General features: G+C 45.0%; 1 protein-coding gene across 1 annotated transcript; it reads left to right on the top strand.

Moving 5' to 3' along the window:
• The first annotated feature begins 48,348 nt into the window (after positions 1-48,348).
• LOC136480577 (chalcone synthase E-like) lies at positions 48,349-70,804 on the top strand. Its single transcript, XM_066478078.1, has 3 exons — positions 48,349-48,585; positions 48,788-49,828; positions 70,734-70,804. The coding sequence occupies exons 1-3, from the start codon at positions 48,387-48,389 to the stop codon at positions 70,802-70,804; spliced, it is 1,311 nt and encodes a 436-aa protein (XP_066334175.1). The 5' UTR covers positions 48,349-48,386.
• Positions 70,805-72,089: the final 1,285 nt, after the last annotated feature.

Raw genomic sequence — 72,089 nt, 5'->3', positions numbered from 1 at the left:
AAAACAAAAAAGTTCACAAAGTAAATTAAATAAAGAAATGGAAGGAAGGAAAAAGAAAAGAAAAAAGAAATAGAAATAGAAGAGAAACAAAAATAAAGGAAATAGTTAATTAGAGTAAAGTAAAAAGAAATAAATGAAGATAAAAAATAAAAAAAATACAAGAATAAAATACCACATAAATGAAGCAACTGAAGAAACAGAAAAAAAAATTAAACAGCAATCTACCCTAGCCAATAGCATCGGGCGACGGGCATCCCTCTGTGCACATGCGCCCCTACGCTCGTGGGCCTGAGTCACGGGCCGCGCTTGCTAACTTAGCGACCACGCTCGTCTCGTCACTCGGCGCGGGGTTCCACGAGAACACATGAATACTATGTGAAACTTAAAGATAATCATTGAACATCATATTTATACTACATAAATGTCTCAAAATACATCTTGAAACATCATATGTATACCACGTGAACATCACAAGAAGACATGATCAAAAATAGAAATAATAAAAAGAAAACAATCATGTAATAGAGAAAAATAAAAAAAAACACATGGTAGTACTTGAACAACCTAAAAATACTAATGATCATCTCATGTGTACTATAAATATCACATTTATACTACGTAGACATCCAAAGATACATCAAAACATTACATGTATATGCACGAACATCACATGTGTCTCATATAATAAAGAAAAAGTAGAACATGGAAAAAAATTAATAATAGTAAAATAATGAAGTAGAAAAAGGAAAATAAAAAATAAAGGAAATTAAAATAACAAAAATACAAAGGAAAAGAGAAGGAAAAAAGAAACAAATGAAAGGAAAGAAAAACAAAAAAACAAATGCAACATGCGTTTCTTCTGTTGCTCACAACCCATTAACAAAAAATAAAACACAAAAAAACAAGAAACAAAGAAAAAACAAAATTAGAAAAGAATTAATGAAAGATTAGAAATATAAATAAAATAAAAATAAGAATAAAAAATCATAGAAAAAAGAAAAAGAAAAAGAAAAAGAAAAAGAAATGTAAAGAAAGGGAAAAAAAGAGACACGTAACTGGTTACCTGCCGCCGTATCGAAAACGTGCATGCCTCGTGCGGTGGTGGCTGGGCTGCGCTCGTTAATGGGCCTCTCACGTATACCAGCGATTTCTGTCTTACTCGTTAACAGATGGGAGTCGAAAATCGCGCGGGAAAATTGTTGGCGCTGTTCGGCGGAAGGCTCCCGTCCGGTCGTTCGGACCGCAAGATTTCCGATTAAACAGCCTGCTCGGGTGTACTATTTGCAGCTATTAGCCTAAGCCCTGTTTCCATTGAACTAACAACTAGTTGACTAATTTTTAGTTCTAAATATCCAAATAGGTGGTCTAATTGTTAGTTCACTAGTCATGGACCAGTTGTTAGTTCACTAGTTCACTTATACTAGGAGCGAACATGATTAGTTGTTAGTCCTAGCCCATCCAAACAGGCCCTAAACAGCAGCGTTGCACCACACACCATGCAAGCCAAATCATTGTCACGTCTCCATCTTCGTCCAGGCTGCGGTGGCTGCTGCAACCAAGCAGTCTATGCACAAAACCGGCACTTTGCCGAGTGTTTTTCTCGGCACTCGGCAAAGACGGCTTTGCTGAGTGTTTTTGGCTTCTTTGCCGATTAATTTTTTACCGAGTGCCATTTGCCGAGTGCGGCACTCGGCAAAGGCTTTGCCGAGTGCGGCACTCGGCAAAGGCTTTGCCGAGTGCGGCACTCGGCAAAGGCTTTGCCGAGTGTATTTCGGGCTTTGCCGAGTGCCGCAGGCACTCGGCAAAGTGCCGGTTTCCAGTAGTGAGCGGGCTCTGTTCGGCTGATAGCCAGCTGACGCTGTTTTGTTGTGCCGTAGATTCTAGCTGATAAGCCGGCTGATAAGTTGAAGCGAATAGGGCCCGCTCCACTCACTACCGAGTAACCACCAACTCCGCTTACTACTGTTCAGATTGGCGATATCGTAGAAAAAACTGTCAGTTAACATGGCGGTAATTAAGTTGTCAGTGTGCTTTACTCCCACCCTACCAATTCAGACGAGGGCTTCTCTATTGCTGGTTCGGTGGTAGGCACCCCAGCACGGGCGCAGATTCAGTGACTTTGCTTCAGAAAGTCACGTTGTAACTTTCTCTATGCTATCCAACGTCCAATCAAGATCCAACAAGGGAGATGGATTCAAGGCCTGTGACCTGTTTCTTCCTTCGCGTGAACGTCCCGGCCGCGCTACTGGATTGAAGACTCGAAAGCTCCATTGGTCGCACCGAACCTCCGCGGCTCCGCGTGCACCTCGCCGGCCAGCCGGCGACCACGTAGTCGTAGTCGCTCGAACTCTGACTCTCCGAGAGTCTCGGACGAAGCCGTCGGCCACTCGGCATCCATATGCTTCACGATGACCACGTACGCCTCTGTCGCCATCCCCTCGTACAGGAGCGCAACCATGGCACCGGTGGTCAGGCCGGCCAGGGCGACCAGCGGGACGCCCCACCAGCGAACACTAGTAGAGAAATAGGGTGTACTCCTGGTTCTCAACCCCCTTCAGTTCTGGTTTTGAAACCGAGAGCACGAATACGGGACTAAAGAGCCCCTCCTTTACTCCTGGTTTCGCGCTCGGGACTAAAGGTTACCGGGACTAAAGAGGCCTCCCGGTCTAGCCACGTGGGCTGGCCCTTTAGTCCCGGTTGGTATTATCAACCGAGACTAAAGGTTTTCTTTTTTATTTTTATTTTTTTTATTTTTATTTTCAATTGATGATTCATTTTGGTTTTCGAATACGCATTCTACGCTGCTAATAATATACGTATGCTACACGTTTATAATATTCGAACATTTTGTACAAACTAAAGTATGAAACTAACGTATATATTACATGCATATATATATATATATTGTACGTTATTTTATGTACATATAATATGTATATATATATATTACAAATAAAGCTTGCATTGTATATTCTATCATATTCTTGGCATAACAAATTCACTCCATCTGGTTTGGCTTCCATGTTTCGTTCATGTCATTGTAGAACTCGTCGGCGGGGTTTAGGACCTGGTCATTAAGAAATTCTGCTATGGTCTCTTGAATTGCTTTCAGTTGGTCATGTCGTATGACTTTTTCCTTCAACCACATAGTCTTCAATAAAAGTTAAAGAAAAAGTATTAATATATATATATATGTGTTGGTCACGTGATTACTTATATATATGAGCAATAAAAGAAATTGTGAATATATGAATATATTTATATAGCGTACTTTAAGGTTCTCTTCAGGAGTTCTTTTTGAGTACGCCATGATGAACTCGCAAACATAGTATCCGCAGTAGTTGTTCCCCTGTTCTTGCCTCAGAACCCACTTTTACGAGAAAAAAGGTCCGGTGAATTGAAAGCATGCATGGTGTTAATTGAATTATATATATATATATAGCTAGTACTTACTTTGTGTGCAATTACATCCGGTGGCGCTTTGCAATGTTTCATGTGGTGTTCCTCAATGAAACTTTTCCAAACACTGCACCTAATAAAATAAAAATTTAATTTGGCCTTTAATAATTGTTGCAGTTAAGAGATCGGGGTATATATAGTTGCTAGAGAGACCAAATTACCCTTGGATAATATCTATCATGTCTTGGTACTCTGTTTGCTCTTTTCTTAATGAGTCTAAGATGCTCAACCGACTATTGGCCATATCGATGACCATTAATATCCAGTGATTGCTGCATATGTTTTTATACATAAATATGATCGACATTAACTAGAGTCGACATATATATATATATATATATATATATATATATATATATATATATATATATATATATATATATATATGGGAGATAGCTTAGCTAGTAAGCAAATAACTGAACAAATGTCCATATGATCGATATTAATTATTTAACACTCACTTGAAGTTGTAGAGAAAGAGTATGTCCTTGTTTTGTTGGTTCACTAAGAACCTCATGAGATTTTTCTCGAGTTCAGCTTTCCATTGAGGCGGGGGGTTAGGGTATTTGAATACGACATTTGGATCAACGAAACCAACATCATTATCCTTTCTCTTTCTGAGTTCTGTCATCTCATATCTGCATATATAAAAATATAGTGTGAGGATATATAATTTATATATATACATGTAGCTTTATATATATATATATATATATATATATATATTTTAATAGTAGAAAATAATCACACTTACAGACAATAGCAGCTAATGAGACTTTTGTCGAGAGAGTCCAGGTGGCATAGTTGGTGTAATTCTAAAAACTCGACATATATAATGTCATCGCCACGGAAGTAATGTTGGTTTCTAACTCTGACAGAAACAAAGGTCTCACCCCGTTCACACGCCGCCATGTACCACTTGTTTAGCAGGTCTATTTCTGTACCCAGTTCACCTAAGGCCTCAGGGTTGTATAGACTCTTTCCATGTTCAAATTTCTTCCAATGATCCACTTTCGGAGCAAATGGTCCTTCAGCGAGCACTTAGGCAAGGTCCAAACCGGTATCCTCGTAAAATCAAGCTAGGTCCTCAAAATCGACGTCCAGTACGTCTAAGTTTGAACCATATTCATTACGAATGACAAGAGGGGGAACTGATTATTGCGATTGTTGTCCGAGTTGTGCAACACCTTTCCCTGCTCTAGTCTTTTTCTGCTTCGCCTCAAATGACTTGGTGAGAGAGTGGTCGTGGTCCGATTTTGGCAGGGTCTTTTGAGATTCCCGCTTTTTCTAGTCCACCTTCTTTCTTAGAAGATCTGGAGGTAGGTAGAAGTACGGTTTCTCCAGGTTCTCTCTCGCTTCTCATTGCTTTCTTACTTTTTTGAAGAAACTGCTCACACCTTTTTGTACTGCAGCATTTAATTCCTTTTCACTTTTCTCGTAAGCCAGTTTTTGGGGAATAACTAGATTAGAGGAGGCTTTCTTCTTTGTCGGCTGGTGGGCCAATGGCTTCATTTGCGGGGCGGACCTCTTAGGAGCTGGCTGCTTCTTGGTCATGAAGGGAGGCAGGGCAGCCGTTGGTGACCTCCTTGGAGGCGTTGGAGACCTCCTTGGAGGTGGCGGCGGTGGCGGCGTTGCATAATCATTGCCCGGAGCACTATGATGATCTGGAGATTGAATAATTTGACTTAGGTTGGCGGAGGCCCTGCTGTGTGAGTACAAAAAAGAATAATTAGGTATAAGAAATTGTTATTATTAATCATGCATGTCAATAGAAAATTAGTGAAAAAATTATTTCGTTCACTTTTGTCTGCACCTATTGTCTGGCAGTTGAGGAAGCGGCGGTGGACTAGAGACCCCAGGAATAATGATGTAGCGCTTGCGCCATAGTATGAATGTCTTCTCTACTTCTCCTAGAGTCTTCTCCCCATCACCTCCAGGAATGTCAAGAGCCAGATCACTAAAACCTTTGTTAACTCCACTAAGACGCTAACATATCCAGGTGGTATTATTGCCCCATGAATTCTTGGTGTCTTGGTAGGATCTGGAGGAGAAAAAAACATCGAGAGCCACCATGATTGTGGCATTCCCTTTTGGAATATGTAGCTCACATGATATAAACGGTGCAGTGATGTCATCCACGGGAAAACGTAGCATTTCGTCATCTTGATTTCGGCCTAATTTAATGCCTCACATGAGTGCTTGTCTTCCATTAGACACTAAGCACTCGAGGGAGAACACTAAATTACTCGATTCCGTCGGGCACACCCCAGGGGAGAACCCGAAAATCCACATTTTTGCCACCAGGATCACAAATGAGAGAATAAAGCTTACATCATTCTTAACCATTTCTTACATCACTTTACACGTACATTAGAGTATAACATTTATTATTATAACAGCGGAATGTAATCGTATTATCAGAGTTATGAACAATTTAATAAACAGCGGAATATAAACATGTGATCAGAATTACAGCGGAAATAAATATCTAATCATGGCATGATGAATTATTGATACATAGCAACTATGACAACAGATTGTAAAACTTTCTTTTATAAAAGCATTTAGTGAGAGTTATAAATAAAGACTACGATCGCAGCGTAAAGGAAATCCTCTCTGAGCCCACCAGGAGGACTCTACACACAAAGGTCAGCTCAAGCCTCCACTTGTTACCTGCAACAGGGGGAATAAAACCCTGAGTACTCAATTGTACTCAGCAAGACTTACCCGACAGGAGGAAAGAAAAGACTCCAAGGATATGCAAGGCTATCTGGATTGTGGGTTTATTGCATTTGCAGGAAGCATTACTAAGCGTGCGTCCTTATATTTGATTTTTATTAATAGCCGTATTGGTTCATTAACTAACCATTCTTTGTAAGCACCTATGCTACTTTCAAGCATGTGGTAAGCAATCAGATTTTCTTTGTCCATCTTCCATCTTTCATCTTTCAGTTCTTACTACGATGCTAAACCGTAGACAAGCCGTACCGGATAGCCCGGCGATTCGCGAATCAATGCCCCCAGCTGGGTACCCCGAAAACACACGCCCCGCTTGTACCCCAGGCACAAGCAGGACCAACCCATCACTCTCCTATCCCGGGTGTCCAGGTCCCTGTCCAAACTGGGACTCCAAGCCCCCGCCCCTGAGTCCCGGACTTAGTGCGGTGCAAGGACCTCCTCCACCAAAACAAAACCCTGATAGTCGGTCCAGAAAGAGCCGGATCCGCGATAAGAGAGCAACAAGTCTTCCAAGCGCCCATACACAAGTATGTGCTCGGGATAATAAGTCTGTGACCTGCCCAGAGTCATATGCAACGATCGGTCCTTAACTGACCAGACAGGGAAAAGCGATGTAACAAAGCTATGACCCGCCTCCGCGGCGACACAACTTCTTACACCCACCAATACCCAAACCATATCCCTGCCCGGTCATCATTTTCCTTTCCACCATTTTTTATATTCCAAGTGATAATCATATAGTAACCTATTTCCTATATCTCGCGAGTGACAGGCAATCACTCGACTTCTACCGGAGTCCTGTAGCATAGCAGTCTACATGATCCTGTCATACTAGTAAGACTCATAGGATAAAGATATATATGCAAGTGGTTTCATTCAACTCCTTGAAACTTAATGCACAAATATAATTTAAACTGCAGATAAGTAGGGGTTATGCACCGGGGCTTGCCTGGGTAAGATATATTTAAAAGTTAGTATCTACATCCTCAGATCATCCGAATAGAAAACCCCTCGCATCATCTCCTGGAGAGAATACCAATACACCATCTTCAGATTCCCAATCCTCCTTCAATTGATCCGTTGGTCCATCATCTTACCTATATGATATGCAAGGCGATGCACATGCAAAGACATAATTAATCGACTGCAATCGTGACTCGTAAAATACGACGTACGCCTCTCAAGCTAACGAGCTAGTTCTAACGACGACCGTACTTAGCTACGTATCCATGTTGTCGAACAAGGCATTATTTCCCAATAGTTGTTTTTAGTCGTACAAACCAACGTTGTTTCTTCCTTCCTTCTATCTGATTTACTATATTCGGATTAGGACCTCATTGCCTATCTAGCAACTAATTATTGCTAGAAATCTACTGTCGAATTTTCAGAGCTAATGCTATTACCAATTTATCCGGGAAATTCCTATAAGTTCATCTCTTACAATATTAAGCATTTTAAAATAATTATATAGCTCCCAAAAATGTTACCAAACTATGTGAACAAATATACTAACAGGTAGAGCATGATTTTAAGAGACTAACAACACTGGATTGGCATTTTTATGATTTTTCTATGATTTTCTATGAATTTTACAAGCTTACTTTATAAGCTAAATTATCAAATACTCTACAACTAAAGAAGGCCGTTAGTCACTAAAACGGCCCAGCTCGGCCTGGCCTGCGAGCAAGCAGCCCAGGCGGTAGCACCAGCCGGCCCAGCGGTGCGGCCCGCGGCCGGCCAGCGGGCGCGCAGCATGGCCCAAGAGGCACCAGGCCGGCCCAGGCACAGGTAGTGGCCCGGACGGCCCATGCGCGCAGAGGCGCGGCCCAGCAAGCACAGTAGCTAGCAACAGGCTGGCCCAGCGAAAAGCAGGCCTCTGCCCAGCAAACCGGCGATGGCATATAAGCGACGAGGCCCTCGAGTTTCTAACAAAATACCCAGCAGTACATCGGCACTATTTACCTAGGTCGCGTATTTCGTAGAAAGGTCCCCGTATAAAATCTTGGCTTGGATTCATACCCCTCGCAATGTCTTCTTCGTAGAGTCGAGCAGAGGAGCTAGGAGGGGGCATCAGGCCGGTTTCGCTGGCCGGCTACCAGCGGCCCGACGGTGGCGGAGGAGCAGCGCGGGAGCTGCGTGGCGGTGAGGCGCACCTGCAGACACCCGCAGTGTGGCCCATGACAGCCCGTGGCCCACTGGCCACGCGAGCCAGGGCGCACGACAGTGGTCACGGCCTCGTTAGAGGTGGCCCGATGCGGTCCAGCCACGGGACACGGCGGGGACACCAACGCGCTGTGGCTCGGGCGCCGAGGAGGAGGAGGGGCGCTGGTGCACGCGCGGATGAGGAGGAACTTGGAGCAGTGGCTCCTGCGCGGGGCAAGGAAGCTCGTGCGCGCACACGGGAGGTAGCGGCTAGGCTGGTTGCGAGCGCCGTCACGCGGGATGGCAACGGGGCCACCGCGGGACCGTGGTTTGGCGTGGATGCGGAGCTCGGAGGATGTGGAGCTGTGGGGAAGGGAGAGGAAGGCACTGGAGACGCGCGGGGAAGGCGTTGTGACTGCGAAGCTCGACCGACGGCGAGCGCGAGTTGAAGGTAGGGTGGTCTAGCACGGGACCGGGTCATGGGCGCGCTCGGCGAGGTTAGGGGCGCAGGAACTCGCCATGGGGAGGAAGAGGAGGAGCAGCAGGCGGGCGCGGGGCCGAGGGGCGCGCGAAGCACAGAGGGGCAGCGCAGCTGGGGCTCGGACACTCCAGAAAGGCAGTGGTCCAAGGCAGGGCGAAGGCAAAGAAAAGCAAAGCTGGGAGCGCTTGCTCTGTGGCCGAGCGTCGGTGCAAAGCTGGAGCAGCAGTAGCGACACGGAGGTGACCCGTTCTGGCCTTGTCTTGGTGCAGCGTGATTGAACGACAAAGGCAGACGTGCTGGCGCAGGCACGTCGGTTGCTGGCTCAAAAGAGCAAATCAGAGACAGATAAGACCGAGACAAGACGGGTGCAGACAGGGGCATACAGAGGCCAAGCCAAGGAGACACGGAAGACAGACGCATGAGAGAGAGCGAGGAAGCAACGTCGGTCAACTTGGACAGAGAGGACATATTTTTACCTCCAAATGAAAACTCTCGTCATCGTCGTAACGTGTATATATATATACACATATATAGATAACGGTTTACTAATTTACATAAATTGCAACGTCTAAGCGCAGGAAAATTTCAGCAAGCTCAAATTTAAATTTGATTCAAAAGCTATATATATATATATGTATATCGTGCTATTTATTAATGGATTTTATTTTATTTATAAACGTTGCTTTTCATGCTTAATCTAATAGAACGGACCGTTTGCTATCGATTGGCCCGAATTGTCGTTCGACGTTCCTAAATATTTCTACGCACGACGCGATTGAACTTGGACGTTTATTCGAGTCCGCAAAAACTGGGTCGCACAGGATTCGCGTATCGCGTCGAATATATTTTACATCAAAAATTCGAGAAACTCGTTTCGAAAACTTTACTGAGGCCTAAATCGCGGCGCTAAAAAGGATCGTAACATCGGGGTGTTACATTTTCAACTGATCAAGGGGGCTAATATTAATGTTGATTCCTGGATCTGATGCCTGCCTTTGGGCACTCATTGCTATTTGCACTTGTTTTATGATTTTGTCCTGCATTCTAGCCTGCATGTCTTTTTCGCGCTCCTATGCTTGAAGCAACGCCTCCCATGACTCACGAACATATTCCTCCAACCTGCTGATCCGCGCTGCTTCCTCATCCTTCCTTTTCTACCGGCTTCTATAGGTATCTCTGTCGTTAGGAAACCATGCTCCCAAAAAATGTTCCGTCCTAAACCTCTCGTTCGGCCATTGTGTTCAGCAGTCCCGATGGCATACGTCAGTTCATCCTTCTCTTTATTGGGCCTGAACGCACCAATAGCTTTAGCTTGTAGAGCATAAGAAAATCTTTGTGTTGCTCTTTCGAGTTTTGGGCCATGAACCAGCTTCTCGGTCTCTAGGTCCAGTCTTCCCTCATGAGTGAAAAACCAATTCTTCGCGCATTTGGGCCAATTGAGTGATTCTGGTGTGATACCGTTGGCAAGAATGTCCGCTTCCATTTTTTCCCACTTGGGAATGACAGTCGCGTAGCCACCTGATCCCATGCCATGGTGGTATACCTTATGTCGGGCATTCTCTTGGTTCCTTCTCACCCATTCATCACCCTCCTCCGATGTCTTGTATTGTACAAAATCATTCCAGTAGGGCCTCAACTTCACGAGCAGGCCACTAGTATTGAAATTGGGCGTTAGATTCTTCTTGACGTATTTCGTGTATAGGGATTTCTTCCAAGTCTGAAATTGTGTGGCCATCTTCTTCATAGCCCACTTTCGAACTAGTTCCTTCAATTCATCATCGTTGATAGCATCATAATCATCCGCTTGCAACATGAAATGTTGAAGGATATCATCCCAAATTAAATTCTTATCAAGATCAGAGACAAAACTAACATGAGGCTCATTGACCTTTTGCTTCCATTCACGGGCACTGATCGGAAGTCTGTCCCATACAAGGCACCCACAGTGTTGCACGAATTTCCTTGCATGTGGACCAAGTGGTTCGCCTGTCTCGATATTGAATTCCGATATTATGTAGCGCCCCTCCAATGGCTTTTTTGAGCCTCGAATATTTTTTGCTTTTCGCCGTTGTGGTCGTCGATCCAGAGGGCTACGTATAAAAAAGAATAAATAAATATCATGTGTACACATAATAGATGATAGATATTCAAATATATATATATATATATAATATTCAAATATATATACCTCGCTAGTGTTTTCTTGCACAATATTTTCTTGGTTATCTTCAAGAGCCAGGTATTGACTCCCGTCATCTACATCCTGCTGGTCACCATTGGCCAATTGAGTGCCGGTGTTGATAATATCCATCATTTCTTCATCAATGTTGTCTCCCGGTGCAACCATCTAGCTTTTACACCACTAGATATATCTATAAAAAATAAAAACTATATCTATCAAATATCCATCAAATTCTAGGTCAAAAACATGTTTAAATAAATAACCATCCGTACTAGTTGACCTTTCTTACGTGATCATCTCGGCGAGCATTTCTCCACCGGACGGCACCGTACTTGGCCACGGAAGAGCTCTGATTCTACGAGGAAGGGAACACGGTTTACTAAGACCGTTGCCGCTCTCCCTCGTAGAATCAAAGGTCCTCCTTGACGTCCGTTACCGCTCAGTAGAGAACATGCTAGCCGAGATGAACATGATCCGCCTACGTGATCAACTAGTACGGATTTTCTACAATTTTCTAAGTTTTTCATTTCATGGAAAAATTAATTCTAAAAAATAAAAGGCATGATTTCTAAGTATTTCATTTCATGGAAAAATTAATTCTAAGTGACCTGCTCGACATCGGCGAGCTCGCGGGCGTTTCATGGAAAAATTAATTCTAAGTGACCTGCTCGACAAAATTGAGAAAAAACACACGCTCTCATGACCTCACACATCTTCTAAGATCACGTAAGCTTCCGTACTAGTTGACCTTGCTTACGTGATCATCTCGGTAGGCATTTCTCCACCGGATGGCACCGTACTTGGCCATGGAAGAGCTCCGATTCTACGAGGAAGGGAACACGGTCTTCCACGACCGTTGCCGCTCTCCCTCGTAGAATCAAAGCTCCTCCTTGACGTCCGTTACCGCTCGGTAGAGAACATGCTAGCCGAGATGAACACGGTCCACAAGTTCAACTAGTACGGATTTTCTACAATTTTCTAACTAGTTCGCGCCAAGGAGGTGAAGGTATGCCCGCCCAAGTATGAGAACTACGTGCCCTACTACTACAACATCACGGACGTCGTCGAACGTCTCGGATCTAGGGGTCGGCATCGTCATAAGCTACCGTGCAAAAAGGAGGAAACGACGAGACACCGGGTCGCGCCCGTGCTCCACTGAGCTTGATGGCTCAGCGCAAAATCGCATTACATGATTGACGGCATGAGGGCTCGGCACACGCATCCATCCGATTACAAAAGGTTGGAACAATTAATCCATCATAAACGGATTATATATGGTGGCGGCGGTGGCTCACATCCAAGGTGTCAAACGCGAGGACCAGCTCCTGCAGCCAAAAAACATGTTAGAGACTTAGACTTTACTAAAAAATAGTAATAATCTGTTTCATTACAGGCAAATGGTAAATATGGCTGCCCATCCATTTGTACACTGCATCTCACGGAGCCTAGACTCCACATCCTACTAATCGTATAATATTACTACCTAGCAGGCTAGCACTCTGTAATGCTTTTATATTGGCACTGAGACTTGCCATGTAGCAAACAAGGTAACCATCGCTGTGACATGTAATATTCTGTATATATAACTGTGCCATATATAATCAAACAAAGCTGTTGTAGATCTCTTCTTTTTTTAGAAGTTTTTTTATTTTACAAAATGGCTAAATAATGGAATTTGTCAACTACTTTTAGCCAAGTTGTTGGAGTTGCTCTAATAGATTTTTTATTTACATGATAGAATATTTAGTGCTATAGAAACCATCTGAGATGAAGAGCTTGGACTGTCATCCTCTCTAAAATGTGCAAAACCCTGCTGCTCTCTTTGGACTTGTGATCCAACGGTGATGGGAATTGTGTCAGGCACACGGTACAACATCCGCGTGGAATGATCACGTTATTGTCGAGCCGACACCGGTTACTGGCGACTGTTGAGTGGTGAAGTCAAAACAAAAAATGCAACAAACACAAGATGGGGCCGAGATGACGGCGTATAGAATTCCAACAGAACGCAGTCACGTGTAGCGTGCAGTGAAGGACGTAGTGGAGGCCCGCGGCCATGGCACGACTCGACGCCAGCCACCTCAGGAAGCCCGCACTAGCGGGCGCCTGCCTTCTCCGACTCCCGGTGGCGGTGCGCATGGGCAGTGGACCACGCCACGCCACGACGTGTCAACTCCGATGAAAGTGAATCCACCAACGGACAATCGGGGTAGGCGGCGGTCGTAATGTATCCAATGACATACAGTAGCAAGTATGTCGCCCACATTCTAGCACCAAGAAGCCTAACATATAAATAGAAGTATGCACCAATTGCAAAGGCTACAAGCTAGCACCAAATCGAAGCGATACATTCATTGAGCAACGACACTGATCAACGAGTTGGCCATACAGCAGCAAGAGAGTGTAGAGGAAGAGGGAGACTGGGCCAAACCTGGAGAAGACGTGTCGTAATAGAGATGCTGTGGCCTGCTGCGGATCTTGGAGAAGACTGCGTCTCGCGGATCTAACACAAGAACGAGGGCTTCAAAGTTCAAACGTAGCACGGAGAGGAGGATGAAGAAGGGGATGAATTGGAGGAGATAGACACCTTGAAGAACCTTGAACCGCTTGGGGGCGAGGTGGGCCGGGGACGAGGACGACGCGAGGCGTGCGCTGGTCGGTCGAGAAGAAGCGCGCATGCACGTGGGGCCGGTGGGGGCGGCGGCGCTGCTGGATCCGGTTGGAGAAGATGAGGCGATGGAGAAGAAGGCTTCGGCTACTAGATCCGGTTGGAGAAGAAGCCGGTGGAGACAGAGAGGAAGAGAACTAAGGGAGAAGGGCATGGTTTATAAAGGGGGACCTGTAGTCCCGGGTGATTGTTAGAACCGGGACTAAAGGTTCTTTAGTCTCGGGTGATGGTTATAACCGGGACTAAAGGTCTGACCTTTAGTCCCAGGTGTAGCCACGGCCCGGGAGTAAAGGGGATTTTGGCGGGCCGCGAAAACGCAGCCCATCTTTAGAAGTCCCGGGTGATGGTTAGAACCGGGACTAAAGGTTCTTTAGTCCTGGGTGATGGTTAGAACCGGGACTAAAGGTCTGGCCTTTAGTCCCAGGTGGTTGGTCCAAATGGGAGTAAAGGTGGGCTGCAGTTTGGCTTCCCGCCAGTTTGTAGAAGTTTTTCCTTTTTTATATATTTCTTTTATATAAATATGAAGAGAGCTGTTAATTGCCTAGTAAATAAAATATTAGCAAAAAAATACAAAAAGAATTCCGGGACCTAGTTTTGCATTATTGTACATAAGAAAAATTTATAACCTAAACTCTTTTGTTTTACCGTATAAATATTTAACATAGTGTAAATAATAATCATAATTTTCACCATGCAAAAATGTACTACTTAATTAAAATCATTAAAACAATTGCTTTTCGATAGGAAATTAGTTTTCACATCTTATTGGCGTTGATCATTTGTTTTTTCATCACACATTCTCCACAGGAAATCCACCGTCAAGCAGAAAATTCATTTAAATGGTAGAAAATATGAATACACGATAGAAATATGAATACACTATATATATCAAGCGGGCACAGTAGTGAACTTCTTCTTAACGTATATCCCTTGGTTATGATCGCGCCGTAACCATGGAGTGTCCTCATCATTTAGCTGGATGCTTGGGTCTTTGTTCACTGTGAAGGGTGGAATTCGGTCATCCTTTTCATAATCTTCTGATATGTCTGACTTGTCTTCAATTCCGACGATGTTTCTTTTCCCTGAAAGAACTATGTGGCGCTTTGGCTCATTGATTGGGTCGTTGTTGTTTTCCCCTCTCTTCGGTTTTGTAGACATGTCCTTGACATAGAACACCTGATTCACATCCTTGGCAAGGACGAACGGTTCGTCTTTGTACCCAATATTGTTGAGGTCCACGTTTGTCATTCCATACTAGTTGTCGACTGCCACCCCGCCTCCGATCGCCTTTACCCATTGGCACTTGAACAAATGTACCTTAAAAGTAGGTGCATAGTTTAGTTCCCATATCTCCTCTATGTGGCCATAATATGTTTGCTTATTTCCATTAGGGTCGGTGGCATCTATGCGGACACCACTGTTTTGGTTGGTGCTCCTTTTATCTTGGGCTACTGTGTAAAATGTATTCCCATTTATCTCGTACCCTTTGTATGTGAGGATATGCCACGATGGCTGCCTAGCCAACAAATACAGTTGCTCATCAATACTCTCATCACCCTGACATTCTTTTCGCAACTAGTCGCTAAAAGTTTCCATGTGCTGACACGTAATCCAAGCTTCAGACTTCCCTGGAAACTCGGATCGAAGCAACTCTTTATGTGTCTCGATATACGGATCCACCAAGGAGGAGTTTTGCAGAACTGTGTAGTGTGCTTTATTAAAATAATTGTCCTACATACCAATATATGTTTTCTTCCCTAGTGTCCCCTTTCCACTTAGTCTCCCCTCGTGTCGCGTTTCAGGAACACCAATCAGGTCAAGGTCGGGAATAAAGTCAACACAAAACTCAATGACCTCCTCTGTTCCATAGCCCTTGGCGATGCTTCCTTCTGGCCAAACACGGTTGTGAACATATTTCTTTAGGACTCCCATAAACCTCTCAAAGGGGAACATGTTGTGCAGGAACATAGGACCGAGAATGCTAATCTCCTTGACCAGGTGAACTAGGAGGTGTGTCTTGATATTAAAGAAGGAAGGAGGGAACACCAACTCAAAGCTGACAAGACATTGAACCACATCATTCTATAGTTTAGCTAGATCCATTGGATCGATTGCCTTCTAAGAAATTGCATTGAGGAATGCACATAGCTTCACGGTGGCTAGACGTACATTTGGAGGTAGAATTCCTCTTAATGCAACTAGAAGCAATTGCGTCATGAGCACGTGGCAGTCATGGGACTTTAAGTTTAGGAATTTCTTCTCTGGCACATTTATTATACCCTTTATATTCGAGGAGAATCCAGATGGTACCTTGATGCTTGCTAGGCATTCAAACATGCTTTCCTTATCTTCTTTGCTAAGAGTGTAGCTAGCAGGACTTAAGTAATGGCATCCATCATCTGTCTTCTTTGGATGTAGGTTGTCTCATTCTTTTAAACATCGCAGGTCCTGTCATGCTTCAAGTATGTCCTTAGGCTTCCCATACACACCCATGAAGCCTAGCAGGTTCACACAAAGATTCTTCATTAGGTGTATCACGTCGATCGCGCTACGGACCTCTAGGACTTGCCAATGGGGTAGCTCCCAAAATATGGACTTCTTCCACATGGGTGCATGACCGTCGGTGTCGTTTGGAATAGGTTCGCTGCCATGTGCCTTTCCAAATACTACTTTCACATCCTTGACCATATTGAGTACATCCTCACCAGTTCGGTTGCCTGGCTTGGTCTGGTGGTCTGCCTTACCTTTAAAATGCTTGCCTTTCTTTCTTAGGGGGTGATTCGTAGGAAGAAATCGACGATGGCCAAGGTAAACCACCTTTTGACATTTTTAAAGAATATACCTTTAATGTCATCGAAACAGTGCGTGCATGCATTATATCCCTTGTTTGATTGTCCTGAAAGATTACTTAGAGCAGGCCAATCATTGATTATTACGAACAACAATGCTCGCAGGTCAAAGTGCTCCTATTTGTGCTCATCCCACACATGTACACCTGGTCTGTTCCACAAAAGTAGAAGTTCTTTAACTAGTGGCCTCAGGTACACATCGATGTCGTTGCTAGGTTGCCTTGGGCCTTGGATGAGCACTGGCATCACAATAAACTTACGCTTCATGCATAACCAGGGAGGAAGGTTATAGATACATAGAGTAACAGACCAAGTTCTATGACTACTGCTCTGCTCCCTGAAAGGATTCATACCGTCCGTACTTAAAGCAAACCTTAAGTTTCTTGCGTGATTTGCAAACTCTGAGATTTCTCTATCGATTGCTCTCCACTGGGACCTATCAGCAGGGTGTCTCAACATATTGTCTATCTTATGGTCTTCTTTGTGCCATCGCAATAACTTTGCATGGTCTTTGTTTCTAAACAGACGTTTTAAGCGTGGTATTATAGGAGCATACCACATAATCTTGGTAGGGATTTTCTTCGTGGGACGTTTGCCCTCAACATCACCAGGGTCATCTCGCCTGATCTTATACCGCGATGCATGACATACCGAGCATGCATCTAACTTCTCGTACTCCTCACCACGGTAGAGGATGCAGTCATTAGGACATTCTTGTATCTTCTGGATTTCTAATCCCAAAGGGTAGACTACCTGTTTTGCTTCGTACGTAGTGACGGGCAATTCGTTATCCATCGGAAGCATCTTCTTTTGGATTTTTAGTAACTCCCCAAATCTCTCGTTAGATACACCATTCTTTGCCTTCCATTGCAGCAATTCCAGTATGGTACCCAACTTTTTCTGTCCCGCATCACAAGTTGGGTATAGCAATTTCTTGTGATCCTCTAGCATACGCTCGAACTTGATCTTCTCCTTTTCACTTTCGCATTCTCTTTGTGCATCACGAATGGCCTGACCAAGATCATCAGCGGGCTCATCTTCTGCCACTACCTCTTCTTCAGCTTCCCCCATTGTAGTCTCATTGAAGGCACCATATTCAGCAATAATGTCATCATCGTCCCATTGTTCTTCTTCACCTTCTTCCATTACAACCCCGGTTTCTCCATGCTTCGTCCAACAAATATAGTTTGGCATGAAACCCGACTTCAACAAGTGTGAATGAAGACTCCTTGAGCTAGCATATTCCTTCAAATTCTTACATATGGCACATGGGCAGCACATGAAACCATCGCGTTTGTTTGCCTCAGCCACACGTAAGAAAGAATGCACGCCCTCAATGAACTCTTGGGAGCGGCGATCAGCATTGTACATCCAATGCCGGCTCATCTGCATTACATGACATACATACTATATTAAACCCTAGAACATAATTAGTTAATTATATGACATGCATGCCACCATACAAAGTATTAATTTATGAAAGTCTCGCTACAATGTAGACAATCCCAACTACCACTAAAAAAACTAAAGCTAAAATGCACTTCAGCAGCATAAGGATTTCGCGACCAATCCCAACTAAAACAGACAGATCATGCGTTTGTTCAACATCTATGGGCTTCTTCCGTAGGATCACTGCCTCATCAGCCGCCGTAGCCACCTGTGCAAGGGAGTTTTGCACGTGTTCAACATACTCTTCCTCCCAGTACCAGCCTGAACATCCAGTGCCATCCCACTGAAATTAAAACAAAAAATTAGAACTTTAATCACAATCATCATGAAAATAAGTATAAATTAACCATAATCATCAAATGCGACAAAATAACTCACATTGCGATCCAGACACTTGTAGAAGATACGGCCCTTGTTGGGACACTCCTTCCTCACCCAGTACTCCATCACAATCTTCTCCTCACACTTGCCACATGCAATGAGAGGGAGGTCCAGCCTCAGTCGCTTTGGAACCCGATGAGAGGCCGAGGACTCGGAAGCAGTTGACATCTACTCTCTATACTCATTTTTAATATAATATAAATTTCTCATTTTATAAACAAATAAAATTAAAAAAAACTCTAAAATTCTCTATATCTCTAAACCATGAAGTGTGCTATGCATGCTAGAAATGAAAGCTAAATACTAGTTTTGAATAACTACTTTAACCTTCCTTCATCCAAATATGCAAACTTTAAAGTGATTTTGAGCTTAAATGGCTTACAAATAATAAAAAAATCCACCATAAAAAACCACATATATCTAGTCCACAAAATGAGATATGCTACTGATGAAACATGAGAGTGTAAAGTTGGTAACCTTTAGAACTGAAGAATCGATGGAGGAATTGAAGAAATCTTGTGATTACCGACGATGAGGAAGAAGAGAGGCCGGCGATGAAGCAAGAACACTGAGCTCGAAGTGGCTCAGGCTCGGGGAGGAAGAAGGGCTATATAGGAGGGGACCTTTAGTCCCAGTTGGAGATAGAAACCGGGACTAAAGGTCCCTTTATAGTCCCGGATGGAGCCTCCAACCGGGAGTAGACTTTTACTTCCGGTTGGAGGGACCAACCGGGAGTAAAAGTTAACCTTTAGTCCCGGTTGGTAGCTCCAACCCGGACTAAAGGTCCCCTGCAGTAAAAGCCTGTCGCAGTAGCCATTGGGCAGGGACTTTTAGTCCCGGTTGGAGCTACAAACCGAGACTAAAGGTCTCTCTAGTCCCGGGCGTGAAAAATACCGGGACTAAAGCCAAATTTCGAGCTGGATCAAAGGTCGTTTCTCTACTAGTGGAAGGATGTCCAACAACGCGAGAACATTGTAGGAGCAGAGCAGAGCACAGCATCGCAGCTTGCCACACCGTAGCTCTCCTACACCTCGCTGCCATCCGCGCCTCCCCAGAGGTCCTGGAAGTGCCACGTTGAGGCACCGCTCCGCTCTGAAGGAGACCCATAATCACCGCGCTGGCCGCCCCACTCGCCATACCGACCTTCGCAACAGCCGCGAGCTCGCCGCATCCCATGCCCGCGATGGCCGCTCGCTCGCCGCGCCCTGTGCCCACGTCGACCGGTCGCTCGCCACACTGGCCGTGCAGGAACATAGCGCTGGCCGCCAGCTCGCCACACCGGCCGTGCGCGTTCGCCACGCCGCCCACCGCGATGGCGGTACGGTCGCCGCGTCCCATGTCCGCCACGGCAGCCTTGCGTGCTCGCAGCATGGCATGGCCGCCCGCTTGCCATGCCCTGTGCCCACGCCGCCCCACGCGGTGGCCGTGCACACACGCAGCGTTGGCCACGAGGCATGAGCTCGCCACGCCAGCCGCGCATGCCGCAGACCTGCAGGGAGGAGGCCCGGACGACCACGGAGGACCTGGTTCGGTACACTACGACGTTGAGCAGCAAGAAGAGCAGGAGGTCAGTCTCTAGCCCTGCTAGCGCGGCTGCCGTAGTGACAACTCGGGCGCGTGGTCCAGTATCGCTCTTCCAGCTGGTGACTGCCACACCGTGAAGCCGCAGGCATCTCGCATCGTGCCGCGCTGCCGCAGGCCTCCAGCGCCTCCGGTGCCTCGCGCCGACCCACTGCTGGCCTGAAGTGCCGAACCGCCGCTGGCATCTCGTATCGTGTGGCGTCGCGCTGCTGCAGGCCTCCCATGCCGAGCTCCCTCGCGCGTCGCCGCCGACGAGCCTGCTCCCGCTGAACGTGAAGTTGTGAACAACCAGTAGAGCTTCAACTTCTACACATGGCGGCCGCCGGCGCCGTCGTTGGAGCCTGACTCCCCATTCCCCAACCTTACGTGGTGCTGCTCCTCCGCCTGCCACCAGACTTCTAGAGCCGAAGGGAAGAGCGACGAGTGACTGACAGATTGTCCCAAGAGCTGAGAGAAAGTACATCCTTTGGATCTAATTTGGAGGGCTCAGATGGAGAGAAAGTTACGTTGTAACTTTTCCGAGCAAAGTCACTGAATCTCAGTCCCCCCAGCACCGCTGGTCAGCGCCCCTCCCCTCCCACCTTGTTTATATAAACCATATTTTTCATCTAATAAAATGTCATTTTAACTAAGGAAAAAAGAGAAATGAAAGGAGAGTGGAGAAGCGAATTGAAGCTCTGAACTTGTATCAGTTTTAGGGATAGATATACTTTTATAGAAGTACTAATTGTAGAATAAAATAGATCCAATTTTAATGTTTAGTACTCCCTCCGCTTCAAATTATAAGTCGCTTTGATTTTTTTTTACAGTACAATCAATTTACTATGCATCTAGTCTACAACCAATTTACTATGCATCAAAAAAAGTCAAAGAGACTTATAATTTGGAACGGAGGGAGTATTGTAGAATGTACGGATCTAGTTTTAGGAGTAAGACTTGTAGAACTCAGATCTAGTTTTAGTATTTAAGTATTGTAGAATGTGCATAAGTACCCTTTGTAGAAATTTAATTTTGTTTTCACTAGTAGAGAAACAACTTTTGATCCACTTCGAAATTTGGCTTTAGTCCCGGTATTTTTCGCGCCCGGGACTAGAGAAACCTTTAGTCCTGGTTGGTAGCTCCAACTGGGACTAAAGGTCCCTGCCCAATGGCTACTGCGACAGGCTTTTGCTGCAGGAGACCTTAGTCCTGATTGGAGCTACCAACCGGGACTAAAGGTTAACTTTTACTCCCGGTTGGTTCCTCCAACCGGGAGTAAAAGTCTACTCCTGGCTGGAGGCTCGGTCAGGGACTAGAAAGGGACCTTTAGTCCCGGTTGTTGTCTCCAACCGGGACTAAAGATCCCCTCTCATATACCCCTTCTTCCTCCCCGAGCCTGAGCCACTTCGAGCTCAGTGTTCTTGCTTCATCGCCGGCCTCTCTTCTTCCTCATCCCCGGAAAACAAAAGATTTACGTTAAAATGATGTGAAAACAAATTTCCAATAGAAAACAAAAGTTTTAATGATTTAAATTAAACACTACATTTTGCATTAACAAAATAGTAATTATTAATGACATTATGTTTCAATATTTATAAGAAAAAATAAAAAACTTTAGGTCACACAATTTTCCTGTGTGCAATAAAGCAAAAGTAAATCCATATTCTTTTAAAATAATTTTATGCCTTGTATTTAATTTACTATGCAATTAACAAGACTTTAACATTTTATAGAAAGAAATATATACAAAAACAAATGGAGCTTGAAACGGGCGGGAAGTGAAACTGCAGCCCAACATTAGTCCCGGGTAGATCTACCACCCGGGACTAAAGGTGGGCTGCATTTTTTGCGGCCCGCCAAAATACACCTTTAGTCCCGGCTCGTAATACCAGCCGGGACTAAAGGTCTTTTCGTCTCGGGCATTTACAGGAGCCGGGACTAAAGGTCCCTCCCCTATATAAGGCGGTCGTTTCTTCTTCCTCCTCACTCTTCGTCTTCATCGCCCATCGCCACTGCCGCAGCCGCCGCCCTCGTCACCGTCGCCCGTGGCCACCTCATCGTCCTCGACTGCGCGTGCACCTCTTCCACGCCCACGACTCCCTCTTCGCCGCTGCCTCCGGGGACGGCTCCGTGCGCCTCTTCGACGCCGCACGGCTCCCGCCACCGCAGAACCCCGTGCGCCTCCTCCGCAAGCACGCGCGGGAGGTGCACGGCCTCAACTGGAACTCCAACGCCGGCCGCCCCAACGTCGGCCACCCCGCGCGCCACCAACGCCGTCGGCCTCGACTGGAACCCCAACGCCGGCCGCCCCAACGCTGGCCGCCCCGCGCGCCACCAACGCCGCCAGCCCCAACGTACGTGTGCCACCTTTAGCAGCGTAGAATGCGGATTCGAAAACCTATTCGAAAACCAAAATGAATCATCAATTAAAAATAGAAACAAAAAAAAGAAAGAAAAGAAAACCTTTAGTCCCGGTTGGTAATATCAACCGAGACTAAAGGGCCGGCCCACATAGCCAAGCCGAGAGGCCTCTTTAGCCCCGGTTGGTATTACCAACCGGGACTAAAGGTGAACCTTTAGTGAACCTTTAGTCCCGGGCGAGAAACCGGAACTAAAGGAGGGGCCCTTTAGTCCCGGATTCGTGCTCCCGGTTGGGAAACCGGGTCTGAAGGGGTTTCCCAACCGGGAGTACAGCTTGTTTCTGTACTAGTGTTTCTTCCCTAGGTATAATCAGCTTTATTGAATACGTATATAGTAAATTTATTCCGTAACTGTTAGATTTAAGAAATATATTGATAGTTTTGGAAAAGCAGACAATAGATATTTTAGGAATAGTAATTGTAGATTGAGATGTAGGCATTGGTTTTTTGTACTTATGAATAGCATTACCTCTACAAGTACTAGGTTTTGGGGATATCGTTTGCATAGATAGTAAATGTAGACAACGGCACGTAGGATTTGTTTGTATGGTCCATCTATCTCGGAGTTCTCGCATGCTAAATATAGCTCGCATGTGCCGCTAGCCATCTGCCATGCCGAACCGAAAAGGCTGTTCAAGTTTTCTATTTTTTTGTAGGGTTTTTCATTTCAGAGGTTGGCTAAATCATGGGTTTAGCCATCTATTTTTACCCACTCTTTTGGAGTTGCTCTAAACGAGCCGCTCCTACAAATCTTATTTATAGGGGCTGCTGGTGTTATGAGCCGCCCGACAAATGGTCCTGTTTATAGGGGCGGCTTTATATCCAGCCGCCCCTACAAATGGATTTATAGTGACGGTTGAATCTAAAGCCGCCACTATAAATAGACGCCGAATAGTAAAAATTAAGTACTAAAATTTAATTTTTTTCAAATGATCTCGTATGAAGAAATGACACAAATAAAAGTTGTAGATCTCGAAAAGTTATATAACTTTATAGTTGATAACTTTTTTATTTGAAATCATCTTTGTCAAGAAAAACTACGTTTGAATTCTTTAATTTGAAAATTTGAAATTTTTAAACGACCTCGGATGGAGAAACTACCAAAAATAAAATTATAGATCTCAAAAAATTATACAACTTTATAGTTAACAACTTTTTAATTTAAAATCATGGTTTGAAATGGTCTCGAGCTGCCCCTACAAAGTCTTTGTTTTAACAGACAGTTTTATTGAATATATACAAAGATTCTCTGCGAGATTCCCGGATCGAGCTTTGGCCTCGGTGCCGGGACGTCGGGATGGTGGAAGGGTTTGCGTAGTTGCCTCGAACAAAAATAAAAATAATTACAATATTCTGCGCTGCGTCAATCAGTTGTAAAGAATCTGATGCCTGAGTGGTTGAAAATGAAGGCCAAATTAAGGAAGGAAATCACAGCTGGTACGCAAGAAAATTACCGCGGGCTGCAAGGAAAGCTAAGCAAAGATGAGGTACAAACTGGAATCAAACTCATTGAATTTTATTTGAACCCACCCGTAAAAATGTCAATAACCATGCAGATCAACGAGCTAAAAACTGCTCGTTAGCTGTAAAGTCTTTGTGTAGTAGTGTATGGACCTCTATTATTGGATGTGCTCTAATGGGAATAATGTAGCATTGAACAACTAAAAACAGTATGATTTGACCACACTATTTTGACTACATTAATGCAACGACTTCACATCAATCAACTGGATACAAACTCACACTATTTTGGCTTCCTGAGATTGGATTTGCCCACATGAATGTTAAAAAAAGAAGAAGAAAAAACTACATATTTTAGGCCCTGTTTAGATTTCAAAAAATTTCACCCCAAAGTGTCACATCAAATCTTGCGACACATGCATGGAGTACTAAATGTAGACGAAAAACAAAACTACACTACCGGACAGAGCATCTTTGCCGAGGGCCCAGGGCACTCGGCAAAGGCCTAAAAGCCCTCGGCAAAGGCTTTGCCGAGCGCCGCCCTCTGCAAAGAGCCCTCGGAAAAAAATTTAACGGCAAAGAGGCTCTTTGCCGAGGGCCAGTTGTCGGGCACTCGGCAAAGCATTTTCCGAGGGCCAACGGCGGCGCTCGGCAAAGAAAAGCAGCCGTCAATGGCGCTGCTCCGTTGACGGCGTCTTTGCCGAGTGCCGACAGTTTGGGCACTCGGCAAAGACATTTTTTATTTTTTTTCAAAAACTCTTTGCCGAGTGCCACGGCGGCAAGGCACTCGGCAAAGACATTTTTTATTTTTTTAAAAAAAAACTCTTTGCCGAGTGCCTCCCCAGCTTGGCACTCGGCAAAGATTTTTTGCTTTTTTTAAAAAAAAAATCTTTGCCGAGTGCAATGTCCTGGCACTCGGCAAAGTTTCCCAGCTTTGCCGAGTGTCATGACCATTGCACTCGGCAAATCAACCGAAACTGCAATTTTTTTTGTTTTTTGCATTCCACTGACACAAACAGTTCAAATATATATCACATGTCACATATATATCACAAACATCACAATAATCACATATATATCACAACGAAACCATTTTCACACATTATATCACAACCACAACTCAAATAACAACATATCGCAACCACAAGTCAAATATCACAACCACAAGTCATAAATTCACAAACACAGTCCATCAAGTCAAAGCACAAGTCACAACCACAAGTGAAGCTCAAGTCCAAGCACATGATGAAGCACAACTCCTCAAAAAAGCGGCCTATGACACGATGGTTCATTCGGTGACGCATTAGCGGGGTTATTCGAACCCGCCGACGGAAGCTGCAAAAAGGATAAGAGGTTGCATGTGTGAGATTCATCTAGTAAGTTTCTATGTGAAGCATTGGTGTATGTCATAGCTAGTGAAAGCATGTAGTAAGTTTCTATGTCAAGCATCTAGTAAGTTTCTATGTCAAGCATCTAGTAAGTTTGTATGTCAACCATGGTTGTATGTCAAGGAAGCATCTAGTAAGAGTGATTTTTCATACTTACAGGAGTGGCTGTAGGAGTAGGCGGTGGAGGTGCTGCCAACGGCAAAGGTACACTCCCTTGCTGGACACTCCACATGAAGGCCTCCATTTCTTGCATCCTCCTCTCCTGGGCCGTGAACGCTTCCCTCTGGGCCTGTAGTTGCGCGCTCTGAGCCTCGACCACGAGCTTCTGGGCCTGCAGCTCGGCCTGCAATACAAACTTCAATGTTTCAGTAATGCAAATGTAACTTAGGTGTGCAAAGATGAACGTACGACGAGTAAAACAGGACGTACCTCGAGAGCGTCGACCCACTGCAGTGATGGACTAGGCCGTGGGTGTATGGGCTGGCTGGAGCTCGTGCTCCGTGCTCAGAGCACGTCGAGAGAGGGCACAGTGGTGGAGTCGATGGCGCCGTCTGCAATCCACAGCCGCCCATGCTTCTTGCCTCCTCCTAGCCTCATGATGGTCTCTGCATCAATGGGCTCAGTGCGCACATCGTAATCTTCCCCATGGACCTCCCTCACCTTTGAGGTGTACTCTTGGACCTTAGTGTGCACGGTCGGGTCGAAGTACACCTCGCGCGGGGCAGACGGGTCGAAGGAGACAGAGGAAGACGCCCTGCCCATGTGGAACATAGCCCACGCAGAGAACTCCGAGACCTCCACGCCCGGGTGTGCAGCCTCCTACGAGTAAGACGGCAAGATGGTGAGAAATAAGGTAGAACTCAGCGTCAAATAAGATAAAAGAAATCACTTACATATGCTTGTTTGTAGGCCGGGAGGCTGCGGCTGCCTTGATGGTGAGTAGCACCTCGCCTCAGCAGACGCTGGTCCCGCTGCCTCGCGTGGTTCTCAGCAAAGTCGTTGGACAACCACCTGTCCACGATCATCTCCCAGCACAAGGAGTGGGATCAGCACCACCAGGGAACCACCTAGAAGTCATCGATTATTTGACATAGAAAAAGATAAAATTAAACCGACTTAATCTCAAAACGAATCATTATTAATGTTTTTCGTCTACCTCAAGGCTTGCATCAGGCTTGCTGATGGACTGCTTCAACACCACGGCGTAGTAGTCTCTGTGGGCCTACACGCGCGCCTCGTGGTGCATGTCGGTGACGTACTTCCTACAGGCGGCGGCAGCCGCCTGATCCGCCCGGCCTCAAGTCCTTCTTCCGGCTTGAAATACATCTGCATACAAAACCGATGTATCCATTCATTATTTCAATAAAAGACTTGCCCAATGAAAATGTTGTGCGAGAGAGACTTACCCAAAACTCCGCCAGTACCCGCTCCTGCTTGTTGCGGTACATGTCGTCAGGGGCCAACTGGTACCTGTCCCACGTGTAGGCCGGCTCCCGCACGTCCTCGGACATGTTCACAAGGCCGGGGTACCATTTCCTGCACAAAACACCAAGGATGCTCGTGGGGGAGCATGCAGAAGTACCCGACAAAACCAACCAGGCCCTGCACAAGTGATTAAGAAAATTTATCAGTTCCTCTTTTGATTTCCAACATTACCATATGAAGTAGTTGTGATAACATCTATAGTTACTTACCTCTTCGCCATAGGGCGAATCAGTGCCCGGTTGTGAGGAAGCGGAGGCTGAGGGAGGCTCGCGTGACCTCGCTGGTAGACAGTCGGGGTAGCGGAACTGTCGCCCTCGGCGGCCTCGCCCTCGGCGGCCTCATCCTCGGCTGCCTCGTCCTAGGTCTGTCGGACGTCCTCGTCCTCGACCTCGTCCTCGGGCGTGGCCGTCACGTGCTCATCCTCCATCACCTCATCTGAAGGTGGCGGGGAAGGAGTCCACTGCCTCCTGCTGACCCTGGTCCTCCTCCTCTGACCTCCTGTGGACGCTACCCCTAACCCCGACCCCTCGTCTGAAACAGGAGGGCGTGGTCTCCCATAAAGGGAGGCCGTCTCACGTCATGGACGGCTGCTCGCCATCACCTGCAATCACAAAGAATGAACAAGACTTATTAGTATATATATTAGAAATAGATTCAAAATAAATAAAGAAAACACAAACTAAAACAAACGTAGTATTACATGTATTAGGAATAATCTTCATGATTAGGATCATAGGTGTCGTCATCACTGTCAAAATTGTCCAAATGGGCAACACTATCTGAAGGTTCTATGTTGTCTTCGTTGTCATTGCCTAGCCTTAATCGGTCAAGCATTTCTATGTCCTTGGCATTTTGCACCACATCTCCATCAACCTCGTCATCCTCCGTTTCGTTGTCTACTTCCATTTCGATCCCTTCGGGTAAGACTATCTCAAACATGCCTGGTAGCCCATCTTCTTGAAAGAACTGTCCATCATATGTGTTTGCGTTGAAGTTGTAATCGTCATCGTTTGGGGCAGGTAGTTTACCATGTGGAGACACCTGGTGCACAATAGCCCAACCCTTAAGATCCGCTTTGTCTTGGTTGGCATATCGCGTATAATACACCTGCACAGCCTGTTGAGCCATAATGTAGACATCTTTTCCTGGATAGACAGAATCTTCTCGAATCTCGACTAGCCCAAGATGAGGGGTCCGTCTCGTTTCTCGAGGATTAAACCAGTGGCATTTGAACACGACATGTTTATGTTTGTGACCATGAAATGAGAGTTCATATATTTCCTCAACTCTACCATGATAGTCGAGGCCATCAGTGCCGGGCGTGCAAACTCCGCTATTTGTGGTTTTCCGTTTGGGCCGAGTCTGCTCATATCTTGTTGTGTGGAAGCGATATCCGTTCACGTCATAACCAGTAAATGACTGCACCCTAACGTCATAGCCGCCTGCAACCTGTCTCAACTCCTCACTCATGGACGAGTCAGTCTGGGCCTACAAGCTCAAGCATGATAGGTCGTTATATTAATCGAACGAACGAGAAACATGGAATATGGAACATGGGAGCTAAATTGGACATTACCTTTTGTTTGAACCAAGAAATGAAATCAGGCCTCCCGCACCCACACCCCGAGAAAGAAGGGTGTCATGTTCCTGCAAGGTAGGATCCCTTGATTGATGCCAGGACTCACGAACAAATTCCCTATCTGAACGAGAATCAGTGGGGTTGCATGAAGAATATTCAGGGCGTATTGAAACAAGTTCGTTGAGAACTTACTCGACGAACGGCTGCACCTCGGGAAGGTTGGTCAACACATATAGCATGACACTTCGCCACTCTTCATTTCCCAATATCTTATTGGTCGATCCACTTGCGCTGCCGAGTTGGCCTTGGAACAGGCTGTGGGTCCATTCATTTTCGCCAATATTGTAACAAGGGAGTGGATTATGATTGCTAGGAAGTTTCGGCTTGTAGTATAGTGTTGTGAAGTTTGCCACCTCCTCCCTTAGACTTGCCTCTGCAATGAAAGCCTCAATTCTGGCTTTATTTGTACATTTCTTGCGAAGAGTCTTTAGACATCTCTCGATTGGATAGCACCACCGGGCTTGCACGGGCCCCCCCAAACGTGCCTCGGACGAGAGGTGCACAATCAGATGCTGCATGGGCAAGAAGAAGCCGGGTGGAAAGAACTTCTCCAGCTTACAGAGCAACATAGGTGCCGCTTTTTCCAAGTCCTGAGCGACGGTCCGAGATATCTCCTTGGCACAAAGCTGATGGAAGAAAAAGCTCAACTCTGCCAGCACTTGCCAGACATATTCAGGGACATAGCCTCGGACCATCGCCGGAAGAAGCCGCTCAATCCATATGTGGTAGTCATGACTCTGCATCCCGTTCACTCGTAAAGTGCCTAAGTTCACTCCCCTGCTCAAATTCGCTGCATATCCATCTGGGAACATTAACGTCTTGATCCATTTTAGTACTTCCCTCCTTTGATCGGGTTCCAAGACGAAATCGACCTTAGGTCTTTTCCATTGTTTGTTTCGGCCACTAGGAGGCCGCATCTCTTGCTTCGGTCTATCACACAACGTCGCTAGGTCCACTCTAGCCTTAATGTTGTCCTTAGACTTGTCAGTGTTCATAAGAGTTCCCCAAAGTGCCTCGGCGATATTCTTTTCGGTGTGCATTACATCAATGCTATGTGGCAGAAGAAGGTCATTGAAATAGGGGAGCCTCGTCAAGCCGGACTTATGAGTCCACATATGTTCCTCACCATATCCCACAAAACCACCTCCTTCATTGGGCATGAGAGCATCTATCTGAGCACACACCTCAGCACCACTCTTCATGCGTGGTTTAGGGTCTATCACTGCAACACCTTTCGTAAAGTTCTTGATATCTTGTCTGAATGGATGGTTAGAAGGGAGGAATTGATGATGCCTGTCGAACGACGAATACTTGCCACCCTTCTTCAACCAAATGAACCTCACAGCTTCCTTACATATTGGGCACGGGAATTTCCCGTGGACACACCAGGCGGCGAAAATCCCATACGCCAGGAAGTCATGCAGGGAGTAGTGGTACCAAACATGCATCTTGAAGGATGATTTTGTAGGTCGGTCGTATGTCCATACCCCCTTCTCCCAAGCATCGATCAATTCATCAATCATAGGCTCCATGTACACACTCATATTACTCCCCGGGTGTCCAGGAATTATCAACGACAAGAAGACGCTATGCTGTTGAAAGGAGATGCCGGGGGGGGGGGGGGAGATTCAGGGGGATAACAAACACGGGCCAACATGTGTATGGGGCAGACAACTGTCCATAAGGATTGAACCCATCTGTTGCCAGCGCGACACGTACATTACGAGCCTCAGCAGCTTTGTCAGGATGTTTGTCATTAAAGTACGTCCATGCTTCGGCATCGGACGGATGCACCATCGTCCATGGCTTGTACCGTACACCTTCTTTATGCCATGTCATCTGTTTTGCGGATTCCTCGGTCATGAAAAGCCGTTGGATCCTCGGCACAAACGGAAGGTGCCATAGGACTTTCGCGGGGATCGTAAGCTGCCTCTTCTGGCCATCTCCAGAGTCTACCTCCAGGTACCTTGAGGATTTACACTTCGGACAGTACTTTGCATCCTTGTGATCTTTCCTAAATAAGACGCACCCCTTCGGACAAACATGTATCTTGTCATATGGCATCTTAAGCATACGAAGTAGTTTCTGTGACTCGTGCAAGTTCTTCGGCAGAATGTGCTTCTCCGGTAGCATGCTGCCAAACACGGCCAACATCTTATCAAAGCCTTCGCGACTCAGATTTAACTCGGCCTTCAACCCCATAACACGTCCAATGGCATCCAGCTGAGAAACCGTTGTACTCTCATGAAGGGGTTTCTGTGCCGAGTCCAACATTTCGTAGAAGGCCTTAGCGGCTTCCTCCATCTCCTCCTTCTCACGTCCTTCTACGAAGTGAGCTTGGTGAGTGTCATCTAGCATGTCTGCTACTCCGGCATCATCATCAAAAGCCTCGAGGCGTGGTCTCACCACCTCTGCTCTTATATGATCTGCTTCACCATGGTGGATCCACCGATGGTAGCCAGCCGTATAACCATTGTACACAAGATGTTTACCCATGGTCACCTTGTCTACCCTTCTGTTGTTGTCACATTTGCTACAGGGACACCAAAGTTTAGAATGTCCTTTAGCTACACCCGAGCTCCATGCATGTTCCAAGAAAGCATCTGTCCCATTCACCCACTCAATGTCAAAAGTCATTCCTGCTTCTCCGGCCCGTGTACATCCACTGACGGTCTTCCATCCTTCCACATATACAGAACATAGTAATGTAACCATCAATTGCATCTACGCGGTGCTCCTACTCTCTAATAGGTGAGGATAGGTCCTAATCCCACCCGCAGATGCGTAGATGAGGTTAGTTTCCATGCTCCGCTCTCTATCCGAGACAGAATTTTGATAGCACCTCCCCGCTGTTCTCCCGATGCACGTCCTGCAAGTGAGAGTGTGTATCCGGAGAACAACAGGGGTGATGCCGAAACATTATCTCGGACCAGAGCGGACCATGGAAACTAACTTATCTACGCATCCGTGGGCTATCCAAAAAACGTGGACAATCCGAAACAGATACGGTCGTAGATATACAAAGATCTGTATACCTCCAACCGTATCTCTTTCGGACGGGAGACACCTAACTAGGTTACACGACCAAAGACCACATATGGATAGAGGGGTTATACCTAGGGTGCCGGTGAGGTCAGGGTAGCGGGGCGGTGGAGAGTCGGTGCAGTGGCGAGTCGACGCGGTGTAGGAAGACCCGCAGCACCGACGAAGACGATCGGGGTCACCGAGTCCCTCCCACAGGTCCTCCTGCAAAAAAGGGCAAAAATGGTTAGTGTCGACTCAAAATTTCGGCAGCACCTCCCCTGTACGGGGAGGTTCCCAAAACCTGCAAAAAACATGGCACAAAGGCCAACAACCACATATATAACAAACATGGGCACGAAGGCCAACAACCACCAATATATCAAGAGGAGCCATGTATTTTAGTTCTCTTTCCATTCAGATGAAAGTATTGAAGTAGTACAACAACAATTACTACTAACCCTACAACTACTACTAAAACTACTACTAACAACTACTTAACTACTAACAGTACTAATACTAAGAACTACTTAACTATTAACAACTACTACTACTAACCACTACTACTTACTAACTACTACTACTACTAACCCTACAACTAACACTACTAACTAATACTACTAACCACTACTACTTACTAACTACTACTATTTACTAACTACTACTACTACTAACCCTAGAACTAACACTACTAACTACTACTACTAACACTACAACTAACTACTACTAACTACTAACTACTACTACTACTAACCCTACAAGGGTAGGGCTTACCTTGGCGGCAAGAACGACAAGAGCGAGGGCCGACGACGATGGCGGGGATGACCGCAGCAGCGCGAGGATCAACGGGCGGTCGGAACGAAGCGAGGATCGACGGGCGGTCGGGTCGGCACCTTCCTCTTCTTCCTCCTCCCCTTTCTCTTTCTTCCTCTTCCTCCTCCCCCTTCTCTTTCTTCCTCTTGCTCCTCTCCTTCTCCCTCCGCTGGCCTGTAACACCCTAAAATTAGCTACTTTCTAAAAAGAGTAAAATGATTTCTGTTAATTGTTTTGTGCTCATAAAAACATAGGTAAAAAAAATTTTTCTTTAAATTAAAATCCAACGTAAGGGTAACAACATGTTTGCGCATACATACCATTGCATTGATACTTTTGTGTTGAGTGGTTTGGAAAATAAATTCAAATCTCAATCTTTAAAATATTGCTTTCAAGTAGTGGTTTAAAAAGAATTTGAAAATTTGCAAAAACAAAAGTTAGATAAGATGCCTTGTTTTTAAAATCTAAAGGCTTGGAAAAGGTTTTAAGACACGTTAGGACGATGCCTCACTTTCCGAGAATCTTTCCGACCTTTTTCGGGATTAAATTCATATTTCTTGGAGTTTTATCTTTTTCCTTGATCAATGCAAAAGTCTTTTTCGGGAGCTAAACCACTTTGGTTGTGTTCCTTATCCTTTCATCTATTCCCAGGAATTTTTCTAGTATTTTTCGGAGCTCAGAGATATTTTTCGGAGCCTAAATAGTAATTACCGATTTTCTGTAATTATTTTAATTCCGAAAATCAATATTTACTAAAATATCTCGGATTTCCAAAATATCCAAACCCTACGTATATATATATATGCCGGTGTAGCCCTCAATACGAGGATTCCAGAAGTACAGCCCGTTTTTCGAGCCGCCACTCGTAGCCCCGCAGATCGGACGCCGAAGTTCTCCATAGCTAGGTTTCCGGTGAACCTTCGGCGAGCTTTTTCGGCCACCTCGGACGTCTCCAGCGAAAACCGTCACCACCACGAGGTAGATCTCGTCGTCCTCTACACCGGCACGTCCTTCGTTTGCCAAATCCACCATCGTTTGATCGTTTCCCTAACCCATCTTCCTCTTTTCTGGTGAGAAGCACCATGGCCGGCACCTTCTTCCTCTCTCCGGCCGAGGAAGTTTCCCCTGCAGTCGGCCGTCCATCACCGTAGCCTGGGCCAAGCGCCCTGCGCCCCGCGCCTCCCTGCGCCGCCACCCATCGCGCGCGCGTGCGCCTGCTCGCAGCGGAGCAGGTAGCCACCGCCGCCCCCTGCTCGTGCGTGCAAGGACGCCGCACGGCCTGGCCGGCCAACCGCCGCCGCCGCCCGCAGCCCTCCAGGCTGGCCGCCGACCAGCCCCGGCCGAGGTCCCTGCCCCTCTGCCGGCTGTCCTCGGTCCCCTCCGCAAGCGTCACAGCCGCAGGCTCCCATGGCCGGCAAGCTCTGTACGTACAGACCAAAGGTACAAGATGATGTATTTACAGTTTTGCCACCGATCGTTAATCCTTTACCGTTTCATCGTCTTAACTCCGTTTCAAGCGATTCTAGTTGCGTTAGCTTTGTAATTTTGTGCTCTACGCAGTAGTAGTAAAGTTTATCATGTCATTTAATTATGAATTTATTAATCTAATACTAATTACATTAATAATTAGTTAGTGGTTTTCCAATTAAAAACAATCAGTTTAATTTCGTTCTTGTTCTTTTCGACCGTGCTGATCATGAGGTACACATTAGTAGGAAAATTTATCATGTTTCACATCTTTGAATTTTATAAGTAAATATTAATTTGATTTGTGCTTATGCAATTGAGTTTCTAAATAAAAGTAACATAGGCATATACTTCGGTCATTTATAAATTATTGTAAATCTAATTAATGTTACCCTTAATCTCTCTTGATTTATAAGTGATTTAGTTTAATCCTGAAACATAAGTGCTTTCGTTTAGTTATTATATGTTCTTTATCTTTTCGTGTTAAATGTTTAAATGACTTAAAGCATATGTATAATCCTTCATAATTATAAAATATGACTTATGCCAGCATTAATGTCTTTTTAATTATGACTTGCTTAGATCAATTATGAGACATAATATAAATGCTCTATTAGTTGCTCTCACATGTTTTATATTTCTAAAGTAAAGTTTAAATACTTTATATAATGTGAGATATGTTGATTAATAAAAGATGATTAATTAGTGACATAAACATGTATGTCTTTAAATTGTAATTTGCCAAGTTTAAATGTGACATATATACTTTGAATATATATACTCTCATTTGTTATTATATTTCAATTTAATTTGCATAAAAGATATCAAAATATTTATAATTAAGATATGATTAATTTATCTTAGTTTTCTAAATCTAATAACTCAAGTATAAAATGACTTAACTCAATTTTAGATATTCCCCTGAGATATCTTATACATGTTTTATGATCATTAAAATAGATAAAGCATATAGTTTTCTTTCCAACGCAAATCCTTCGATAGATGTTTCTGTTTTACCGTAGCTCCGATTAGTGTGTCTTTCATGTGTGTGTGATCGTAGCAATGTGTAGATTAGATTTCGAATCTTTTCATTGATTGGTGTATTGTTCTAATCTAGTATGTTTGCTATGCATGCTTGTTCGGATGCTTGTGTGGTGCTTTTCGGTCTTGTCCAGTCGGTGAGTTTTGCGTTGGTGATCTATAAGAAGTTGGAGATCAAGAAGAAGAAGAAGAAAACGTTGAAGATTAAAGCTTACCGAAGGATCGGTGTTTAAGGCAAGTATAGCTTGGGTTTTCTTTCTGTGACCATGATCTTGAAACTTGATTAATGAATATGCTACAAACATAAAATATGACTTGTTAGCAACAACAGGAGGGTTAAATTCCCTCTCCACAAGGTCTCATTTGTAAGTGATCATCCGGGACTTACAGTACAGCTATGAGGGCTATATGGCTCTGGCTCTAGTTGCTTGGGAGACCTTTTCTAGCAGGCTTAGAGGATACTGCGAGTTGGGTATAGGACAGCCTCTGTCCTGTTGTGCCTTGCTATGGAAGCGGCCTTTTAATGGAAGGGGGGTTCCTATATCCGATGACCCTGCGACCCTTCCCGGTTAGACGAACTTCTGAGCAGCTTTATATGATTTCCGGTGTTTGGACCTTGCAAACCCGTACATTTAGAAATCATGACTCACAGTGAAAGTGTACACCTCTGCGCAGAGTTTAATAAACTGATATATCAGCCGTGCTCACGGTCACGAGCGGCCAAGGGATTCTTACGCCAAAGATGAGCACTTGTTAAATCATGCTTAACTGAGTTATTTTGAGCTATTTATTATTCAATTACACTTGATCATGTGGTTATGGATTACAATACCTTGTTGCTATATTTGTTGAGTTCGACATGGACTCACTCTTGCAATTTCCCCCACACCTCAGGACGAAGTTCAGATTGCTAGTTTTCAAAGGAGTTAGGCTTGTGATCAACCAGTCAGTTTGGATCCAGTGGAGTGAAGTCTGCACCCGGAGATCAGAGTTGTCTGTCCGCTGATTGCTTTCTAAGGTTATCTCTTTTGTGAAGTTCGCTATATATTAAGCATTGTGAATTGATACTGCCCCTTCATTTGTAGCTATATGTGAGGTTTGATTACCAGGGCTCACATATGGTGTGCATTCGGCTTTGTCCTTAAAACCGGGTGTTACAAGGCTGCAGGGGCGCGGGAACGCCGGGGCACGGGCGTGGGGCCGCTGGGCCGCCGGGGCCGGGCGAGAGCGCCGGCCGGGCGCCGGCGAGCTCGGGGCGCGGGGCCACCGGGGCGGGCCCGGCAGGAGCTCGCCGGCCGGAGGGGGACGACGGCGGGGGCGGCCGGGGGCGGCGGCGGCACGGTAGGGACGCGGGGGCGCGGGGGCGCGGGTGGGAGAGAGGAGGGGGTCGGTTGGGCCGGCCCGTTGTGGGCCTTTAGGTTAGAAGCTTTGCCGAGTGCCGGGCCCAGCGGCACTCGGCAAAGTTTTTTCCATTTTTTTTTTAAAAATCCTTTGCCGAGCGCCCTGTGACCTGGCGCTCGGCAAAGACAGTCTTTGCCGTGTGTCAAGGTTGGCACTCGGCAAATTAAAAAAAAAATTTGTTTTTTTTTCTCCCCATTTTTTCCTGGGCCTTGCTACAGTAATTGAAACTCCATTTCAAAATTTGGGACAATTTTGAGTTTTTTTACTATATTTCCTTAATTATTTTTGTTTCGTTGAATTTTTTCTACTATTTCAAATTTGAACTGCATGTACATGAAATAATGGAATTTGGTCATTCAAAAAATGGTATTCATGATGTTTGGCGTATGTTGAGGCCGTATCCAGGAACTCGCATGAAATTACGAGCATCTTGTTGTCGTAACATGGCGATGTACTTGCGGTAAAAGTGTATTAAAATTTTATAAAATCCAAACGAAGTCCGAAAATCACGAAACTTGTCGAGGTGTCTTGTTATCGCATGTGGAGGCCGTGGTAAAAAATTGAGAAAGTTGGAAGCAAGTTGTGACGTCGGATGCCTAAAAGCCAAACATGTCCACTTGCTTTGAATACGTAGAAAAGTTCTCCGCGAGATTTCCGGATCCAGCTTTGGCCTCGACGCACGTTACGTTGGGTGAATACAACTTGCAATGCATTTATAATACGTATTTGTTTTAACAGACAGTTTTATTGAATATATACAAAGATTCTCTGCGAGATTCCCGGATCGAGCTTTGGCCTCGGTGCCGGGACGTCGGGATGGTGGAAGGGTTTGCGTAGTTGCCTCGAACAAAAATAAAAATAATTACAATATTCTGCGCTGCGTCAATCAGTTGTAAAGAATCTGATGCCTGAGTGGTTGAAAATGAAGGCCAAATTAAGGAAGGAAATCACAGCTGGTACGCAAGAAAATTACCGCGGGCTGCAAGGAAAGCTAAGCAAAGATGAGGTACAAACTGGAATCAAACTCATTGAATTTTATTTGAACCCACCCGTAAAAATGTCAATAACCATGCAGATCAACGAGCAAAAAACTGCTCGTTAGCTGTAAAGTCTTTGTGTAGTAGTGTATGGACCTCTATTATTGGATGTGCTCTAATGGGAACACTGTAGCATTGAACAACTGAAAACAGTATGATCTGACAACACTATTTTGACTACATTAATGCAACGACTTCACATCAATCAACTGGATACAAACTCACACTATTTTGGCTTCCTGAGATTGGATTTGCCCACATGAATGTTAAAAAAGAAGAAGAAAAAACTACATATTTTAGCTTCTTCCGATTATAGCAGGTCATGGGGCAGCCACTGCTAGCGGCTCCTCGAGGAGAGACGGACAACTGCTCTTTAGATGTCGGAAGCCATCACTCGCCATGACTACTTTGAGATTTCCAGGACACTTAGGGGGGAATTCATAGCATGCATGCAGCCTTGAGCCCTTTGCAAGCATGCTGCATCTGAAAGCCAGCAGTCATCTTTTATAATAGTGACACTTTTTGACTACCTCTTTCAATAAAAGGATGTATCCTAAAATCATTTCTACAATAGTAACAGCCAGAGCCACATCAGACTCTGGTCCAACAGAACCGACAACCAAACAAGATTTTGGGCCTAAGTGTGCTGTCCCACGATCAATTTTCGATATGGTGCTAAACTTAACACAAGGTATTGACAATATAAACCATACATAAGCAAGGATCTAAAAGAGCAAACGATGAGCTAAGCACTAAGCCTATGAGAAGACAACCATCCATTAATTTTTACGAAAATCTCCATTGTTGTTGTCTCCAATATTAGAACTTTAAATTGGATTGGTCTTCCTCCTTCTGAAGAGTAGACCAAAGACATATCCAAAAGGTCACCCTGAAAATAACATGTAAATAAGAGTGTAACATTTTTCTATATAAAAAATTCATCATTTCTTGTCAACCGACCAAAATATTGCACTCGCCCCTACTCAAATTTGAGACCTCGATTTTGGTTCAACTTGTTGTAACCACATATGGAGAAAAACTAGTCATATTCATTGGAGGTGGCAAGCCAAATTAATACTACATGAACAATCCAACAAAAAAACGTGCTACATGACTCTCAAAAAACAAATGTTGGATGGTTTCGTTGTTGTTACAAAAACAGCACTTCGTGTCACCCTTCTAATTTCACTTTAATATATTGCCTTTTGTTAAGATCACCCCGGCTCTGTAATAGGAGCCAAACAAATATCTTAACTTTTAGAGGTAATTTTAACTTCCATAGCGCTTTATTTCAAGGTATAGCAATTTGGTTTATAACTCTTTTATACATCGATTGCATATATAGTAACATCCCTCTACTAATGAGACTCCTTTTAATGGAGTCCTGTTGATCATCAAGTCGCACGTTTTCGGCTCACTACTACAGAAACGATTTGTGGCAACGCCTCCCTTTCTATGTAGGGGCGGCTCTATATTGAGCCGCCCCTACAAATGGTTGCCAAATGAGCCGCCCTTACAAATGGATTTGTAGGGGTGACCAGTGTTATCAGCCGCCCCTATAAATGCCCCATGTGTAGGGGCGGCTCTATATCCAGTTGCCCCTATAAATCGGATTTGTAGGTGGGCTCAATATTCAACTGCCTTTACAAATAGACGTCGAGTATTAAAAATTAAGCACTAAAATTTAAATTTTGTAAACGACCTCGGATGAAGAAACAACCAAAATGAAAGTTGTAGATCTTGAAAAGTTATGAAACTTTGTAGTCAATAACTTTCTCATTTGAAATCATCTTCACTGGTAGAGAACAGAGCTTTACTCCCGGTGGGGAACCCTCTCTAGTCTCCGGTTCCCCACCCGGGAGCAAGCATCCGGGACTAAAGGGGGGTCCTTTAGTCCCTGGGTCAGGAACCGGGACTAAAGGGGGACCTTTAGTCCCGGTGGGTAACACCAACCGGGACTAAAGGTGCCTCCTGACATGCCACGATGGCCGGCACCCTTTAGTCCCGGTTGGTAATACGAACCGGGACTAAAGGTTTTTTTTCTTTTTTCTGTTCTTTTCATTTTTTTGTTTTCTTTTCAAAATAGGTTTTCGAAGTCGTATTGTACGCTGCTAATTATACATTTATACGCGTGTATAGTATGTTTCGGTTCAAGCACAATGAAAGTATTACATCACACAATTCAAGCAGAGAAATATATATATATATATATATATATATATATATATATATATATATATATATATATATATATATATATATATATATATGCATGCATGCATCATATATATTTTTACATGCATGCATGCATATGTGTATTTTACATTATATTATTTCATGTGCATATATTACAAAAGATTGCATTACAGTTGTTGTGATATAACAAGTTTCCTCTCATCCTCTAGCTTGGCTTCCATGGCAGTGTTGGGTCGAAGTAGAACTCGCCCTTGGAATCGATGACCTGCTCATTAAAAAATCCGGCTATAGACTCTTGAATTGCTTTGATTTGGTCTTGCCGTATGACCTTTTTCTCCAACCATCGAGCCTACAGGTTTGAATTAAAGGAAAATAAATTAATATATGTATATATATATATATATAAAGACATAGTAACACAATCAATAATAATAATTAAATGAATATATAGTGTATTTTTAACGTACTTTGAGTCTCTCTGTAGGAGTTCTTTGGGAGACCACCTTGATAAACTTGCAAACATAGTAACCACAGCTAGTTGTTCCCCTGTTCCTGCCTCAGACACCACTTTACTGAGAAAAAGATTTGTCATCCAATCTGGTGATCCGGTGAAAGCTATATGTTTAATTAATAAAGATGATGCGATTTAGGGGACTTACTTTCAAAGGGATTACATTCCAGTGGCGCTTTGCATTTTCCCATATGTTGCTTCTCAATAAAGGTTTTCCAAACACTGCCCAATAAAAAATTTGCCACGTCATCAGATATAGTTAATCATCATGTTTGTGTGTATATATAGTTGCTAGAGATACCGAAATTATCTCTAGATAATATCTATCATATCTTGGTAGTCTTATTGTGGTTTTCTCATCGAGTCATAGATTATCAAGTGACTTTTCACCAGATCGATGTCCATCAATATCCAGTGATTGCTGCATGTGTTTATAGGATATAACGCATAACACTCATTAATTAACTAGAATCAACATATGAGCCATTAAGGATGATCAACATTATTAACACTCACTTGAAGTTGTAGGGAAAGAGTATATCCTTCTTGTGGCGTTGGTTCACTAAGAAGTTCATGAGGTTACTCTCTGACTCAGACTTCCAATTAGTCTTTGGAGTAACTGGGTCTTTGAATACTATATGGGGATCAACAAAACTAATTTCATTGCAGCCTTCCTTTCTGAGCTCTGTCATTGTAAATCTGCATATATATAGTACTTGTTAGGATAATTTATATGCATATACACACATATGATGAGTTTAATAATAGATCGAAAGAATTATTACTTACAGGCAATAGCAGCTAATGATAACTTTGTCCAGAGAGGTCAGGTGACATAGTTGATGAAATTCTGCAAAGTCAACATACATAACATCATCGCCACGGAACCAATGTTCGTCTCTAATTCTGACACCAACGCAGAAGTCTCCACCGGTAGACGCCTACATGTACCACTTGTTTAGCAGGTACATTTGCGTCCCCAGATCACATAAGGCTTGAGGGTTGTATAGACTCTGGCCTAGTACATTTGCGTCCCCAAAGATGACTTTCACATCATTGACCATATCGAGTACATCCTCACCGGTTCGGTTGCGAGGCTTGGTCAGGTGGTCTGCCTTCCCTTTAAAATGCTTGCCTTTCTTTCTTACGGGGTGATTTGCAGGAAGAAATCGACTGATGGCCAAGGTACACGACCTTTCGACATTTTTTCAAGAATACACCTCTAATATCACCGAAGCAGTGTGTGCATGCATTATATCCCTTGTTTGACTATCCTGAAAGATTACTTAGAGCAGGCCAATCATTGATTGTTACGAACAACAATGCTCGCAGATCAAAGTGTTCCTGTTTGTACTCATCCCACACACGTGCACCTTCTTTATTCCACAAAATGAGAAGTTCATCAATAAGTGGTCTCAGGTACACATCGATCGTCCCATTGTTCTTCTTCACCTTCTTCCATTACCACGCCGGTTTCTCCATGCTTCGTCCAACAAATATAGTTTGGCATGAAACCCGACTTGAACAAGTGTGAATGAAGAGTCCTTGAGCAAGGATATTCCACCGTATTCTTACATATGGCACATGGGCAGCACATGAAACCGTCGCGTTTGTTTGCCTCAGTCCGCACGTAACAAAGAATGCACGCCATCAATGAACTCTTTGGAGCGGCGATCAGCATTGTACATCCAATGCCGGCTCATCTGCATTACATGACATAAATACCATATTAAAACCTAGATCATAATTAATTATTTATACAACATGCGTGCCACCACAAAAGGTACAAATTTATGAAAGCATTGCTACTAATGTAGGACAATCCCAACTACCACTAAAAGAACTAAAGCTAAAATATATTTCAGGAGCACAAGGATTTCGCTGACCAATCTCAACTAAAACAGACAGATCCTCCGATTGTGCAACATCTTTGGGCTTCTTCGGCTGGATCACTGCCTCATTAGCCATCCGTATCTGCCTGTTGTGCAAGATATTTTTGCACGAGTTCAACATACTCTTCCTCCCAGTAGAAGCCTGAACATCGTCCACTGCCATCCCACTGAAATTAAAACAAAAAATTAGAACTTTAATCACAACCATCATGAAAATAGGTATAAACTAACCATAATCATTAAATACGATAAAATAACTCACATTGCGATCCGGACACTTGTAGAAGATACGATCTTTGTTGGGACCCTCCTTCTTCACTCGGTACTCCATCACAATCTTCGTCTCATCACGACACTTGCCGCATGGAATGAGAGGGAGGCCCGGCCTAAGTCGCTTTGGAAACCCATGAGAGGCCGAGGACCCGGAAGCAGTTGCCATCTACTCTCTATACTCATTTTTTAATACACTATAAATTTCTCATTTTATAAACAAATAAAATTAAGAAACTATAAAATTATCTATATCTCTAAACAATGATATTTTTAATGGTCATTGTGTTCTCGTCTTTTACTGCGGCAGGTAAGTAATTCACATGATATTTCCGCAAATTAACAGAAGAATGAGAGTGTACACACATAACAATCGGTTATCGTTTATATTTATATATATACTATGTTTGGGTACGGTGATTGACAGACTACTGTGACGATATCGGGATGTGTGAATAAATAACCATTCGTACTAGTTGACCTTGCTTACGTGATCATCTCGGCGAGCATTTCTCCACCGGACAGCACCGTACTTGGCCACGGAAGAGCTCCAATTCTACGAGGAAGGGAACACGGTCTTCCACGACCGTTGCCGCTCTCCCTCGTAGAATCAAAGCTCCTCCTTGACGTCCGTTACCGCTCGACAGAGAACATGCTCGCCGAAATGAACATGGTCCACTAGTTCAACTAGCTACTTTAACCTTCCTTAATGTAAATATGCAAGCTTGAAGTGATTTTGAGCTCAAATTGCTTACAAATGAAAAAAACCACAATAAAGAACCATATATATATATAGTGAACAAAATGGGATAAGACAATGATGAAACATGAGAGTATGAAGTTGGTAACCTTTAGAACCGAAGAATCGATGGAGGAATCGAAGAAATCGATGGAGGAATCGAAGAATGGATGGAGAAAGAGCAAGAACACTGCTTAAATTTGAACTTAAGCTCTCGGGCGGGCTCGGGGAGGAAGAAGACGGCCAGCAGGAATTTATAGCTCAAAAACATGTTTTAATAAATAACCATCCGTACTAGTTGACCTTGCTTACGTGATCATCTCGGCGAGCATTTCTCCACCGGAACGGCACCGTACTTGGTCAAGGAAGAGCTCCGATTCTACGAGGAAGGGAACACGGTCTTCCACGACCGTTGCTGCTCTCCATCGTAGAATCAAAGCTCCTCCTTGATGTCCATTACCACTCGGCAGAGAACATGCTCGCCGAGCTGAACACGGTCCGCAAGTTCAACTAGTACGGAATTTTCTATAATTTTCTAACTATTTTCTAAGTTTTTCATTTCATAAAAAGTTAAAATAAAATGTTTAGTCGCAGAGTCCATAGAAATGACCATATTTTGACCTAGCAATGCATTGTCAATTGTCATTGCGTTGCATTGCACCCCGGACCAGACTCCGGACAATAAAATACTATGGTCGATCGATGCCGTTCTTTGTCGTACAGTCGCACGGCGACGGCCGACGGACCCGTTCAACCACCAAATCTGTTAGGCCCAGGCTGTTCGGGCGTATCGTCAAAAGAGAACGGATTTGACTTTCTATTGCACGGCCTTGCATTGCATCTGTCATACCAGTCGGAGGCACTAGTCCCTATACTCATTTTTAATACACTATAAATTTCTCATTTTATAAACAAATAAAATTAAAAAACTCTAAAATTCTCTATATCTCTAAACAATGAAGTGTGCTATGCATGCTACAAATGAACGGTGAATACTAGTTTTTAATAGCTACTTTAACCTTCCTTCATGTAAATATGCAAGCTTGAAGTGATTTTGAGCTCAAATTGCTTACAAATGAAAAAAACCACAATAAAGAACCATATATATATAGTGAACAAAATGAGATAAGATAATGGTGAAAAATGAGAGTATGAGATTGGTAACCTTTACAACTGAAGAATCGACGGAGGAATCGAAGAAATTGACGGAGGAATCAAAGAATGGATGGAGGAACAATGGAGGGAGGAAGCAAGAACACTAGTGCAGTGAGCTTCAAAATGTGCTGAGCTCGGGCTCGGGGAGGAAGAAGGAGACGGCCGATATATAAAGGGGGACCTTTAGTCCCGGTTGGTGGCTCCAACTGGGACTAAAGGTCCCTCCCAACGGCTCCTGCGCTAGACAGAGGTGGCAGAGACCTTTAGTCCCGGTTGGAGCCACCAACCGGGAGTAAAAGTCTACCTTTAGTCCCGGTTGGTGGCTTCAACAGGGACTAAAGGTCCCTGCCACCTTTGTCTGGCGCAGTAGCCGTTGGGAGATACCTTTAGTCCCGGTTGGAGCCACCAACCGGGACTAAAGGTATCTCTAGTCCCGGGCGCAAAAAATGCTGGGACTAGAGACCATTTTGGCCGAGAATCAAAGGTCTGTTCTCTACTAGTGCTTGTTATGGAAAACTACGTTCGAATTTCTCAAATTTGAAATTCAAATTTTATAAGTGACCTCGGATGGAGAAACTACCAAAATGAAAGTTGTAGATTCTGAAAAGTTATAAAACTTTGTAGCTGACAACTTTTTCATTTGAATTAGTTTAGTGCCTCAAACAATCAATTTATGCTCAGTTTTGTATAATATATGGGGAACCAAAATGGATTGTAGACACAAGTGATCGTGAGGTGCAGTGGTAGAGGAGTTTATGCGTGAGAGAGAAGTTGCGGGTTCGAATCCCAGCCGATGCAAAGTGTGCAAAAATCGTGAAAAATGCTGCAACGATAGAGTCGGTGCGTGGCTGTCGGTGGGGACCTTCTCGGATTAAAAAAAATGCTATTTTTTTGCCCCTTTTTTCGTGATTTCTGGAAATTGATCTGTTGGGGCGGCTGGCCAACCGCCCCTACAAATCGGTGATTTGTAGTCACAGTTTAATAGGGGTGGCGGCCAAAACCGATGCTACAGACCATCTGGAGCCGCCCCTACAAATACAATCTGGCGTAGTGGCTGCCTTATCTTTCCATAATGAATCTCTCTTTGTGCATTTTTGTGTGGCAGAAGACAAGATATCAAGTGATGCTTGCTTGTAATGTGAGTAATTCTTTAAGGTGTGCAAAGGATGAAGCACTACCGGAATCCTCAAATTTGCCGATTGTTTTTATGTTTGCCGAGTGTATTTCCTCGGGCACTCGACAAACAAGTTCTTTGCCGAGTGCTGCGCTAAAAACACTCGGCAAAGAGGGGGTTTGCCGAGTGTCAAAAAATACTCGGCAAAGAGGGGGTTTGCCGAGTGTTAAAAAAAACACTCGGCAAAGAAATAAAATCTTTTTTTCTGAAAAAGAAGTAGAAGAAAAAAATTGAAAAAAAAAACTTTGCCGAGTGCTCAGATCTAGAACACTCGGCAAAGAAATTTTGCTATAACTCCCCGGCCATCCTCGTTTCCCGCACAGCCCCGCCTCCCTCCTCCTTTCCCGCACCGTCCCGCCTCCTTCTCTCCAAATCCGCGCGCCCGGCCCCTCCTCCTTTCCCGCACCACCGCGCCTCCCTCTCCAGCCGCCGCCCCGCCCCTCCTCTCCCTTTCTCCGGCCGCCGCCTCACCCCTCTTCTGTGGATCCGACCGCCGCACCGCCCCTCCTCCCTAGATCCGGTGGGGATTCGTGGGGCGAGGCCTCACGTCGGGGGCCCCGCGAGAGGCAGCGGACTCCGAGGTGGTGGGCGCGGGCTTCGTGGTGGTGGGCGCGATGGCCAGCCGTGAGGTGGTCGTGGTCGAGGTGGGCCCTAGCTTCGGCACCGGCAGCTCGGGCGTGGTGGCGTGGCGGGCTTGGTGGCGGCGGGAGGCAGCTCGGGCGTGGAGGCGGCGGGAGGCAGCTCGGTGGTGGCGTGGCGGCGGGAGGCAGCTCGGTGGTGGGCGGCGGCCAGTGGTGCTTGTTTTTTTATTTTTTTCCGAAAAATGTTTGCCGAGTGTTTTTTGGGCACTCGGCAAAGACTTTGTCGAGTGTCCGATAAAAAACAATCGGCAAAGAACGTTTGCCGTCAAAATCTTAGCCGGGTGTCGATTGACGAATGCAATACTCGGCAAAGAGGTTGCCGAGTGTTTTTAGGGCAAAGCTCCCGTATCCCGTAGTGAAGGACGACAGTTCTTTAAGGTGCTCCGCTCACATGCTGTCTATTAGCCGAGGATGAATAACATTTAGCATTTCCAGGGTGTACAAGTCATCTGTAAGTATTCAACATATTATTTGTGGCAACACACGTTAGCTAAAGCAAAAGATCTCCTGGACCTGAAGGCAGCAGCTTTCTCCATTCACAGAATTAGCCCCTCTGTGTTTTGTCTCTGTGAGTGTGTGACGAAAGCAAAAGCGGGCAATGTTTGCGTCTAATGGCATGTTTGGAAGCCCAATTTTAAACCCAAAACCACGGTAGAATATGGGTCCGTAAATTTTTACAGCTCAGTCCTAAAATTGTTCACTACTAGAAAAATCGACATCTAAGACGAATCAGTTTGGTCATAGTAAACGCCAAATTCGTCACTGAAACATATATGTGATGATGTTATGACGAAATTCGGTTCGTCACCTTTGTCGCGTCACATTTGTTGCACAGTGATGATTTAGCATATTTCGTCATAGATAAGGTTAGAAACATGACGATTTAGCCCCTGTCACAGAACTGTTTCAGCTGGCATATCCAGCAGATACGTGTTTGATGCAGAGGTTGACACATGTGGGATGGAGAGGTTGACACGTGTCGTTCTCATTTGAACATTTCTGTGGTGTCACATGTGTGTTGACGTGGCAGCACGTGTGCGATGACGTGGCAGTACGTGCCAAATGATGTGGCAAGTATTACGTAATTACATTTGTTTTTTTTTTTGTCATAGAAATTTGACGAATTTGAAAATGCACAGGGCAGTAGTATTAGGGCCCGGCCTGAGCTCCACCAAATTCAATTTGTACTGATTCCAGAAACAGAAAAGCACTCCAATCCATAGGTTCCTACAGCACAAACTTAATGTTCATACAACACAGGAACCACAAGTTCACACACATCGTAACCCAGCCAGCACACAAGATCTCCATGGCACTGCATAACCCAGCCAGCACAAGATCTCGATGGCTCTTTCGTTGCTGTTGCTATCAGACCTGCAAACAAAGCACAATAAACAAGATATTGGTATTGTTAATATAAAAAAAAAGGTACGTGGTTGCTGGAACCAACCAGAAGAAGCGATCTTCACCAAATCAATTAACTTCAAAAACAATGCAATCACAGAGCAAACCAGAAGACCCGAGGGAACTATTTACGTATCAGTCTGTACAAAACAGTAAAATATTGCAAGCTCAGTCTATGCTGCTGTCAAATAATGCACAAAATATTATCTTGGGATCTTTTACAATGGTTGGAATCACTTCCTATCGTCTCTCATTGCCTCCGCAAAATAATCATTTTTGTCGATTTAATTCGTCGAAGGGCAATATGGTCATTGAGCATGGTCCTCTCACAATGTCGAGTCAATGTGTCCCTCAAAAAACTTCATAAATACATGTGATTTAAATAGTACACTCAGCGAAGTGTCCTTGAATACGAGTGAAGGGAGCATAAATGCACGTTCAGGGACAGTCCGGCCCGGAAATCCCACTTGGGTGTGAGATGATCACATCTAGCCTAACTGAAAGGTACAGAAACGACTTGCAGGATGCAAGAAAGATATGGGCGGCAGAGCTTGCGTGGCCGCGTGACCTGCCTGGCGGTGGAGCTCGCGCGGCTATGTCGTGCGCCGGCTGCGTAGCTCCCGGCGGCGGATCTCGTGGATCCACGACTGCAGCGCGTTGGTGGCGGAGCTCCTAGCGACTCGAGGCCGGCGGCGTGCGTGGTGGACCACACCCGCAGCGAATCTAGGGTGGGCACGCTCCCCGGCGGTGGATCCAGGACGGGCCCGTCTTCCGGGGGTGGATCGAGGGCAGTGGCGTCCGCTAGCGGTGGATCGTGGGCAGTGGTGGCCCCAGCGGCGGATCAAGGACGGGTGCGATCGGATCTAGCGATGACGATGACAATGGCGCGTAGATCCATCTAGCGGCGCGGTGGCGCATTGATGGGCTCAGCAGGCTCGTCAATGGGTTTTTCTTTTTTTCTGATTGATTGACCGCCTCCGTAGGTCTGCATTAACACAGTCCTTTTGACGGAGGCGGTTGCTTTGCCTGCCTCTGAAAAGCCAAAACGCCCACCTCCCAAAAGATTTGTGTAGTAGTGCCAAGACTCCAGGGCTATGAGCGGCGGACAAGGACCTGATAAATTTGATATTTCGTAAAAATATTGATTTATTGCCTAGCAATTATATACCACTTGCTGTCGAAATCTTAAAAAAGTCAAAATAAAGCTGGCCTTCCTCATGATCAGCGCCTATATATTTAATACCAGACCTTGTAGCTGAGATCAGAAGGTGCTAATCATCATCATAATCCCCATCTCTCCACCACAGTACTCCACCGTACCATGAGTCTGCTGAGGGCAGGAGATCTGGAGACTCTAGCCATGGGAAGACCTCATTATGGTAGTGGACGAGCAACTATCATGGGTATAGGGAAAGCACTCCCGGAGCATGTGTTTGAGCAAAAGTCTTTCCCGGATTACTATTTTGATATAACCGACAGTAAACATCTGGTGGATCTAAAGGCTAGGTTTGCCAAGATTTGTAAGTCTACAATATTTATTATTATGTATCTAATATATGTGTGTTTGCTTCCCTTGGCATGCATACGATATTTTTCTGTTATTTTATTTGTTGTCAAATCATTAGAGTCTTCTAATTAACGTTGTCAACAGAGAAGTCTACAAAAGAATTTGATGAATTTAATTATAACAATACTAGTCGTTTACATGAAATATAAATGCAGGCGAGAAGACAACGACAGAGAAGCGACACTTCTACATGTCCGACGAGTGGTTGAGGAGCAACCCGTCAGCGACAGCCTACAAGTCTCCTTCCCTGACCCTTCGGCAGGAGATCACTGACGAGGGCATACCTCGGCTTGGCGCGGCGGCGGCGCGCAAGGCCATAGAAGACTGGGGCAGGCACGCCTCCGACATCACACACCTCGTCGTCAGCACGACGAGCAGTGGCTGCTTGCCTGGTGCGGACTGGGAGCTCGTGAATCTCCTCGGCCTCCCACTCTCAACCAAGCGTCTCATGATGTACCAGGCTGGCTGCCACAGCGGCTGCTCCGCCATCCGCGTCTCCAAGGACCTCGCGGAAAACAACCCTGGCGCCCGGGTCCTCGTGGTCGCCTGCGAGGTGTACGCCTTGTCGCTGCGTGGGCCCTCCGAGGACCACCTGGGAAACCTCGTTGGGCAGGCACTCTTCGGCGACGCGGCAGGCGCGGTCGTGGTGGGGTGTAACCCATCTCCAGACGAGCACGCCATGTTTGAGCTCGTGTCAACGTCTCAGGAGATTGTACCTGGGACGGGAGACGCCATCGTGTCCAAGCTGCGGGACGAGGGGATAGTGTTCACCCTGCAACCGGACGTTCCGTTGCATGTATCCGGTGCCGTGGGCCGCTCGGTGGAGCGCGCGCTGCAAGAGATGATAGAGATCGGCGGCAGCCACTTGCCGATGACGACGACGATGCCACTGCCACCAGACTTGAACGACGAGGTGTTCTGGGTGGTGCATGCAGGTGGCAGGCAAATACTAGACAGAGTGGAGACGGCGCTGGGGCTCACCGGCGAGAAGCTGGCGGCGTCGAGGCATGTGATGAGGCAGTACGGCAACACGCGCAGCTCGTGTGTTATTCTCGTGATGGAGGAGATGAGGCGGAGGTCGAAGGAGCAGGGCCTCCCTACCCCAGGAGAAGGCCTGGAATGGGGACTGCTCATCGGCTTCGGCCCTGGGATCACCGTCGAGACCATCCTCCTCCGTGCCCTAGCAGGCGCCACTGGTAGAGAACCGAGCTTTACTCCCGGTGGGGAACCCCCTCTAGTCCCGGTTCCCCACCCAGGAGCAAGCATCCGGGACTAAAGGGGGTCCTTTAGTCCCGGGTCAGGAACCGGGACTAAAGGAGGACCTTTAGTCCCGGTGGGTAACACCAACCGGGACTAAAGGTGCCTCCTGACATGCCACGATGGCCGGCACCTTTAGTCCCGGTTGGTAATACGAACCGGGACTAAAGGTTTTTTTCTTTTTTCTTTTCTTTTCATTTTTTTGTTTTCTTTTCAAAATAGGTTTTCGAAGTCGTATTGTACGCTGCTAATTATACATTTATACGCGCATATAGTATGTTTCGGTTCAAGCACAATGAACGTATTAAATCACACAATTCAAGCATAGAAATATATATATATATATATATATATATATATATATATATATATATATGCATGCATGCATCATATATATATTTACATGCATGCATGCATATGTGTATTTTACATTATATTATTTCATGTGCATATATTATAAAAGATTGCATTATAGTTGTTGTGACATAACAAGTTTCCTCTCATCCTCTAGCTTGGCTTCAATGGCAGTGTTGGGTCGAAGAAGAACTCGCCCTTGGAATCGATGACCTGCTCATTAAAAAATCCGGCTATAGACTCTTGAATTGCTTTGATTTGGTCTTGCCGTATGACCTTTTCCTCCAACCATCGAGTCTATAGGTTTGAATTAAAGGAAAATAAATTAATATATGTACATATATATATATAAAGACATAGTAACACAATCAATAATAATAATTAAATGAATATATAGTGTATTTTTAACGTACTTTGAGTCTCTCTGTAGGAGTTCTTTGGGAGAGCACCTTGATAAACTTGCAAACATAGTAACCACAGTAGTTGTTCCCCTGTTCCTGTCTCAGATACCACTTTACGAGAAAAAGATTTGTCATCCAATCTGGTGATCCGGTGAAAGCTATATGTTTAATTAATAAAGATGATGCGATTCAGGGGACTTACTTTCAAAGGGATTACATTCAGTGGCGCTTTGCATTTTTCCATGTGTTGCTTCTCAATAAAGGTTTTCTAAACACTGTCCAATAAAAAATTTGCCACGTCATCAGATATAGTTAATCATCATGTTTGTGTGTATATATAGTTGCTAGAGATCCCGAAATTACCTATGGATAATATCTATCATATCTTGGTAGTCTTGTTGTGGTTTTCTCATCGAGTCATAGATTATCAAGTGACTTTTCACCAGATCGATGTCCATCAATATCCAGTGATTGCTGCATGTGTTTATAGGATATAACGCATAACACTCATTAATTAACTAGAATCAACATATGAGCCATTAAGGATATGATCGACATGATTAACACTCACTTGAAGTTATAGGGAAAGAGTATATCCTTCTTGTGGCGTTGGTTCACTAAGAAGTTCATGAGGTTACTCTCAGACTCACCTTTAGTCCGGGTCAGAACCGGACTAAAGGAGGACCTTTAGTCCCGGTGGGTAACACCAACCGGGACTAAAGGTGCCTCCTGACATGCCACGATGGCCGGCACCTTTAGTCCCGGTTGGTAATACGAACCGGGACTAAAGGTTTTTTTCTTTTTTCTTTTCTTTTCATTTTTTTGTTTTCTTTTCAAAATAGGTTTTCGAAGTCGTATTGTACGCTGCTAATTATACATTTATACGCGCATATAGTATGTTTCGGTTCAAGCACAATGAACGTATTAAATCACACAATTCAAGCATAGAAATATATATATATATATATATATATATATATATATATATATATATATGCATGCATGCATCATATATATATTTACATGCATGCATGCATATGTGTATTTTACATTATATTATTTCATGTGCATATATTATAAAAGATTGCATTATAGTTGTTGTGACATAACAAGTTTCCTCTCATCCTCTAGCTTGGCTTCAATGGCAGTGTTGGGTCGAAGAAGAACTCGCCCTTGGAATCGATGACCTGCTCATTAAAAAATCCGGCTATAGACTCTTGAATTGCTTTGATTTGGTCTTGCCGTATGACCTTTTCCTCCAACCATCGAGTCTATAGGTTTGAATTAAAGGAAAATAAATTAATATATGTACATATATATATATAAAGACATAGTAACACAATCAATAATAATAATTAAATGAATATATAGTGTATTTTTAACGTACTTTGAGTCTCTCTGTAGGAGTTCTTTGGGAGAGCACCTTGATAAACTTGCAAACATAGTAACCACAGTAGTTGTTCCCCTGTTCCTGTCTCAGATACCACTTTACGAGAAAAAGATTTGTCATCCAATCTGGTGATCCGGTGAAAGCTATATGTTTAATTAATAAAGATGATGCGATTCAGGGGACTTACTTTCAAAGGGATTACATTCAGTGGCGCTTTGCATTTTTCCATGTGTTGCTTCTCAATAAAGGTTTTCTAAACACTGTCCAATAAAAAATTTGCCACGTCATCAGATATAGTTAATCATCATGTTTGTGTGTATATATAGTTGCTAGAGATCCCGAAATTACCTATGGATAATATCTATCATATCTTGGTAGTCTTGTTGTGGTTTTCTCATCGAGTCATAGATTATCAAGTGACTTTTCACCAGATCGATGTCCATCAATATCCAGTGATTGCTGCATGTGTTTATAGGATATAACGCATAACACTCATTAATTAACTAGAATCAACATATGAGCCATTAAGGATATGATCGACATGATTAACACTCACTTGAAGTTATAGGGAAAGAGTATATCCTTCTTGTGGCGTTGGTTCACTAAGAAGTTCATGAGGTTACTCTCAGACTCAGACTTCCAATTAGTCTTTGGAGTAATTGGGTCTTTGAATACTATATGGGGATCAACAAAACTAATTTCATTGCAGCCTTCCTTTCTGAGCTCTGTCATTGTAAATCTGCATATATATAGTACTTGTTAGGATAATTTATATGCATATACACACATATGATGAGTTTAATAATAGATCAAAAGAATTATTACTTACAGGCAATAGCAGCTAATGATAACTTTGTCCAGAGAGGTCAGGTGGCATAGTTGATGAAATTCTGTAAAGTCAACATACATAACATCATCGCCACGGAACCAATGTTCGTCTCTAATTCTGACACCAACGCAGAAGTCTCCACTAGTAGACGCCTGCATGTACCACTTGTTTAGCAGGTATATTTGCGTCCCCAGATCAGATAAGGCTTGAGGGTTGTATAGACTCTGGCCTAGTACAAATTTTTTCTTCCAAATATCAACCTCCGCCGCACTCTCAATGTTTCCATCACCAAACATCTGGTAAAGGTCGAGACCAGTCTCATCAAGAAATTCACCAAGGTGATCCAAATCGACATCCGGAGGTATATTTGCCTGATGCATTAATCCTAAATTCAAACCATATTCATTACCAACAACTAGCGGGGGGATTGATTGGTGCGCTTGTTGTCCGAGTTGGGCAACTCCTTGCCCTGCCCGCTTCTTTTTCTGTGCCGCCTCAATTGACTTGGTGAGAGTGCGGTCATAGTCTGATAATGTTGATTTGGACGGCTTACGAGATTCCCGCTGTTGTTGCTGGTAAGAAGTCACTTTTTTTCTTAGAATATCTGGAGCTACGAAGAAGTATGGTTTCTCTGGGTTTCTCCTTGCTTCTTGATTCATTTTAAGTTTGTCATAGAATCTAGACATGTCTTTTTTATATGCATCAATTCCTTCTTCCTTCTCTTCAGATATTATTTTGGGAATAGCCCTTGATTTCACGGTGGCTTTCTTTGCAGGCGGGGACTGGTTCTTCGTTTGAGGGGCTGGCCTCTTGCTAGGCTTCTTGGTAGACGGGGGCGGGGGAGGCATTGGAGACCTCCTTGGAGGTGTTGGCAGCGGCGTTGGAGACCTCCTTGGAGGTGGCGGCTGCGGCGTTGGAGACCTCCTTGGAGATGGTGTGGATGCACCCTCGTCTTCCAACACAATGTCATCGTACAGAGCACTATGATGATCTGGCGATTGAACAATTGGATTTAGGTTGGAGGAGGATCTGCTACAAAAAAAGGAATGACATATTATTATGAGCAGATTGTTAATTATTTAAGCCAATACAAATTAATGATGTAGTGTTTTCATCCGCACGTACCTATGGTGAGGTAGTTCAGGAGGAGGTGGAGCCGACATCCCTGGAATGATGATGTAGCGCTTGCGCCATAGAATGAATGTCTTCTCCGCTTCTCCTAGAGTCTTCTCGCCATCACCTCCAGGAATGTCAAGAGGCAAATCACTAAAACCTTTTTCAGCTTTATCTACCGAGATGGTAGCATATCCTTCTTGGATTATATTCCCATGAATCCTTGGTGTCTTGGTTCGGTCGATAGGATTAACAAGACCGATAGCCACCTTGATTGTGGAATTCTCCTTTGGAATGTGTAGCTCACACGTTGTACAAGGTTCAGTGACGTCATCCACAGGGAAGCGCAGTCCTGTGTCCCCTTGATTTGGTATCTCCATGGAAGCGCAGCTGCTTTTCAACTGAACAAATTGGCTAATGTTGATTCCTGGCTCTGATGCCTGCTTGCTTGCACTCACTGCTATTTGCATTTGCCTTCTGATTTCCTCCTGCATTCTCGCTTCAAGGTTTTTTTCCCGCTCCTGTGCTTCACGCACCGCTTCCTCCAACCTCTGGAGCCGCTGTGCCTCTCCTTCCTTCTTTCTCTGGCGACTTCTGTAGGAAGGTCTGTCCTGAGGGAATCCATGCTCCCACGAGACACTTCATTTGCCTCTAGTTCGGCCACCATGTTCAATAGTCCCGATGGCGTATGTCAGCTCATCCTTCTCTCTATTGGGCCTGAACGCACCACTAGCAGTAGCTCTCTGAGCATAAAACAATCTTTCTGCTGCTTCTTGCAGTCTTGCGCCATAAACGCACTTCCCTGTCTCCTGGTCTAGTGTTCCCCCATGAGCGAAAAACCAATTCTTTACACGTTCTCCCCACTCGAGTGATTCTGGTCTGATACCCTTGGCAAGAAGGTCTGCTTCCATTTTGTTCCACTTCTTAATGGCAGTCGGGTAGCCACCTGATCCCAAGGTATGGTGGTATGTCTTCTGTTGGGCATTATGTTGGTTCTTTATCACCCGACTCACACCCTCTTCCGAAGTCTTGTACTGTACAAACTCATCCCAATAGGACCTCTGCTTTGAGATCGAGCCTGGGATAGTAAAATCTGGTGCTATGTTCTTCTTGACATACGTCGTGTATAGGTGTTTCTTCTAAGTCTGAATCTGGGTGTCCATATTCTTCATTGCCCAATCCCTAACTCGCTCCTTCAATTCATCACCATCTATTATATCATCATAACCATCTGTTTGAAGCGTGAAATGTACCAAGACATCATTCCAAATTAACGCCTTGTCAAGATCGGAGACAAACCTGATATGAGGAGCATTGGTCTTCTTCTTCCATTCACGGGTACTAATCGGGAGCCGGTCCCGTACAAGGTAACCACAGTGGTGCACAAATTTCATTTTATTCGCCCCCCCCCCCCCCCCCCCGGTTCTCCTGTATCCACATTGAACTCCGAGATGATGAAGCGACCCTCCAATGGCTTTTTGGGACCTCGAACATTTTTACTCTTCGTTGTAGTTGTTGATGTCGATCCAGAGGACTACAAAACATAAACATTATTTTTAATGTCATGAGCACACATAAGACATATGATAATATATATAGCTAATAATAAAAAATATATACTTAGCCAATATGTTGTTGCTCATTTTGTTCAAGAGCTAAGTACTGACTCCCGTCATCTGCATCCTCTTGCACGTTATTTTTAGCACCATCATCGCTGGCAACTTGAGTGCCAGTGTTGATCAAATTCATCATCAACTCCTCCTCATCCATGTTTCTCGGGTCGGCCATCTAGCTTCAAAAAACAAAACCAATATATAGTACGTCAAATCTTTGCTTACATGCATAAAATCTACGAACAATATGCATTATTAAATCTTGCCCCTCGGTCACGGACGCAATTCGCCACACTAGGACGAACTACGTCGGTACTAGGGCGAATTAGGGCTATACATAAACGGCCGAGGGCAAATTGCGTCGGTGACTAGGGCGAACCACGTCGGTGACATCAACAGCGCGGTTCGCCTTGGTGTGATTGTTTAGCATTAACGATAATGATAATACGAATGTTGATCAACTAGGCCACGAGAAAGGGTGGTGTGACAAGAGTGGCGGTGCTCCACTCCGCCGTATATATGTCTGTACACATGGGTGAACGAGGGCGGCGGTGCTCCACCGTATACATAGAAACGCATGGACGAACGATGGCGGCGGTGCTCCGCGACGTATATATATACATGCATATGAATACAAATGACGTATATATACGTGTCGGTGCGGTGGCCGGTGTGCTGACGACGACGACGACGTGAGGCGGGCTGGGGCGGTGTCGGTGCGTGATGTTGTGATCCTATGTACCATGTGAACCATGTAGTCATTCATCATATGAGAAAATTCTATGTTAATAATGTAAGTATAAGTCATTATGAAATGTAAGTATATGTGTCTTATTGCTAATATAACCATTACTATTTCTGAAATGATAAGAATTTATTTTCTTCTTCTACAGGCGATCTCTGATGCTATGATATAAAGTTTGAAGATAGTCTTCCCGGAAAAAATATGTAATGCTCATATTACTTTAGCAACATTAATATATTATATCTGTATATTCAAAGTTCACAAATGAAGAAACGTTGAAGTTTTCCTTCATTTGTCTGTAGCCATGCATGCAAGTCCAACCAAAACTGCTTACATCATCACATGTGATATTTTTTATAAACTAAAAAACACTTAGTTTACAAACTGAGTATCAAAATTGAGTTCCTATTTGACCATTATATATCCTACAACGACAATATCATATAGTGATGAATATATGGCGGTTGATGGGCTGGATCATTTTTAGCTTTAGTGACAACGACAATGGTTGCCATCCTGAGGAGTTTGTACGAAAGTTCATTAGCGGATGGTTCGTAGTGTTGTTTCCAAATAATATATAGCGTGTTTATTATACAAGCCATGGATTTACATCGATCTAATTAATTTCTAAAGTAATTTCATTGGTGGTCCTTAATTAAACTTGTCATGAGTTCAGGTCCCAGTGATCTTAAAATGTATTTTAGTACCATAAAATGCAGTTTTTGACACTCTAATTAAACTTGCTAATTTATCCATATAATATCCAAATATTCAAAACTTGCGTTAAGATATGTTTTTTATTTAAAATCATTTAGAGTTCCAAATATTCATTTTCAGTTCCTAGATTTTGTGATTCAAAATTTGGAATTTTCAATCGACCTCGAGCGTTGACATGGCTTACACCAAAGTTGTAGTTTTCGACGTGATCTATAACTCGACAGTGGAGGGCTCGGGCGAATGTACAAAGAGATCGACGAACATATCATCTCAAGCTCGGCAGTGGAGGGCCTCGGGCGCGGTGGGGCAACACGCGCGGTGGAGGGCCTCGGCGCGGAGGAGGGCGTGGTGGAGGGCCACGGGCGCGCGCGAAGGAGGGGCACGGGCGCGCGCGGTGGAGGCCGCACGAGGAAGAAGAGGGCGGCATCGGTGTCACGGAAGGCGAACAGACGCGGCGCGAGGAAGAAGAGGGCGGCGGTGTTCGACGAGGAAGAAGACGAGTGGATCGATCTGCGCCAGGCGCTGGAGGTTATATACCAGAGAGAATTACTCCCGGTGCCAGCCACCAACCGGGAGTAAAAACCCTTTATTCCCGGTGCGTATTACCAACCGGGAGTAAAGGTACCTTTACTCCCGGTGCGTGTTACCAACCGGGAGTAAAGGTATACCTTTACTCCCGGTTGGTAACACGCACCGGGAGTAAAGGATTTTTTTGGCGGGCCACGAAACTGCAGCCCACCTTTACTCCCGGGTGGGCTTCCCACCCGGGAGTAAAGGTGGCCTGCAGTTTCGTTTCCCGCCTATTTTAAGCAATAGTCTTGTTAAACATCTTTTTAAGCAATAGTCCCGATTGTGCAACATCTTTGGGCTTCTTCGGCTGGATCACTGCCTCATTAGCCGCCGTATCTGCCTGTTGTGCAAGATATTTTTGCACGAGTTCAACATACTCTTCCTCCCAGTAGAAGCCTGAACATCGTCCACTGCCATCCCACTGAAATTAAAACAAAAAATTAGAACTTTAATCACAACCATCATGAAAATAGGTATAAACTAACCATAATCATTAAATACGATAAAATAACTCACATTGCGATCCGGACACTTGTAGAAGATACGATCCTTGTTGGGACACTCCTTCTTCACTCGGTACTCCATCACAATCTTCGTCTCATCACGACACCTGCCGCATGGAATGAGAGGAAGGCCCAGCCTAAGTCGCTTTGGAAACCCATGAGAGGCCGAGGACCCGGAAGCAGTTGCCATCTACTCTCTATACTCATTTTTTAATACACTATAAATTTCTCCTTTTATAAACAAATAAAATTAACAAACTATAAAATTATCTAGATCTCTAAACAATGATATTTTTAATGGTCATTGTGTTCTCGTCTTTTACTGCGGCAGGTAAGTAATTCACATGATATTTCCGCAAATTAACAGAAGAATGGGAGTGTACACACATAACAGACTACTACGACGATATCGGGACGTGTGAATAAATAACCATCCGTACTAGTTGACCTTGCTTACGTGATCATCTCGGCGAGCATTTCTCCACCGGACGGCACCGTACTTGGCCACGGAAGAGCTCCAATTCTACGAGGAAGGGAACACGGTCTTCCACGACCGTTGTCGCTCTCCCTCGTAGAATCAAAGCTCCTCCTTGACGTCCGTTACCGCTCGGCAGAGAACATGCTCGCCGAAATGAACACGGTCCGCTAGTTCAACTAGTACGGATTTTCTATAATTTTCTAACTATTTTCTAAGTTTTTATTTATATATACTACGTTTAGGTACGGTGATTGACAGACTACTGCGACGATATCGGGACATGTGAATAAATAACCATCCGTACTAGTTGACCTTTCTTACGTGATCATCTCGGCGAGCATTTCTCCACCGGACGGCACCGTACTTGGTCAAGGAAGAGCTCCGATTCTACGAGGAAGGGAACACGGTCTTCCACGACTGTTGTCGCTCTCCCTCGTAGAATCAAAGCTCCTCCTTGACGTCCGTTACCGCTCGGCAGAGAACATACTCGCCGAGCTGAACACGGTCCGCAAGTTCAACTAGTACGGATTTGTTATAATTTTCTAACTATTTTCTAAGTTTATATTTATATATACTTTAACCTTCTTTCATGTAAATATGCAAGCTTGAAGTGATTTTGAGCTCAAATTGCTTACAAATGAAAAAAAAACCACAATAAAGAACCATAAATATATATAGTGAACAAAATGGCATAAGAAAATGGTGAAAAATGAGAGTATGAGATTGGTAACCTTTACAACTGAAGAATCGACGGAGGAATCGAAGAAATCGATGGAGGAATCGAAGAATGGATGGAGGAACAATGGAGGGAGGGAGGAAGCAAGAACACTACTGCAGTGAGCTTCAAAATGTGCTGAGCTCGGGAACGGGAAGGAAGGAGGAGATAGCCGATTTATAAAGGGAGAACATTTAGTCCCGGTTGATGGATCCAACCGGGACTAAAGGTAACTTTCCAACCCCGGGCGCAGCCACGGCCCGGGAGTAGATCTTTACTCCCGGTTGGAGCCACCAACCGGGAGTAAAAGTATACCTTTAGTCCCGGTTGGTGGCTCCAACAGGGACTAAAGGTCCCTGCCACCTCTGTCTGGCGCAGTAGCCGTTGGGCAGGGACCTTTAGTCCCGGTTGGAGCCACCAACCGGGACTAAAGGTATCTCTAGTCCCGGGCGCAAAAAATTCCGGGACTAGAGCCCATTTTGGCCGAGGATCAAAGGTCTGTTCTCTATTAGTGCGCTATATAGATAGCAACACACGCAGCTAATATGAATTTGATACTACTTCATTTCTAATTTGTTTTCACCTGTAATCCCTGTTGTAATACTGATTGTTGTTGCAGAACTTGTGTTGCGTAGAACCACGGGTGGATACAGGTGTACCCCGTCCATGCCGTGGCCGCGTTATTCGGGTGTGTGGCCTCGCCACGATGCGCTCGCGCGCCGTGCATGTATGTCGGGTGTCATCGCGAGAAAACAGCCGATCCGCGCGGCGTGCGTAGAGTGGCGAGGGACTCGGGCTTCAAGCCCATGTATGCATGTTTGTGTTCCGCGCAGTGCCGGCCCTAAGGGTAGGTCACGAGGTGCGATGGCCGAGGGCCTAAGCGGAGGAGGGGCCCAAGCCCAGATATACAAATCCTCAGGTCCTATAGTCCATTAAGCATTAGCAAACTAATAAGAAGAGAGACATAAAACTTGTTAGGTGGTCCAAAAAGACAACATTGATATTTCTTTTCTAGTTTCCTTTCCCCACGGCCCTCGGGTAAAGAGGAGGCGAGGAGTCACGCTGCACACAACACACTCTGATCGTGAGTTCAGGACAAGCGCCTTACACGCACGGAGCAGGCGAGCCATGCCGCCGCGAAGAGCTAGACTACCGGAGACACGGACACGGCGCACGAGGACGGCGACCAGGCAGGGCTCCACGACGATGACATTTTGATTCTTTTCTTCTTATGAATTGCGATCACCGATTAGTTGTTTAGGCCCAAGGTATTTTTTCCTTTTTATTTTTAATTCAAATTAATTATTTGTATAGTATTCCAGACTTCTAGTATTTTGTACCCATATAGTCATATTTTTCTTCTAATTTACATGTTAGAATTTGATAATGTTACCTAAGAAACATTTATTATGGGTGAGAAAAGAAAACGAATATTTTTTTTAATCTACATTATTCCTCGTTAATTATCATACATCTACAAATATATTCCTTAATCTATATTATTCCTCGATAATTATCAGACATGTTAAATTAAAAATATGTTATTAAATTTGATTTTATTTTACAAGTAAAATTAACGCCTATATATTATAAGATTTTATACATGGTCAAGAGGGGCCGTTACAACGAGATCGTCGGAGAGCCCTTATAATCCTAGGACCGGCACTGGTTCCGCGTGTATAAAATAAGCAATGAAAAGCCTGAAAAAGGCTGCAACGTTATCAGCACATATTGTGTTCATCTTCCACCTATCAGAGCCGATTAAGGCCTTTTCCCGGCCGTGGTAGACAGCGATCGTCATATGAGGAACCTTGCGAAGGTGCATGTACGTGCCAGTCATCCACGAGATCACCTCCATCTATCGAAGAAACAGCGCGTTGACACTGACAAGATGGGCGCCACTACCAGCGACAGCAGCAATCCTGTCGGATACAATTAATACTGACGGTTTTCTAAAAACTGATAGGAAAGTAGTAAAATTCATGTGGCTGTGAAAACCTGAAGAGAATCAGGCAAAGAATTCCTGTCGGTTTGGAAAACATACAGGAAAAATTGATGGCCGTTAGGAGAGGGAATCAGATTCATGATGGACTTCAGACATAGGAGTTTGTTTCCTGTCGGTTCACTATTCTACGCGCGTGAAGTATGGAAACAGAAGTGTGCATGAGAAAAAAGGACAGTGGCGCGCTGGTGTCGCGCTATATTTTCGGAGGGTCCACATCTTGATGGATATATGGCCACGTTCGCGTGCCCTTAAACCTGGCCTAATCCGTTTGTTTTTTCATCCGAAACAGTGTTTTCCTCTCATAAATTTCTCTAGATTCTTTCAAAATTCCTCCAAGCGAACGGGGCCATGGTTAAAAGAAAATCCACCAACCCAAGCAAAGTCTCCCCATCCCGCGCCGCCTTCCACACCCTTCGTGGCCACCTCCCACGCCCGTCGCGGGCCGCCCCTCCGCTCTGGCCCCAGCAAGCACGTCTAGCTCATAAGTTTGTGCCCTGGCTGACACAGCCGGCTCCTCCGCCCGCGGAGCTTGCTCCACTGCCCGCGCGACTAGCTCCTCTGCCTGAGTCTCGGTCATAATGGCCGGCACCTCCGCCTGTGCCCATCCGTCAACACCTCCCTCCACTCACGACCATCACCGCCCCTCTTCGTGCAAGACAGCACACGCCACCGCCCCAAGAATATAGCATTCGGCCCTGCCAATCCAGGCCGTTGCCATAAGAGGAGGAGATTTGCTGCCACAAGAGTGGGAGAAGGAGATCCTGCCGCAAGAGGTGATTTGGGATGCGTTGGATGGATCTATCCTTGATTTTACGAATCCAAAGGTTCTATATCCATGTTTGGTTGAAGGAATCGAATGATTCTATTTGCGGTTTGGTTAGTGAAATGAGGATGGATTGGCACCAGTTCTGTTAATGCCCATCATAGTAGGGTCCGCTCGTCAGCCAACCAATCCTCTTTCCCCTTCCACTCGCTGCCACTCGCATGCCGCTCGACCGTCGCACACATGCCCGCGCTGGCTCCCACACCGCTTGCGCGCCTACTCCGACGCCTACAGGTGCACCGCCTATGCCTGTGAGTGCGCCACCTGGCCGTTGCGCCTCTGATAGCTGCCAACCATGCAAGCACACGGCGTCGCTTACCCGCGCCTGCTTCCACCACCCGGCACCGCGAGCTCGCGCCGTCGCTAGCCCCGCCTCCACCAGCCCACCGAGTAGATTATATGGAGAGAGAGGGGAGGAAGAGAGAGGAGAGAGAGAGAGAGAGAGAGAGAGAGAGATGGCGCTTCGTGTCGCTGAGGAAGTATGGCTGCATTCGGTCGAAAAAGAGGAGTGAGCTGGTGAAAGATAATGATTAAATATTCTCTGGTGGAAGATGTCCATGAACCAAACACTCTAGAAATTGGGATGGAACTGCTCCGCTCCCGTTCACACTCCAACCAAATGCATCCTTGATTCATCCCTTGCATTTTTTTATGTATACCAAATCATAAGTGTGAATTGTGATTTCTGGAGTAGTATTAGTTGTTTGCAGTAAATGTCAGTTAATTTAGGCTTAGAAAAGTTGTTTAATTTATATACAAATTATTGCAATTAGGTAGTCCACCTGAGCTACCTTTTTTTTTTTTTGCGAGTCACCTGAGCTAGCCAATTGTCTGTTTGCACATAGAAAAAAGTGCAGCTGAGCTAGCTAATTGTCTGTTTGCACATAGAAAAAGTCCAGTTGAGCTCAGGGATGCAGACATGATAATTTTGAAATAAAATTACTTTTATCTTAAAATTGGGGGCATGTGTTTACACCAGAATTTGGAAGAATGATTTCAGGAATTGGTAGGCTTCCAGAATTATGCCAATCAAGGAGTTGATGGAGTAAAGATTGATATCTACTGGATCAAATGTGACACTGGATCGATTCTTTCCGAATGACGTCAGCAGATAACGATGACAGGATATGATTGGCATCAAGAAAATACATGTCGGACTCTAAAAAGGGGAAAGATTAGAGTCCAAGTTATCTTAAGATAGGAATATTTCCTTCATACCAAAGATTGTATTAAGTCGTACTCGAGTAGGGTTCGTTTTAGGCTCCGGGTATAAATACCAAACCCCGGCTATTGTAAAGGACATCAATCAATCAAATACAAGTCAATTACTTTCTTCGGCTCCGGCCACCCCTTAGGAGTAGGAGTAGAGTAGATCCCGGCGAGTTCTTTGGCAAGTACGGCTGCAACGATCCGGTCGACCTCCACTGCTTGTTGTAAGTACCGTCATCGTTTATACCTCTGTTCGTATGGCTGCATCGATCCGGTCGACTCTCACTGCGGCTCTGGTATAAGCTAGTTATCGACTCTTGCCTAATTCAAGTATGGCATGTGTGATTCTGCCTCACACCCCACTGCTTGAATTGGATCAAGGTCAAGTTATCGGCTCTATCTTAGAGTGGTAGTCTTTGGTAGATTCATTAAGTTACCGATATTGCTTATTGCTTTCATTGTTTATCTAAATACAGCAATATCACTCTGTCCGATTGAGATTGATCTGGATCGGCCTTATATCTTGTTTAACTCATCGTTTGCTAATCCAGAACTGATCTAATCTACGTCTTAAGCGATAAGTTATGTTTTTATCGGCTGTTTTCCGTCAATCTTAATCGTGCATAGCGTGCGGTTAAGGCATGTTCGATCTTGAGTAGATCTATCGGTTAGCGAGAACCATTTCATGACCCGTCATCACGGCCTGTGGGATTCTGCCTCTCACCCCACTGTTGGCACTATGGAGTGGGGATCGTTGGTTGATAGACCCATTCCTGAGAAGACATGACCTTAACTGTGCGCTATGCCTGAATCGGCTGTTTAGCCGATATCGAATGCTTTCACGAACAGTTCACATCACGAGATCGTTGAAGTAGAGATAAGTTGAAAGATGTGTTAGTCCTATGATCTTATTATTGTATTACGGCCTGCATGATTCTACCTCATGTCCCACTGATATTAGTAATGAGTTAGGGTTGTTGAGTCTATTGTTGTTTCTACGGCCTGCATGATTCTGCCTCATGCCCCACTGGTCATGGCGATAGATGAGATCTAACATGTTCATTAGATTTATCTTTATTAAATGATTAAGTGATGTTGAATTGTTTCTTTATATAAAAATGAGTTCGGTTACTCGTAATCATTGGCTCAGCATGGACCAATCATCATTGATATCTTAATGCCATTGATTAATATTCATTTAAATGATGTTTATCCTGAATGATAACCGATTCTCTTCACACGGCCCCATGAGCTTTAACCGATTCATTCTTGCGAATATGCTGAGATCGACTATTCGATCTCCTCTCATATCGGCTCTCAGAGCCACACATTCAGGACTGTCTGGCAAAACCGGCACGTTCCGCCCTTAATTACTGATGAGCTTTCTCTCCTTGTCAATTGCAGGGTCAAATTGACTGGCATGTCTCAGGAGGATTGCGCAGGATCGACCACCCTTGCACTAAAGCTAGGTGGATCTGCTCCATCGAGCGGACCCTTCCGGCTTGCTGCGTGTGACCTCAGCACAGAGACGAAAATTTTGTGTCGACACACGTTTCTGGCACGCTCGGTGGGACACCACAATCGTCATGGCGGTTTACAACAACGACAGCATCCTTATGGTATATTATGAAGACCTGCCTGATGAAGATAAGGATACCATCAACAAAGCTACGGAAGAATTTCAGAAGAAGTGTTTGTTGTCCTACACCAAAACACGTGACAGCACAATTATTCAAAAATTTCCACTACCAAGAGTTCTACTACATGGGCAGACAGATACGGTCGAAGCTTAAGATAGGCGTTTCTTTACGGAAGCCATTGACAAGTCTGTTCGTGATGCCATATCAAGCCGCAATGAAGCTTTCGTTGACGCATTTCACAACGCCATGAAAGAGGCGATTCATGGAATTCCAGTTGGTCAGGTTGGATCGACTTGTTATAATATTCCAGATCCATCAACTCAAGGGACTAATCAAGTCGGTACCAGCCATCAAGAAGTAGCACCAGCTGGTAATGGTGACGTCCAAACACTTCAAGGTTCATCTGAACAAACTCTAGGTACTGCTACAAATCAGATACAGTACAATCCTGGACCGTCAGTACAGCATGTGCAGCAGCCGGCGGGGCAAAGTCAAAACCAGATGATCAATTTTGGCACAGAAGATAGCACCATCAATTCAAAGGATCCGTAGAGATATAGATCCTCATGTCTATAATCAGAGACTTTAAGCAGCAAGCCAACAAAGGACCCAACAGATTGAGATTCCACAAGGCTATCACTATGGCACGGATTATAACACCCTCCACATGATACCAAATCTAGGATATCAAGGCACGCGGGATTTCAATCCACAGATGGGTCGGCAATTACCGAGAAATCCAAATCCGTAGGCTGACGAGTTGCTGCTCAAGGTGACCGAGATGATGAAGAATCAGTTTGGTCTGAGGCCAAAAGGAATGACTTTTTTGTACAAACGCCTATATCCAGAATGGTATGATTTGGTCGCTCTTCCTGTAAATTACTGGCTCCCAGAATTTGCCAAGTTCACTAGTCAAGACGGTACAAGCACCATAGAACATGTCAGTTGGTATCTTACACAATTGGGCGAAGCATCAGTTGAGGATGCCCATCGAGTTTGTTTCTTCTCTTTGTCCCTGTCAGGGCCGGCCTTCACTTGGTTCTCGTCATTACCAGTCAACTCCATTGCCAATTGGGCTGACCTGGAGAAGAAGTTTCATACATATTTTTTACACTAGGACTGGAGAGAAGAAAATAACCGATTTGACACCATGAGACAGAGGACTAATGAATCGGGCACTGAGTTTCTTCAGAGATTCCGAAAGACTAAGAATCTATGTTTATCATTGAGCTTGGCCGATGATCAGCTAGCTGCTTTAGCCATCCAAGGAATGCTACCAATATGGAAAGAAAAGCTACTAGGACAAGAGTTTGACAACTTGGGACAATTGGCTCAACGGGTAGCAGCACTCAATAGACAATTCCAGAGTATACGCAGAGATACCCAATTCCAGAAGAGCACCACAGTAGCCGAAGCTTATGATCCATACTCAATTGAAGACGGCTATGAAGATGAAGAGGAGGAGGTTGCTGCAGCTGAATGGAATTGGGGCAAGAAGACAGTAATGGTGTCAAATCCTTGGGGAGGAGGAGTTAAGGAGAGCTATGACTTTGATGTCACAAAATCGGACAAGCTCTTTGACTTCTTACTTGACAAGGGCCAGATCAAATTGCTAGACAATCATGTTATGTTACCCCTGAACAGTTGAAGAATAAGAAGTTCTGCAGGTTCCATAATGCTACTTCTCATTCCACTAATGAGTGCAAAATTTTCCAGCAGCATATACAGAGGGCTATTCAGCAAGGGAGGCTCAAGTTTGATACGCCTCGGAAGATGAAAGTAGATGATAATCCATTCCCAGGAGATCAAAATATGGTTGATGTTGAGATATTCAAAGGAAAGACTAAGGTCCTAACATCGGCCAGATCGAAAGAAGTTGGAATAGTTGATCCCAAGATGCAAATATCGGCTGACGAATACAGAGAGATTAGACGACGTTGTGATCAGCAGAAGAGCTGATATGAGCAAGGGGAAGCGTCGAAGAGTGGAGCGACGAAGCTGTGAGTTACATCTCGGATCCTGTTGAATAAGTGGCAGCGGCAGAAGGAAAAGGATTATCAGTGATGGCTAGAGGATCAAGAATACTAGCGTCAATTGGAAGAAGAAAGGTATGAAAGGAAGCAAGCTAAATCGCACTGGAATTGTCCTTTCTTTAGATATTGCTGGAACGAAGGTTTGAAATTGCCTACCAGACATGATTGTCCAGAATGCAGCAATCAATATTGGGAGTTTAGGCAATCTCAAATCAACCGCTGGTCTATCCATGCCCAGGATACATATCATCATAATAACATGGATTAGCGCTTAAAAAATAAAAGTGTTCATGATCGGCTGGGGAAAAGAGTTGTTGACCAAAACTAGGTTGATCATGAAGAAAGAAGCAACCAGAGGGAACATGTCAGGCAAGAGGGACAATGGTGCCCCGGAGGATTGACAAAAAGCAAGAAGAGAAGGGTACAATGCCTAAAGAATAAAGAGATGGAACAGGCTCAGGCATCCGGTAAAACTTTAGTATGGCGTGCTAAACAAGCAGCCGATAGAAAACAATCATCGGCTAATATCCAAATGGCTTTTCTGCTGCCATTGGAATTCAGAGCTCTAGCAGATCAGGAGGTTTACTCAGACTTTGATGAATCAGAGTATGAAGAGATGGTTGCCAAGTTAACGGTTGTGCAGCAAGCGATATTTGATAAGCCAGTCAAGCATCGGCACTTGAAGGCTTTATACATGAAAGGTTTTGTTGACGGGAAGCCGATGAATAAAATGTTAGTGGACGGAGGTGCTTCTGTCAATCTTATGCCTTACACCACTTTCCGTAAGCTTGGCAAGGGACCAGGAGATTTGCTTGAAACCGACATGATGCTTAGAGACTTCAGAGGAAATACATCCAAGACCCGGGGGGGCAATAAACATCGAGTTGACAATCAGGAATAAAACTATGCTCACCACGTTCTTTGTCATCGATGGAAAAGGCTCATACAGTTTACTCCTCGGTCATGATTGGATTCACGCAAACTGTTGTGTGCCATCGACCATGCATCAGTGTTTGATTCAATGGCATGAAGATGATGTTGAGGTGGTTCACGCTGATGAGTCTATAAGTATTGCGATAGCTGATCCAGTCTTTTGGGAACTAGGAGATTTCGAATGTTTGTCTGGCAAGACATGGGAAGGAGGCTTTATTAAAATCAGTAATAAAAACCAACAGCCGATGCAGGCAATCGGCTCTGAGAGTTTGTTTTAGTAGAAAAGTCACAGCTTCACGTCGGTCGTTGGATCAAAGGAAAAATGAGTATTAAGTCTTGGAAATGGGTTTAGGCTGATGTATGTGAAGGCTGAGTTAAAGTGTGAGTGTGATTCAGAGTTAATGGATTTTTTAAGGAGAAGTTCTGTTTCGCTTAATAGGACGCTTGACCTGGGATGATTACTCGTCTAACATTTTATATTGAAAGTTCTGCGGGGCGTTATCCTAGCATCTGATCAACACTTGGTAGCCGATTCATTCTTGGCTCTAATAGCCGATACCAGGAGGGTATCGCCTCTAGTTCAGTAAACATCTTCAAAGACAGTAATAGCCGATACGATATGTATCGCCTATAGAGCAAAAAACAAAAAGAGCAAGAAACATTCACGGTCGTACATGAAGGCATTACATTGAAACACAATCATAAAAGAATAGGAGTCTTCATTCATTGATTTATCCTAAATACAAACTAATTGAAGACCTTGTTCACCACATCCTGAGCGGATGTGATGTCTACTACGGCCTCCGCTGCCATGGTGAATTCTTCAAGCAGGTCCTCGTGCTCCTCAGGGCCATCGCCCATTGGGAAACCTATTTCCATGGCGTGAAGCTCTTACCCAGTTCGGACTTGTGCCGCGGTCAGCGCCACCGCCGCACCATGATGAACGCCATGGAGGGCGATCTCCCGAATGCGGACCGGGACGTCTTAGAGATGAGCGTCGATGGAGGAACCCTGGGCGTTGACAGCGTCTATGGCCACATTCGCCACCAGTTGGAGAGATTCCAACTATGCTGTCAGGGCTAACAATCACGAGAACAAGAAGATGGTCAAGATGAAGATAATGGAAGTCAGAGTAAAAAGCCTTCATGGGATTCATCTTACCCGCCACCATGGCGTCGAATTTGGCCAGCCGCGCTCGAACGGCACTGGCCTCCTCCTCAGCTGTGTGAAGGGCGGCCTGGGAAACCCCGAGGTGAATCTCTAGTTGGCCGTTCTCCCAAGTCGCCTCAGAGTAACGGTTTTGAGCCATCCTCCACTCGTGAAGATAGCACCGGGCGTCGTCACCGTTGTAAGAATCGGAAGAATCCGACGATGAGGCCGACACAGAAGATGCGGCGTCAGTGGGCCCGCCGGCCCTAGGAAGAGGACGGAGACTATCATTCACAACAAACCTATAGGTGGATTAGAACTATTCATCATCATGAACAAGAAATGTCAATCTCACCTCATGCGCTGGAGGCGCTGATTCATTGTTTAACTAATTACAGCAATATCACTCTGCCCAATTGAGATTGATCTGGATCGGCCTTATATCTTGTTTAACTCATCGTTTGCTAATCCAGAACTGATCTAATCTACATCTTAAGCGATGAGTAATGTTTTTATCGGCTATTTTGCGTCAATCTTAATCGTGCATAGCGTGCGGTTAAGGCATGTTCGATCTTGAGTAGATCTATCGGTTAGCGAGAACCGTTTCATGACCCGTCATCACGGCCTGTGGGATTTTGCCTCTCACCCCACTGTTGGCACCATGGAGTGGGGATCATTGGTTGATAGACCCGTTCCTGAGAAGACATGACCTTAAATATGCGCTATGCCTGAATCGGCTATTTAGCCGATATCGAATGCTTTCATGAATAGTTCACATCACGAGATCGTTGAAGTAGAGATAAGTTGAAAGATGTGTTAGCCCCATGATCTTGTTATTATATTATGGCCCGCATGATTCTGCCTCATGCCCCACTGATATTAGTAATAAGTTAGGGTCGTCGAGTCTATTGTTGTTTCTGCGGCCTGCATGATTTTGCCTCATGCCCCACTAGTCATGGCGATAGATGAGATCTAACATGTTCATTAGATTTATCTTTATTAAATGATTAAGTGATGTTGAATTGTTTCTTTATATAAAAAGCAGTTCGGTTACTCGTAATCATTGGCTCAGCATGGACCGATCATCATTCATATCTTATTGCCATTGATTAATATTCGTTTAAATGATGTTTATCCTGAATGATAACCGATTCTCTTCACACGACCCCATGAGCTTTAACCAATTCATTCTTGCGAATATGCTGAGATCGACTACATCATGTCGGCTCTTAGAGCCACACATTCGGGACTGTCTAGCAAAACCGGCACGTTCTGCCCTTAATTACTGATGAGCTTTCTCTCCTTATCAATTGCAGGGTCAAATTGACTGGCACGTCTCAAGAGGATTGCGCAGGATTGACCACCCTTGTGCTGAAGCTAGGCGGATCTGCTCCATCGAGCGGACCCTTCTAACTTGCTGCATGTGACCTCGGCACAGAGACAAAAATTTTGTCGTGGGATGGCACCGTCCAGTCGGAGGTCACAGGGAGTGCAGCGTCGTGGCGAAAAGTGCGCTCAAACATTGTACGTTTATATCAATAGAGTCAGATAACGTCGCAAGTAGTGCGCGGCACCAAAAACACTCTCGAGTTCGTGTGTGTTCTTCTGAGTTTCTGGTGTGCAGCTAGTGTGCTCGACTTGTCTCTGGCAAGGGGCGCCAGGCAGCATGGACAACAATTGGTACCAGTGCTGTAAGATAAGGGACCTAGCGCGTCGTGATGGGGTCATCGAAGGGCCGAGGCCACTCGCCGCTGCTGGCAGGCATGAAGGAGAAAGGCGGCGGCTCGGGCAACAAGTCTCCAAGGCATTTGTCGTCCCCAAGCCGTTCACCGACGCGCCATTCGTGGACTCACGGCGCCCACCGTTCACGAACGAGACACCGTGAGGGCACCATCGAGCGCGTCATTCGGGAGACGACCGGCTTCGGCAACTGGCCGCAGCTCACGAAGACGAACTACAACTCGTGGTCATTGTTGATGAAGCTGAAGCTGCAGTCTCGCTATCTTTGGGAGGCGATTGAGGACGAGGACATCGACTACCACGACGACCATTCCGCGCTGGAGGTGATTTGCTCCGGCGTGCCCTAGGAGATGGTGCCCACCCTGGCAACCAAGCCATCGGCCAAGTAGGCGTGGGAGGTGATCCAGACGATGCGCATCGGCGATGATTGGGTGCAGAAGTCGATGGTGTAGAGTCTCCGTGTGGAGTACGAGCAGATCGCATTCCGAGATGGTGAGTCCATCGAGGATTTCTCCTTGTGTCTGTCTAATCTCGTGCAGCGGTTGGCGATCCTCGGCAACCCAGAGCCAGAGCCGAAGGTGGGTGCCAAATACCTCCACATTGCTCGACCGAGGTACAGGCAGCTCGTCATCTCCATCAAGACGCTCCTCGACATCAAATAGCTCACGATCGAGGAGGTCACAGGGAGGCTCAAGGCGGCTGACGATGGGCACAACACCGGTGGAGGTTCAAGCTCTTCCATGGTGCACCTCAACCACACGGAGGAGGAGATAGTGGCGCGGGTGGTGTCCCGGCTACAGCTCTCAGGCGAGGGCGGTTCCAGAGCTGGGCGGCCTCCACCGTCCAAGCAACAGCGTGGCCGCAGTGGTGGTTTGTCCCAAGGCGGTGGAAGAGGTGGTGGTTCCAAGCCACCTGCCGGCGGCGATGGCAAGAAGAAGATCACCGGCGATGAATGTGCCTACTACGGCAAAACGGGCCATTGGGCTCACGAATGCCGCAAAAAGAAACACGACGAGGCGGCCCATACGGCCCAAGCAGAGGAGGAGCCCAAAGAAGGGGCGCTGCTGCTGGGGGTGACGTCGCTGAGCGTCATTCATTCCCCCAACCTCGCCGCCGTCATACACTCCATCGCCGCAGTCGTCTGAGGGCTGCACTCTCCGTCAAGATCGAGGGCGGGGGGAGTGCTACATGGGCTCTTGCTCGAGGCGGAGCTCGGAGCCCATGGCGCACGTGGCTCTAG

The sequence above is a fragment of the Miscanthus floridulus genome, chromosome 9 (assembly GCF_019320115.1).
Source record: "Miscanthus floridulus cultivar M001 chromosome 9, ASM1932011v1, whole genome shotgun sequence".
In the NCBI taxonomy this organism is placed as follows: domain Eukaryota; kingdom Viridiplantae; phylum Streptophyta; class Magnoliopsida; order Poales; family Poaceae; genus Miscanthus; species Miscanthus floridulus.
Note: the sequence above shows the minus strand (reverse complement) of the source record. Positions and strands in the feature narration are given on the sequence as shown.

Coding starts and splice junctions, on each gene's coding strand:
- LOC136480577 (XM_066478078.1), top strand. CDS start 48,387: ATGAGTCTGCTGAGGGCAGGAGATCTGGAGACTCTAGCCATGGGAAGA. Junction 48,586..48,787: donor GGCTAGGTTTGCCAAGATTT/GTAAGTCTACAA, acceptor ATATAAATGCAG/GCGAGAAGACAACGACAGAG. Junction 49,829..70,733: donor TGCCCTAGCAGGCGCCACTG/GTAGAGAACCGA, acceptor TCTGGTGTGCAG/CTAGTGTGCTCGACTTGTCT.